Source organism: Rattus norvegicus, chromosome 8 (genome assembly GCF_036323735.1).
Source record: "Rattus norvegicus strain BN/NHsdMcwi chromosome 8, GRCr8, whole genome shotgun sequence".
NCBI lineage: Eukaryota > Metazoa > Chordata > Mammalia > Rodentia > Muridae > Rattus > Rattus norvegicus.
Window position 1 is genome coordinate 78,905,859 of NC_086026.1, and position 61,852 is coordinate 78,967,710.

The window sequence follows — 61,852 nt, forward strand, 5'->3', positions numbered from 1 at the left end:
CTAGCACTAGGGGAGGGGGGGAGCAAGAATACCTCCTTGGGTTAAATTCTTCATCTTCAAAATGTATTTGGTCTATTCCAAGCAAATTCTGACACAGGATCACCATTTATCTCTCCCTTCACTGGAAGCTTAGGCAGCATCAAGTGTGCCTCACCATGACAAGCAGTGTTGTGGAGGTCACCCTTACTCCTTGGTTTTTTACTCTCCTGACATCCTGTCCTTTCTCCTGCTTACAGCTAATATGCAAGGTGTCTACGTTAAGAGCCCTATGCGGACGACATACAGAAAAGCTAATGGCATTTAAAGCAATATACCCAGACATTGTGCGACTCCATTTTCCTCCGTTATACAAGGAATTGTTCACTTCAGAATTTGAGCCAGCAATGCAAATCGATGGGTAAATGTAGCGCCCGGGCACTTCTAGAACATCTGGAGTACAAACAGGAAAGTAAGAGAAAAATAAGAGAGGAAATAAAACAGTAACAACGAAGACAAATTTACCTGAGACACTTTCTATGGCCCTGCACAGCCCTGGAGCGCCAACACACTGCACAGACATCTTGTGGTGACCGGGGTTCAGGCACAAAGGGGAAACAATCAAAACCAATAAAAGCTGAACTTGTTTTGCTCACGCATATGATTTCCACTATGCCTACAGATGTGGACCCTTTTTCTGTCTCAACTTCTAGAGCGGTTGACCTCGGCATATAACAGGAGGAGGGTACTACGGTCGGAGGAGCCCCTTTTCTTACAGCTCACTGCCCACAGACTTACGGGTAACAGCAGAGTCCAGCGTTAATCGGTGACCCCGGTGTGTATGGCCAGAGTTACGGCGTTACTTTGCACAGCTTGCTTTTCTGTGTCATGAAGGAAGATTTTTTTGTTTCTCTCACCGATTATTGCCGGTCAGCAGGATGGCGTGGAAAGGGGCTCCATAAGCGCTCGCAACAATAGCATTATAATATATTACACAGGGTAAATGGGCATGAAGACTATATATAGCTAAAGAGATATTGTTTATATATTGTTTTAATTAATATAAAATGTAGTGACTGGCGTAGCTTTTCCTGTTGAATTGATAAGGCACTTTCCGTTTGCACCTTTTTGTTTTCCTTTAAATTAAATGCTAGCGTGTTCACTGTCGCCGTGTCGCATGTACACCAGAAACACAAGTTTAGCTGAGAAGGCTTGGAAGGAACGTCGGGAGGTATTTATGCTGCTGTTTACAAAAAAAGAAACAAAAACAAAAAAATTACTTTTAAAAGACTGGCTGGTCATATCCAGAAATGAACATGTTGGATTTTTTTTCCCCACCTGTAAATTTGGAATTAGTAAGGGACTGCTCCCTAAACCACACTTCGTTGTGCATGCAGTTGAGAATGGGTGTGTTTACGCTTCATCCAGAGTTGAAGGAGTGTCTGGTGCTGTGGGGCTTAAACCATGTGTGCATTTTTATTTATTTTATTTTTTTTCTTAAGTTTTTAAAATGCTACCTTTGGGAGGGAAAGGAGGAGAGGCTCACTTAAGTCAGTAGTCACAGGGACATAGCATCAACTTGCAGTTCTGATGCTTTCAAATTAGCAGCCAGAATATTTACTGGATTCCAGCTCTTATTTAGAAGGAGGACCCAAAGATTCTACCTGGAGCAGACACACACCCAACATGAAGCATTCGTTGAATGTCTTGTGTTCTTGGCATTGGGAGCCCTAAGAAGTCACCTCAGGGTAAACCGACCCTAGATTAACTGTCCCAGTTCTAGACTGCTGTTCTCTATTTTGGGGAGATGGTGGATGAAGAGGGAGGGAGACAGTGTTGAACCTAGTTCTGTGTTTAAGATCTGCCTCCCGAGTGGAGGCAGTGCCAGCTGCAGACATTTGTGTACCTTACTAGAAAACTGTGGACTGTAACTTATTTTATTAAATATATAAAGATAGTTTGGCTTTTGTGTTCAGGTAGAAGTGTTGAGGTATTGATTCATTTTGCATTTTTTTAAAAAAAGATAATCCCCAGTGGAAGGAGGAAGGAGCTTTCTTATGTTCATAGGTATGCATATTTTAAGACCAAGTGCCCTGGGATTACAGAGATGATGGTTCAGTGGTCAAGAGTGCTTATTGCTCTATCAGAGGACCAAAGCCTGGAACCCAGCAAGCAGATCAGGCACCTCACAAAAGCCTGTCACTCCAGCCCCAAGATTTCAGTGTCCCCTTCTGGCCTCTGTGGACACATGTGTATACACACATACACGCACATGCACACACACGTGCCCGCACATGAACACGTGCACTCACGCACACGTGTACACACGTACACGTACACGTACACACACACACACACACACACACACAGAGTAAGAGAAAAACGTAAAAAAGAAATTCTTAAAACCAAGTGCTCTTTTGAGAATTTAGGCATTTAGGAGATGACTTTGGTCACAAGATACTGGTCTGACATCAAAGACCATATCTGTAGAAAAAAAAAAGGGACATCTTCCATGGCACAAGGAACAGGGGGCACTTTTATGAACACCCAGATGCTTGCTCTGCCAATAGGGTCCTCCTTGACTCCTTTGTTATCATTTCTGCTCCTGCTGATGTCCGTCTGATGGGTTCCCAGGGCCAGCTTCCCAGAGCACTTCACAATCTTTAACTTCACTGACTTTCTGCCTTATTTACTGAGGGACTTGGAAAGTAGGAAGGAATTATTTGTACAGAAACGTGTGGGGGAAGCCTAAATAACATCTAATTTTTTTTCAAAAACATAGTAAGGGTTTAACCATAAACAGGGGAGTGATATTTACTTAAATTTCTTACAAGCATAGAAAATTTTATGTGTTTATATGGAGAGGTTAGTGGTCAGCATATAGTATTTATATTTGGGCAAGAAGGGGTAAATCAAAATTTTATTTAAACATAGTTCCTTTAAAGATTAATAGTATTTATATTTTGAAAAGAGTACGGTTTTGTTATTTATTTGCCCTTTTTCTGTCGTTTCTCCTGTGTGAGGGAATGGTGTGAGGTTTGGGTTTGGGTTTTGTTTTTCCTTTCTTGTTTAGTCAGATTCACTAAATTTGGGGATAGATTTAGTAAAGTATATTAACTTCATTTTAACCAAAGCTTTCTGCATATGACCAGCCTCAGGTGCTATCGCACTAAAGAGCAACTGAACCCAATCCCAGTGTCCATGTGTGTGACTAAGGAGAGCTGGCTGAGCGTCTCTAAGGGTGTGAGAAAGAGAGCGAGAGCGTGATCTTGAACTTCAGAGAAATTCATTTTCCCAGGAAGGATTCTGTATGTACCTAATGCAGACACAAACACAAGATACTCTAATCTCAGTACTGTGCCATGGTGACATTGCTTTACAACACACCAGGAGAGAGCAGCATGATGGCTTCTGGGAGGGGTGGAGCTGGAGAGCCAGGCATGCTCTGAGGAACTGAGAGGACAACTGACTAGGACTTGTACCTAAGTTGAGTCCCAGGGAGTCCAGAACAGGATGTAAAACTTTGGCATTTCTTTTCTTCTTCCTGATCGTGTAGTGCCACCAGGCGGTTGATGGCACAGGATCTTGAGGCTTTGTTGTTCATGTCATTAAAGTTGCCTGAGCTTAAAAGGCTCCCCAGCCTCCTGGGGACTGAACCTTATTGTCCGCTCGGCTGCAAGAGCACCATCAGGTAACCTTTTCCTATAGAAGGTGAATGATGCTTCTGTACAGAATCCGAATGTTGTTACTGTGATATGCAAACAATCTAGGACATCGTGAGAAACAGGCCTTGGCCACAGAGAAACCCAAAGTGCAGTGGAAAGCACTTTTTGGACAGACCATAGATTGTGCTATGGCTATGAGTTTGGGTGTTTTGTTTTGTTTTGTTTTGAAAGCACTCAGTATTCTAATTTGTGTTAAATGGATTTGTTTTTCCCCAAAGTCTTTAACATCCTGATTCACCCTTCCTAACTTAGGAAAACATGACTTAAGACACTGCTTCTAAGTTTGGTTGTTCTTTAGCCAGTGGATACCAGATCTCTGTGAGTGGATAGGGGTGGGCTGAGGGTCAGGGGAGGAAGGAGCATGTTTGCCTGTGTGTGTGTGTGTGTGTGTGTGTGTGTGTGTGTGTGTGTGTGTGTCTTTTGTGTGTATGAAGTGTGTATGTTAGACCGCTTCTAGGCTACTAAGTGTCAATGGAAAAGAAAATGTATTCAAAATGCATAAATCAAAACTAGAAGATGGAAAAAAATGATTTATTCTATACAAAGCCTTGTCTGGACCACTCTAGAGAGACTTCTATTTTTTTAACCCTTCTATAAATATTTGATGGCACTAGAAATATTCCTGCAATAAAATGTGATTTGTGTAAAGAAAAAAAAAGATTTTGTAATGTGAAACAAAGAAAGAAAGTAATGTAATTTTCTAAAAAAAAAAATACAAACAAACAAACTTTGTATTATTTTCTTGATGGAATTTGCCTATCTGTCTTTGGAAAACTTTTTATTTCATTGAATGTGCCATAGTAGATGTACGTGGTTTTTTTTTGTTGTAGACTAAGGGATGGCTGTTTGTGTTCCGACATTCCAAAATGCAAAGCAACTTAGCAGAAGCCTTGCTGAGGTGGTTTCCGTAGGATGCAAGCGTCTCTCCTGTTGCTTGTTTGCACACGTCTTTTAATTCTTACCTAGTGCAATATCTGTACATAGAGCACTTGCCGGTGTACTTTGATCCCTCAGGGAAAAACACATATTTGTACAGTTGTTGGGTTCGTTTTGGTTTTTTTTTTTTTTGTTTTTTGGTTTTTTGTTAGTTTGTTTTTTTGACTTATTTTCCTTCTCTCTCTCTTTTTTTTTTTTTTTTTTTTTTGGCTACGGAATGTCGATCGAATCACTTGTTATTGTTGAGAGGCAGCCAGATAATCAGCCTAAAGCCACTGTTTCAAACACCGATTGTTTGAGTCATGTCTTTCCAGTACTATTATTTTAAAATGATAATAATAATAATAATAATAAAAAGCTATTTTCTGACAGTTCTTTGTGCTGACTGGTGGAACACAAAAGGGTAAATAATAATAATGATGATGATGATAAGCACCTTATGGTTGACTTACTGTGAATGACAATCCATCTTGGTGTCAAGGACAGAGCCCTGTTGTCTGGAGTGGGGGCTGAGAGTCAGAAACACTGTGCTCAGGGAACTTCTAAAACTCTTAAAACAGGGTGGCCAGTGGACTGGGACAAATTGTGGTTTTACTATTAAAAACAACGATGGTAACAGTATCCCTCCAAGGCACAAGCGAACTGTAGAGAAGTGTCTGTCTGTCTGTCTGTCTGTCTGTCTGTCTGTGTGAATTCTTCACTGTCTCATCTTGTTGAGTTCAAAATTCCCGTGTTTCAAAACACGTTAACTCCTGAGGCTGTGTGAATGGAAGATGAATCCGGGAGTGACAGCCTGTCTGCTGTCCCCTCATAATTCAAATGCTCCTGTGAAACTCATCTGTAAACAATTTCACATTCTATGTGTTATGAATTTAAATGTTTTTAAACCAGCAGGAAGACCTACCTATCAGTGCAGTGGCCCACAACAGAGTCCTTCAGCGCTAGAAAACAGAGGGGTATTTCACTGTATTCTCCAGGGGCAAACCAAACCCCCATTGTGCAAAACAATCCCTATTCTGCATCCCTAGCATTTTTGATTTGTGGTGGTGGGGGTTGTTTGTTTTCCTGAAGAGCTGCCATTTAAAGACAAATTTGTCCCTGCGTGGCATAGCTTTAATTTAAGGGAGTCTCAGCTCAGAACCACAGTTAGTTCAGACGGTCCCATACACCACTTTCCATAAAGCCAAAGAAGCTCATTGTAACTAATGGTTCTGAGCCTCTTGCCCCATAGCACACACTTGGCAGAATTACATAGCTTCTTACTACAGTAAGCAAACTTGAGGTATGGGAAATCTGTCCATCAGGTGACAGTGATACCTCACACCTTGTTTTGAGTGTAGGTGACAGAAACCTCCCTCTTCCCCCTTTATCTCCCATACATGCATACACATGCATGTGATAGACATTCTTATACACCATCACAGGGCCACTAACAACTCAAAAAGCTGTGGTATAGAACCCTACAACAGCGGCCTTGTACTGTGGATCACATATGTGCCCAGAAATGCAGCTGCCACAATCAAATTCTGGTCAACGGTTGCTGTCTGTCATGCTGGTCCTTGCTGTATTCCCTAAACACTAATGCATGAAATGCTTCCATCGGCTCTGATGATAGGGACCATCCCACTGCTGTTTAACTAACGCAAAGACCAGCTATCAGTGTCTTCAAAAGCGATTGGCTGCACTTCTGTGTGTGTCTGCGCGTGTGCGCAAGCCCTGCACCTGTACGTGCTTGTATGTGATCAGTCTGTCAGACTCTCAAATTATTATTTTTTTAAACAAGCAGGAAGACTGGCTTCATACCAGGAAGCCACCATGAATGGGGGCAGAGCATGCTCGACCACAGCCTCAGAACTTAGAGCAATAAACACTATTCGAGTCGCTTACTTACTTGTAAATGGGTGACAGAATATTTGATCCAAATAGAAACCTTTTCCCAGGGTCTAGTGTGGAGAGTGGAGATGAATGTTTGGAAGAGATCCGTGTTCTCTGTTTACATCCAGTGTGTTTTGCCACATGAGCTGTCCCTATGCTTTTTCTTTGGTCCTTCTAGAAGCTAATGCCAGCCAGATAGCGGTTTGGCTTTATGGGCTGTGCGTGTCCTTGCATTGTTCCCCTAGAACAGCAGGCTTCTCTCCAGTGTTCCTGTGTGAGCCCTCTCATTCATTATGACTTGTGTGGAGGAGTAACTAATAAGATCATAATCACTCAACACAGTACACAGATAAATGCAGATACTTCTTGAGCAATATAGTGACTATGACTTCATACACACACACACACACACACACACACACACACACACACACACACACACACACACAATCTGTACGTACTGTACACATCTTCCTGAATCCCCAAGTCTCTGCTTCATCATAATGGTTTGAAATCTCATCTACAACAGTGGTGGCTGCTTTAGACAGTAGGACATTAGCTGGCTGCTTCTTTAAGTGTACCTGTATTATCTGCGTGCTTCTTTAAGTGTACCTGTACTGTCTGCGTGCTCCTTTTGCGGAGACAAGTTTTTGTATTGGATGTTTGGGCCAATGGGAGGCTTCAAGCTACAACATATTTTCCCAGTTTAAATATATTGAACTTATGACAAACCCCAGACAAGGCTTTTAATCTGTAAAGAACTGCAGTGTTGGGTGGTTTATTTACAAACCGTTTTCAATGTTGTCCATTTTTATGGCACCTTTAACAATATACTTGTTTCCAAAGTACAAAAAAAAATAGGTTAAATAATCTAGCCATAACTGAATGTCAAGCAATAAAACAGACGACTTTTGTGCATAGACTTTAAAAACTACAAATTTTAGACATCTGCATGTAAATGCAATCTCTTGTTTACTGCTTTCTTCAACTCAAGCAACAGATTCCTTATTTACTATTAACTTAAGAACTGGTAACGGCCTGTACACATTTTCTCTCCTACTCTTCTTTCAAATTTACCTTCACCCTGCTTTTGAGTCGTAATATTTAATGTTGTTCTGCACACCTCTATACAGTTAACTTTCTGGCTTTTGTTCTGTATAGATAAGAAGATGTTATATTATAAACAGCCTACTCAGTGCAAATATTTATCTGTTTATCAAATCCACAATATGCTGTGTAATACTGGTTTTCCTATATAATCTATTTTAGACATAGCTGTTTAGAACTAGAGTGTGCTATTTTTGTGTTTTTCTGATGTGTGGTGCTAGATAAGTTACTTTTGTGAACAAAAAAAAATCCCTTTTATTCCTAGACAAAACCACCTTTGGGTCTTGTTAATTTCACTGAGTATAACTATATATTTGTATATATATACATATATATATATCTATATATATATCTACCTGTACCCAACTGGCAACTGTATCAGAGTGCTAGATTTGGGACATGCTTTTCTCTTTAAATACATAATATCATTATATAAATTATTCTAGAGTGTATTTAATTAGGATAAAATTACTTCCTTAGTGTGGATATTTGACATGTTGGGTAAATTTGTTCATAAATATAGACATGGAAAACTGTTACCATTTATTTCAGTGTGTTGCTCAGCTCATCACATCTCCTGAGCTGAAAAATAATTTGACGGGCCTTGATCCCAAAGCAACAATCTTGTTCAGTGGAGAAATCCTTTCTTCCCTTACTGGGAACTCTGTAATTGGCACCTGACTGGACTGTACATTTAACTTCTCGTATAGATAATATGTGGAATATTCATGGAAGATTGCTAGGACCCTAGGCCATTCACCTCATCTGAGTCACAAGATGTATAAGCATATACATTGGGATAAATGTAAATTCAACAAGGGACGATGTTCTAATATGACAACCAGTTCTGTGAACTGAGTGGAGGACCTTTGCTTTAAAACTTGTTTAATGATGAGCTGAGTAAACACTCTGACATCTTTCCCCAAGAGTGATTGGCATTGTTAAAGTTGTACATCAAATAGCTCACTAAGGATGTAATTAGCCTTCTTAAATATTGATTAGAATTGTTCTGTAATATTACTGAATTTGTAAGATCTTTAGCAAAGATTTTTGAGCAATTTATAAACATAGAGCAAACGTTTCTGTTTATTGCACTTTTTGTAACTGAAGGTGATAATTTCTCAAGTCACAATTAGTGAACCCCATGCATCCCACTGCATCCTTACCCACCATGCTGGACAGTCTCCATTTTTATTGCTATCCCCTTGGTTTTTCAATGCAATCAGGTGGTTAAAGAAAGTTGATGAGAACAATTGACTTTTTAAAGTGAATTTGTTACAATTTAGAGAGAAATCTCTTTTAATGCAATCATGCCATTCCTTAACTGTCTAGCTTGAAGAGAGATTGAAACTTTTGTTTGATTGATGGATGGATCGATTGACTGGTTTGTTTGTTTTTTTTTTTGTTTTTTGTTTTTTTGTTTTTTTGCACAGTTTAGTATCCCAAGCTTCCCTAGGGCAGTGATTTTTCTCTCTTTGTACTTGCACATGGCCAGCAAATGTCAACACTAGATAACTGTTTAAAATGACAGGTGTGCCCACAACTAAAACACTCCCCAAACCAGGGTGTTTTTGGCAAACGGATCAAGCATGCAATGTCTTACAGTTAACCATTATAAACAAGTCTAAGAGTCACACTGTCCTCCTGGAGGACATGAAACGCTGAGTCTACTTGTGTGTGGGTCTCCAGGATCCAGCACACAAATGTCACACAACTCTACGAGTGACAAGACTGGCCTGCTGTGCATAGTCATGAAAGTCTGGAAGCAGCGATGCTGAGCCTGTAGCTAAGACGCTGTCTCTTCTGTGTACAGGATGTAAAGCTTCTTTCTCTGTCACACTAGAAATGCAAACCATTTACGGGATTCCTAAGAACCATAATATGGACCTAAACTTTGCTAATGATCTTTCCTAGAGGCTCATCCCACTTTTCACTGACATTGGGTTTTCTTTTCACAGTCCTCTCTCTACAGTCGTAGATCGCTTATTCCCAGCTGTTTATTTTATTGAGTCCTGAATTTAAAGAAAAAATATTTTGATTCATTTTGTAAATACAAGCTGTAAAAAAAAAGAGAGATTTAATGTTGTCTTTTAAATACTCCAATTTTCATTCTAATATGGATGTTGTTATATTGTACTTAGAAACTGTACCTTTAACATTACAGTACCTTTATTAAAAGTGCATTGAACACATCAATTTTAGATGTGCTTTGTGTGCTATTATCCTATAATAAAACTTCAGCTTCTAATGGAACACTTGTCTCCCATTTCTTCCTTACCGGCTGGCACTGTGTACTTTCCTAACTGAACAGCTGATAAGTATGAGTATCACATCATTTTAATGGTACAACAAAATTATTGTGATTTTTAGAATAATATCAAAAAACCTCTTAGGGAGTGTAAATGTATAAGAGTGTGTGTGTGTGTGTTCCTCAGTGGGATCTGGGCCTCATGAAGTAGACTAGGCTGAGTGGCCAGAGAGCCCCAGGGATCCTCTGTCCCTGCCTCCTCAGCACTGGGATAACAAATGTGTACTACCAGCCACATCAAGAATCGTATGTTCATATTCAGTACCAAACCCAGGCCCTTATTGCTGAAGTGGCAAGCACTTTAAGGTGTGGGGTTTTGTTTGTTTGACATATGGCCCAGGACAGTCTAGGGCTCCCTGCAATCCTCCTGCTTCAGCTGTTGTGTACGTATGCATATTTTAAAATATCCTGAAGCCAGAATACAGTGTCTTTGTGTGTTGACACACACACACACACAACACTCTAAGCATTTTTATAAGTAAGGGATGTTCCATAAATATCTGACCTGGTCTGAAATTTGATTTCATGTAAGAAAATCATCCCCCATCTTTTTCTTCCCAAGTATGTAAACAAAGAGGGAAAGATCTCGCACTTGGCTGTCTTACAACACTGCCCTGTACAACTACAACTCCTCCCTTCTGCTGTCTCAGGAAACTGAGAGTTAACTATGAAGTTCACAATCATAATCTGTCACCTCTAGATCTCATCCAAAGCCATTCCTTCTGCTTAAGACAATTAATTCCTGGGTCCATGAGACCACTCAGATGGGAATATAAAAAGAATTTCTTAGACTTCTCCTCATAATGATCAAACAGGAAAGGCAGAAAGGAGAGCAAATTCAGGTCAGGAATAAACTCTAGGAAAGAAAGCAAAAGCAGCAGCCACTGACCAGCCAGTAAAACCTGCTCACGGGAATGTTTTAGTATCTGGTTGGAATCACTAGGCTCCCCGACCTCCAGAAAAAATGAAGCTGAGAAGCTTCCCAGTGTAGAAATCTAATGTGCACACAACTCAAGTGCACAGGGACCAAGGGTCTCAGTTTCCCCCAAAGCCTGTGAAAATGCCAGGCTGAGTCCATAGTGCCAGGGAAGCCCCTGCTGTGCTGGGTATCCTCTCTTTTTAACACAAGTCTGGAGATGTGGTCTAGTGGTATTCAATGCCACCATCCAAAATCGATATTAAGGTCACAGAGGCCACTAGCGAAAGGACAGTAAAAGTAAAAAGGATGAGTAAATGGGTCCCAAAATACAATTAGATTAGGAAGAGAACATTCTCCTGTGATAATGTTACAGCAAGCAGTAGGGCAACTACAACTGGTAACAACACTTTGCATCCCCCAGAGTTCCCAGGAACTAAACCACCATCCCAAGAGTACACAGGGATGGACCTATGGCTCTAGCAGCACATGTAGAGGATGGCCTTGTGGGCATCAGTGGGAGGAGAGGCCCTTGGTCCTGTCAAGATTTGATGGCCTAGTGTAGGGGAATGTAAGGGTGGGGAGGTGGGAGTGAGTGAGTGAGTGAGTGAGTGGGGGAGCACCCTCATAGAAACAGGGAGAGAGTTTTCTGGAGGGGAAACTGGAAAAGGGGAGAACATTTGAAATGTAAATTAAAAAAATATCCAATAAAAGAAAAAATGTCAAAAAACAAAACACAGAACTTTAGTCTATAGCCAATCAGCCACATCTTGAGAATCTAGTGACCTAATTACGCTATGAATGGTTTGACTGATTGTATCTTTTGAGGGATACTAGGTTAGTGGGCCTTTGGCTATTCACAACAAGGATCCTTCTTAAGGAAATGTAAATTTCTGTTCTATAAAAATAAAACGCCATGCAATAGATGAGTGCCAAAAAAGAGAAATAAGAGGATTTGATCATTACCAACACAAATGAGCAAACTTCAAAATGATGGACAAGCTCATTAGTTCGACTTAATGCTAATACCTTGATCCAAACATCACTCGGCAGTCCATAAACGTGGACAATTATTTTTACCTACGACAACTGTAAGAGATTCCTCCTGAACCCCATGCCAGCCTCACCCCCACACCCCCACACTCCCCGCCCCCCGGAGATGCAGAGGCCTCCTGCTCAGAGATTGGCTCCAGCTGTGGGCTGAGGAGTTTGCCTTGTTCTGGCATCAATGACTTCTGGTGTTAGAAACAGTTAAAAGTGGTGTCTCTGAATTTAATTGTATTCTGAATTTTCTCTTTCTCTCATTGGAAAGCAAAATAATTGATTCCAATAAAACACAGTCACCTCTCAGGAACCACATGTTCCCATCCACTTGAGGGAATTCTGGGGTTACATTTCTACCCACAGACGACTTTCCCTTTGGGGAGGAGAAGTTGCTTTATCAATTATTATTTATTTTTTAAAGCCAGCATTTGAGAACATACATTTTTTACAGACTTATTTATTTTTATTCATATGAGTGCACTGTAGCTGTCTTAAGACACACACCAGAAGAGTGCATCGGATTCCATTACGGATGGTTGTGAGCCACCATATGGCTGTTGGGATTTGAACTCAGGACCTCTGAAAGAGGAGTCAGTGCTGTTAACCGCTGAGCCAACTCTCCAGCCCTATCCATTATTTTTCATTTAGAAGGCATTGTCTTTACTACTAGCCTAACTCATCGTGGCTGTGAACCAGCTCCACCCTGCAGCTTCTAACATTGTTAGCCTGTCCTTCTAGTAAAACACTCACAGATCCTAAAGACAAGAGGAAATGATTCATTCATTTTCAAAATTAGCTGTTGCAATCAACTTCTCTGAGACATTTAGGCACACACAGAAAAGATCACCATTCCAATGAGCAATTATTTTGGGGTCCCTTTTGTTCTGCCCAGGGCCCACATAATACAGAACATAGTGAAACATGCTGTAGAAAACATTAAACACCAAGTATGAAATTCTGCAGGCTTTTTGACACTGTCCCTGAGCCACAGTATATACTGTGTTGATTGCATGATGGATCACTCACATGCACGTACAAGCACGCACGCACGCACACACGCGCACACACACACACTCTGAAAATACCACTTTATTGAAAAGCCAGACTTATGCAAACTGTTACTAGCAACATATCCTCACATTTCTAAACCAAACATCTTTATTTTGGGAATATTTCTGGACTCCCACATCCAGAGTACCTTATGGATGACTAGTGATTCGTGGGGCAATTCACAGAGTGAAGTGTTTATCAAACTATAAGTTCCCAAAGCCTACTTCGCTCCACATCAACAAAGGAAGCTCATTAGCTGAGGGGTTCTGGAAATGCCTGAGACCTGATGAGGTTAAGGGGACAGGATTTTGTCTATTTCTGCCTTCATTTGGTCTGCAAGAAGAAATACACACCTAGTAACGACTGCCATCATCAAAATTCTGGCCCAATAAAAAACACTGTACAAACACAAAACAAATATAGACTCTTGTCAATTATTCCAAAGTCAAATGGGCTCACTCAACTTAGGAGTCTGTCCTGAAGTTTTGCAGAATTTAATAGAAAGCTGAGGCTTTCACTGCTTCAAAGTGCAGAAAAAACAATGGTACAATTAACTTGGAAAATGATCTGGCAAATCCTTAAAGGGTTACTCAGGTAATTTCTCATACTAGTAGGCAATGCCTTGCCTAGGGATCTACTCAAGCAAAACAAGACCACAAAGGTCTCACAAAGACGCTCAATGTTCTTAGCCACATTTTTCATACTCTCCCCAAAGTGGAAACCGCCTCCAGTCACAGATGTTGAATAAGCATATTTGGATCTGTTCATAAGTGAACTACTACCTACAAAAAGCAATGGATTACTACAGCAGCGTGGGCAAATCCTAGAAGCCCTGGCTGAGAGAGTATGCACAGAAGATCATGTGTTGGACCACCCTGTTTGTATGGAATATCCAGGCAAGGCAAACACACAAAGATGAAATTCATGATTGTCATAGGGCTGAGGCTAGAAAGGATTGAGTGCTACCGGACACAAAAACAGGAGTAATAAAAGTGTCCTGAAACAAGGTAGGGTTGGTGGTTGCAAGCCCTATACATTCACTTCAAGTCACTTGATGATACAGTTAAAAATGAAGGGCTATGATATGTAATCTAAAATGATACGTAGATTACAGCTCAAGAATCTGTTACACAAAGTTGTTTTTCAATAACCAGAAAGTCCAATTCGCTACTATCTTAAAGACAGTCCTTGCTCCAATCCTCTTTCTACTCCAGAGCTCCCCCTCCCTCCCCCTACATAAGGTAGCCACTTTTCTTCCCTTCCCAACATCCAATGGTGCTTCACACTGGAGGGGGGAGGGCTTTTTACACAGCTGAAGCAACTTCTGTCCTCGCCCTTCAAGATCCAACACAGGAAGAGCAAGATGGCCTAACAGAGGCTCCCAGCACTCACCTGCTCCTCCAAGAAGGAGATACTAAAGCAACAGGTGTCCCTAGTACACAGTGAGAAGAGCAGCTAGGATAGAATCCTGGACTCAATGGTAGGGAAGGGGAATCCTGTAAGAGACAGATAAATAAAATACCCTGGTCTTTGCCATTCTGGAGCTGGGGTGGGAAGTGCCCCTCAGCAGAGAGAGTGGAAGAGAGAGTCCCAGCAGACTTAACCAACAAAGGTCATGGTGCCCCTAGCTAGGAGTCTCCTGGGCCCTGCAGGCTTTATAGGTTAAATGGTGGGAGACCTCAGTCAGCACAGTGCTCTGACTCTGGACAAGGACTTCATTCAAACAGCTTCTCAAGGCTGTAGCTGGAAGCCATCTTGAGGTGGTACGTATTGTCTAAATTTGAACTACATTGAGGGTCAGAGATCCTCATGTATTCCCATCTCAGAAACCCCACAGACATTGCCCTGTACTGGTCAGTGGGTAGGTGCCTCACAAACCAACTTTGGGGTAACTGAATGACTGTTACAACCTAGCATGATTCTTGTGGGACTCTTCCTAAGGAATCTATTTTTAATAGACACAAAAAAAACAAAGAAGGGATCCCATCCAATTACAGTATGATGAACCCGGACTTACAGGATCATGAGCCAGAGGAAGCTGGATCATGAGGAAGCCTTCACAACGCTGAGGAACAGGTACTCCACAAGGCATCATCTCTTCCCTGAGAGTGCTTCTGACTTTTATAACCTTGGGAGGGGGCGGGGCAACATGACTCACACCTCCCACCCACACACGCACGCACATACACACACCTGAGGATGTTAATAGGTCCAATCTAAAGAGAGCTGTCTGTTAATTATCACAGATGCTCTGCTTCAAGATGGCAACAATTATGTCATTGTAGAGGAAACACCTGCTCTCTTTAGGGCCACTGCACCACTGATTAGGGGATAACCAAAGGAATGAACCTAGAAGATCCTGCCCTCCAAGGCCACCAATGGAAGGCAAGCAGTGAACTGAGGAGGGAAAAGTACTGCCCCGGGTCCATGATACACTGGTAGGTAGGATTTGACATCCTGTACCCACAGTAGCTGCTGTCCCCACACTTTGACCATATGCTTTTGAGAAAGCTAGACATGAGCACAGCACAAATGGACCACCTGGTAAAGGATTCAGTAGACTAACTTCAAAAAGCTCCAAGAAGCCCAAGAGAGCACAGTTAAGTGGAGCTAGGAAGATTGTGTGAGATATGAAAGAGAAAATCAAGTGAAAAACCACTTCTGAACAAGAACCAAACAGAAATGCTTAAAATTGGGAGTGGATCTTTTAAAAAGTTCACTTGAGGATTAGAGAGGTGGCTCAGTGGCTAAGAGCACTCAGTGGTTGCTCTTGTAGAGGACCTGAGCCCTCTACATCATCACCATCGTCTGTAACTCCAGTTGAAGATGATCCAACACCCTCTTCTGGCATCTGATACTACATATACATAATACACATACATACATACTATGTATGTACATACACCCATAACATAACATACATGTGCAAACATACAAGTAAAATTAAATTAAGTTAAAATAGAATGGCTGGAGCGATGGCTCAGCAGTTAAGAGCATTTGTTCCAGCACCCACATAGTGATTCACAACCATTCATAGATCCACTTTCAGGGAATATAATACCCTCTTCTGATGTCCTACAGGTACTGCACACACATGCTGTCCAGACATACATGCAGGAAAAACACTTATACACATTAAATGAGACACATAAACCTAAAATAATTTATTTAAAAAATATATTTTAGAAAAATCATTTGAAAGCCTCAACTACAGAGCACATCAAGTGGGAGAGAGAATGTGAGAACTTAAAAAAGACATACCTTTCAAAATATAGAATTCAGACAAACTAGGAAAAGAGGACATTCAAGATTTGAGGGATGGGCTGGAGAGATGGCTTAGTGGTTAAGAGCACTGACTGCTCTTGCAGAGGACCTGAATTCAATTCCCAGCAACCACATGGTGGCTCACAACCAACTGTAATGGGATCTGATGCCCTCTTCTGGTGTGTCTGAAGATAGCTACAGTCTACTCATATAAATAAAATGAATAAATCTTTTTTAAAAAAGATTTGGGGGACAGCACTGAATGGGGGACAACCATTTCTATCACTGCCATACCCAAGTCAAGAGAATAAAGTTTAAATGTGTAGAACGATGAAATGCTAGGAGAAAACTTCCCTAGCTTCAGAAAGGCATGGACATGAGCAGAAAGAACCCTCATCGTTACACAGCCACAGTTACTGTCAAAAAGACAGAAGAGCACTGGGGCTTTAGCTCAGAGTGCCTGGTTAGCATACATAAGGCTCGGGGTTAAATCCCCAGGACAGCAGCAACGATAACCAATCAATAAACAGCTAAATACATGACAGAAAAGAGCTGCAAAATCTGCAAAGCGCTAAATCACATTTAATAGAAGCCTGGTTAGAGTAAGAGGAAATTTCTCAGCAAAAGCCCTATAGGCAAGGAGAGCTCAGAATGACATATTTCAAGTCCTGAAAGAAAACAACTGCCAATCAGGATCACTATACTCAGCAAAGCTATCCTTCAGAAATGAAGGGGAAACAAAGAACTTCCAAGATAAGCAAAAACTGAGGAAAGTGGGGACTAGCAACCCCACCTTACAATGGGGTATTCAGAAGTGAAAGAAAGATATCATCCTGACAGTATGCTAAAACAGTAATATTAATAGAAGAGACACAAAAGAGAAACCAAAGGATCAAATATTGTCCATATAAGTAACCATCACATCGGGAAGATGTGTTGGAGGGAAACAAAAAGTATCTAAAGCAGCTAGAGTAAAACCAACAAGGCGGCAACCTGGATCTTTCAGTGAAACCTTTGAGTGAAAGCAACAAAATTCCCCAAACAAAACATAGAGGGTAGTGAGCACCATAGTGTATGCCTATGCACACACTTCCAGGAGTCAAGAGGCCCAGGCAGGAGGACTGTGAGTTCAGAGCTATCCTGCTACATAGTGAGTTTGAGGCTAGCTACATGATGAGACCCTGTCTCAAAACAACAAAGATTAAAAAAAAAATCGAAAAACAAACAAAACAACATCAAAAGAAAGAAAGCTCACCAGCATCTGCTGCTTCTAAGAAGCCCTAACACCAGTAAAGGCAAACAACAGTTAGTGAGAGAACGAAAACGACTTCAAGCGAATGGACGTGGGGGAAGATTAAGATGAGTAGACTTAAAAGGGGGATGTTTATGGTCCTAGCCACTACACCTAGTCTGAAAAGTATTTTTATTTAAGTGTCTCCACGTGTGTGCCCCCCATGTGTGTGGGTACTCACAGAGAACAGCAGGTACCAAATTCTCTGGAGCTGGATTACAAATGTTTGTGAGCCACCTGATGTAGGTGCTGAGAACTGAACTCGAGTCCTCTGGACGAACAGCAACAAACATTCTTACTCTTAACCGCCGAGCCTTTTCTCCAGCCCCAGTAACACTTTAAGTGGTTCGTCGCTTTCTTTTTTCATCCGTTTACTCAAGATGACTTGGAGTCCCAAAGATCAAAAGTTCTGGAAAAGTCAGTATTTAGTCTTGGTCCTTCGTGTGTACTCAATACCGAAGAGAAAATATATGTGCTTAATCCATCTCTTTTTTAAAATGAATTGTGGCAAGAACAGTGTGAGAGACACGAAGGCCCGCTAGGAGACATTGGCATGTCTCTAAAATGGGACAGAGAGTGGAGTGGAGAATTTGGGTGAAATGAAGGTCTAGTATGTGTTGAGTAGTGCGCTAAATACGGCTTCATTCTTTGTCTTATTTAGACCTTTCCAAACTCCACAGCAGTATGTACTAAAAATTGATCAAAGGGGCTGAATATGTAACTTGGTAGAGTGCTTGCCGGGCATCCTAAAGGACTAGGTTCCCTTCCCAACACTGTATACATGGGGTGTGGTGGTGTATGTCTATAATCCCAACACTCAGGATGTGGAGGCACAAGGATGAGAAGTTCAAGGTTAGCCTTGGCTGTACCTCGTGGGATGTTTAAAGTTAACCTGGCCTACTTGAGACACTATTTTTAAGACAGACAAAAAATCAAGCACACACATAAAAACTAAGTTAGGATAAGAGTTAGGGAAGCCTGAACTCACAGTCCGGTCTACCTGGTCTCTTAACATTGTGGCCTGTCCTCTGTGTGCATTCGCGCGCAGGCCCCTCCCCCGGCGCTCCAGTGACGTCATCACGCGCAGCCGTGCGGGCGCCCTCGGGGCTTTTAAATGGGGCCTTCCTAGGCGGGAAGCAGCGAGTTCAGCAAAGCGTGTGTGGAAGTGTCGGCTTTTCTCGGGGCCGGAGCCGCTTGGGACCCTGAGGTGGGCGGAAAGGCGGCTGCGCGCGGACTCCGGCCCGTCGGGGACGCGAGGGGCGGGAGAGGGAACATGGCGACCCGGTCTGAGGCAGCGAGCGCCTCACCGGACTTTCCTCCCAGGCCCTCCTGGGCGGCTTCCCTCACAGGCCCTAAGTGGCTTTCCTCCTTCGTCCCCTCTCCTTCCCCGATACATTGTCTTCCTTTGCTTCCCTGCAGTTCCCTCGGCGTTCACTGTTCCCTCCTCCACCCCTTCAGCCTCACACTAAGGGGAGAGGAGAGGTAGGTGGGTGGAGAGGGAAGCCCGTGAGACCCCACAGGTACCCAGAGGCCAAATCGTGCATTTGACTCCTAAGTATCTCAAGGCTGCACGGGGTGACTGACAGGACAGGCACCCAGCGTGAAGAAGTCCAGAGACAGTTTTAATTCCGATGATACCTCTAAGGGTGCCAGTTGAATTGTTTTCTGGAATTGCTCGCACCTGAGTCTCATAAATGCAAAGTTCTCTTTGAAAGGGACAAGCTCCTTGGGATCCAGAGAGCCTTTTCTTTGTGTATCGCATGTCATATACTGCCCCCATAACTATATAACTGGAGGAAGTAGAAACACGATTTATATTGATGGTAAGGAAGTGACGTAAAGGGAAGACATCGATAACTCTGCCATAGTATAAACAATGTGAAAACACCCTTGGTTTTGGTTCTTACTAACTCAGCTAATGTTGAGGGTAACGCTCCTTGGATAAGTTAAAAGAAACGGACTCCGGTGTCATTCTTGCTACTGAGAACCAACCGTTCTGCCTGCCTGTGTGTTTTATAGTCAGTTGAGGGTAGATGTTAATTAAGCAAAAGTTCTTTCTCACCTGCGTTAAGATGGGTTTGATCTTGACCTTTCGTTTTTTCTTCAGTTGAATGTAGATTCTAGGAAGGATCCAATCCTCACTCTCTGGAAACCTTCACTTCCAGGCTGAAGTAATTGTGGGCTAGAGTGAAGGAGAGTTCTAGGAAGATGAGCTCTGGCATAACCATGAGTGAACCAAGGCTGAACTGGTGAGTTGGACCTCTTCCTGATCCACTGTGGAGGAGTGATCGGGAGATGGTGGCTATCTTAGGGACATTTCTGGCCTATAGAGAGTTTACAATTTTTAACCCCCAGGCTATCAGAAATTACCCTATTCCTATACCAAACTTATTGAGTTATGGCTAAAACTCCTAAAATGAAAACTCAACACAGGTTTTTAGTTATTTCATATTGTGATTAGAGTTTAATTCTTTCACTCAAGCAACATTGGCCATAACATATTAGTCTCAATTATAATGGGATTTTTTGTGGGTGGGCGGATGGGGGCTGGGTTTCTCTGTGTAACCTTGATTTACCTGGAGCTCACTGTGAAGACCAGTCTGGCCTTGAACTCAGAGAGAGCCACCTGCCTCAGCCTACCTGAGTGCTGGATTAAAAGTGTGTTCCACCATGCCCAGCCTGTACTGAATTATTTAAAATCCTTCCTAGTATTAGAAACTAGTATTCCCAGGCTGGGCAGATACTCCCACACACCTCTGGCACCGTGAAACCAAAGTGGTTTCGAAGTGTTACAGCTTCCATTCCCACAGATTAATCCTTGGATTAATTAATCTCAGTATTTCAGTTCTTTATTTCATCTAACCAACATTGGCTGTATTAGTCTCAAACTAATTTTGATGTTATAAAACTCATTTATTACTTTAGGGATGGGTTTAGGATAATTACCTGATTTAACAAGTCAAATCAAGTTAACAGTAAGTAGGAGAGCCAGTGTTTTCACTTGACACAATAGTACATAACCCAAAAATAAGTTGTTACGTTTTTAACATTACCATTCATGGCCAGAGGTGAGCCCGACCCTGACAGACCCTTGATTCTTTGTCATTTTGTTCCACCTTTAATGTTCAAGCTTCTGAATTTGTATACTACCGGAAAACAGACTGTCAGAGCTTGAGAGTTCCATACTGCCCCAAGCTTAAAGCAGTCTAAGAAGTAAAACATGTAAACACACAAGGCACATGAGATTAAACTGCCTAGGAGGTGACTATCTGGGAAAAGCTGGGGTAGAGGTCATAAGTTACAGCTCTAACATTATGCTTCTTTGTCTAGCATGAGATTTTGAATTGTCAAATACAAGTAAATTACTTTATTTCACAGGGATGTTACACCCAAAAATGGCCTTAAAGTCTTTTTCTCTCCAGAAAATTATAAAGATCATTCCATGGCTCCAAGTTTAAAAGAACTCTATATTTTGTCCAACAGGTAATGTTCATTTGGTTATTTATTTTTGCATTTCATTGCTGTTTTACTGATAACTGAAATTTTATGACTATGTTAGTAAACATTCAAATTATAAAAATGTGAAAAATAAAAGAAAGCTACTGTTAACTCTTTGATATTTACCTTTCTCCACACATAGCTGTATGCTTATATACACAGAATGAGATCATAGTTGTAATTACCTCAGAGCACCATAAAACATTATAATTTTATCATTGAAAATCAGTGTCTTGTATTTTTTCCATGCATACATATGATATTTTACCCTTAATCTTAATAATTGCCTATTCTCTATTCTTTTTTTTTTTTTTTTTTTTTTTTTTTTGGTTCTTTTTTTTCGGAGCTGGGGACCGAACCCAGGGCCTTGCGCTTCCTAGGTAAGCGCTCTACCACTGAGCTAAATCCCCAGCCCCATAATTGCCTATTCTTAATATATGTACTCTAAATTCCTGTAGCAAGTTCTATGTGGGATTTTTTTTTAAATTTTGCAATTATTTTTGTAAGGTAAATAGAAATTTTGTCAGACTGTGTATATTTTATATTTTAAAGATGGTACCAAATTGTCACAATTTTTTCTTCTCTGGTATAAAGTGACTACTCAGAGACCTTCCTCCCCACATGCCTGTAACATCTCCTTTTCCTATTTTGATTGACTCTGTCTGTTCTTTTTTGGGTAACTCTGGAGACCAGAGATGCAGAGGAGCTTAGATCTTCTGTGATCCTGTGAGCTTTTCCAATGGAAGGTCTCTCTCTCTCTCTCTCTCTCTCTCTCTCCACCTTTTCCACCTTAGTGTTCTCAGCCTGTTATTCTACTTACACCTCTGTCTTCATTTTCTCTTGCTTTTGATCAACATTTGAATATACTTAAATTTCTGTTTTAAATAAGCCCTTCCACATTCTTTTCTGTTCTCTCTTCTTTCCTTTGAACTTACACTATGTTAGAGGTATATATGTGCTGACAAGAAGTGAGGAAAGATAAACTGTAAGGCATATTGCAAACATTAACATAATCATGGCGGTCTTTCCACAGCAATAATTATCTTAAGTATAGGTAGATAAGACTTCTCAACTTAAGGCAAATCAGCAGATGATTAAACAACAGGAACAAGTCGCTTTCTGAAGCGTTCCTGTGGCATGATGGGGGAGCTTTGACAGTGGAGTGTCCCTCGGTCTCCTTCCAGGTGCTCTGGTTTTATAGTTTTGTACTCTCAACCTAGTCTATCGAATCCAAAACACTGAGAATCAAGGATGCTTCTGTGCTTAGTTTATAATAAATGTGTGTGTGTCTTCTACTACACATATCAAAGTACCCTCCTCTTTTTTATATAATAGGAGTTATGGTAGTATACATTATGGTACTGTTCCTGGATAACTACTTCTGAGAAAAGCATGTTTGCATTTATTTTGATAGATCCTGCCAGTTTGCTCTTTAAAACATTAAGTCTTTATTAATATAGTCTTTGGTAGTGTCAGCTTTAGAAAGTTAAGATTTATATATATGCATCTGTGGATTATTTAAAGCTGTTATTTATTGATGTTCAATTTTTATCATTTCCTGGTGATAAACTAAATTTTTAAAACTTTCCAATAATTTAGTACCTTTGATTATTTTAAACTAAATAATGTTTATCAACCTTTATATCTTTTTCCTTTTATTTTAAATGTTCTTAAGACCAAAGGAGAAATAGTCTGGGATTGGTCTGGTGCTATGTTCAAACCAAGACCCTGGAGAATTGCCAAGAGTCCCAAACTAAGTTCCAGGTTATTACTTGTAAAATTTCAAGGGAAGAAGCCAGAGTGCAAAGTCAGCACAGTGCCCAAAAATGATGTACCAAAACACTCACGAGTGACTCCTCAAAAATGTTTAAGAACTTAGCAGAAAGCACTAAACTATGAGTGAGCAAAAGGCCAAGTAACTCAGTGTACTGGCGAATTAAATGTCATTTTGATACAAGCTAAGGTCATTTTGGAAGGAGGAAACCTTGAGAAATTGCCTCTGCCAAATTGGCCTATGGGTAGCCTGTGGTACAATTTCTTGATTGATAATTGATGTGGGAGGGCTCAGCTCAACTATGGGCTGTGCTTCCCCTGGGAGTGTGTTCCTAGATGCTATAACAAGATAGACTGAACAAGTCATGAGGAGCAAGCCAGTAAGCAACTCCTCCATAGTCTTTGCATCAGTTCTTGCCTTCAGGTTCCTGCCCTCTTTGAGCTCCTACCCTGATTTGCTTTAGTGATGAACTGTGATATGAAACTGTAATCTGAAATAATAAATCCTTTCCTCCCCAAGTTACTGTATTTGGCCATAGTGTTTTATCACAGCTATAGAAACCCTACCTAAGACAACTCAACAAAATACTGAATGATGGCTCAGCAAAGCCCTAAGGGTGACTTGACAAAAGTGTTCAGTTGTCACTGAACACACAGCAGAAATGTCAGGTGGTGAATCTGAAATATATTGCCCAAAGGTGGCTTAACAAAAATTCCAAAAGATGACTCAGCAAAATTCTCAATAGTAATTCTGTAAAATTGCTAGATGGTGACTCAACAAAAATCTCCCACAATGGCTCCAGGCACAACTGTGAGATGATTGTACAATACCCAACAATGAATTCAATGTCCAGTCATGATAAGGACAGTATACTCTTAGTAGAGAAAAAGCAGGAGCATTATGTATACAACCCTTTGGCTTTATTTTCCTGAAGAAAAAAATCAAAGAGTCCAATATCTATATAAAAAAAAATCTTCAAAGGGGATGACACCAGTCTCTTTAATGTCAGTTCAAACCTGTGAGCAACAGAAGGGTCTCTGACAGACCAACTTGAGATTCGAATAACAGACTGAGTCTCAGGAAGATCTCTATATGCAAATCCTGAGTTTAGGACAAGTGGATGATGTGATGCCTGAGAACAGCTGATGAAGTGACCCATCATCTGGGAAAATACCCAGCCACAATCAGATTAACAGGTACTTGATTTCAAAACAAATTTCAGTATCTTACAGATCAGCATAGGCAGTAATGTCACTGGGTCTAAGTTAAATCACCTCATCACACCATAAGAAAAGTTATCTGCTCATGCTTGCAGAGCTGAGTCGTGATGACGTAGATGACAGCTTAGGGAGGCGGTCACCTTGTGTTCCAGATCACAGAGGAACAGGGGATGAAAGAATCTGGACAGGGGTTGGGGATTTAGCTCAGTGGTAGAGCGCAAAAGCGCAAGGCCCTGGGTTCGGTCCCCAGCTCCGGAAAAAAAAAAAAAAAAAAAAAGAATCTGGAGACAAGAAGGCACCTTGTACAAGTTCTCACTTCCTTAGTAATTGAGCAAGGCAAAGTCTATATAAGCTAACCTGAAATTTATTCATAGTCACAGAACTTGTGGAAGAACACTGCTGTAGAGAAAAAAATTCAAACATAGCCAAGTTAGAACTTTAGCAGGGAATACCATTATACCCAATTCTTGGATTCCATGAACACATTATCCAATTCACTTGTCTGTGCATCTACCTTTAACCCTTTGCTGTATTATTGCACCTTGTTTGGTCACCTTTCAAAATGAACTGCTAACATTTGTACTTCTGAAAGTAACATAGTGTTGTTTTTCATTTTTCATGGAATCATTTAATATCTCAATTTTATAAACCATGGTATCAGGGAAATTTACAAAGTCACTAGACCCAATAAATGTAAATTTACATGTTTCTTTCTTAAGGACCTATCTCCAAGGCTCTTGAGGATTTTTTTTTTAAGATTTTATTTATTTTATATAACTGAGTACCCTGTCACTCTCTTCAGACACACCAGAAGAGGGAATCAGATTGTGTTGCAGATGGTTGTGAGCCACCATGTGGTTGCTGGGAATTGAACTCAGGGCCTCTGGAAGAGCAGTCAGTGCTCTTAACCGCTGAGCCATCTCTCCAGCCCCGAGGATTTTTTTTAAATGTGCATTGGCATTTTGCCATGTCTGTACCATGTGTGTACAGTGCCAAGAGAGGCCAGAAGAGAACATCAGATCCCCTGGAGCTGGAGTTAGAATTGTGATCTACTAGAAGTGAATGCTAGAAGTTGAATTCTAACAGTTAGTCTGCAAGAGCAGCCAGCTCTAAACCACTGAGCCATCTCTCCAGCCCCCTTTAGGATTCATAATGAGAGCAGAGTGGACAATGACAGAGCCTCCAAGGAACACAGGCCTCTGTCTGTGCTGCATGTTCTCTTCTGGTATCCTGTTTTCTCATTCTACCTGTTGGAAGTTTCTTCCTCCAGGATTCATCTTGTGCATCTATAAGGAGTACATGTGTCTTGTAATGAGAGAGGTTATTGAAAAGCTTTCTGAACTCCCTCTTTCCCAATGTCTTTCCTGAACCCTTTGGGGACCATTTTTTTCCTTGTGTTGTTTGTTTGTTTGAGTTTTTGTTTTTGTTTTATTTTAGGTAAGCATATAAAATAAGGGGTCCCATCATGCTATCTTTATATATACATTTCATTATACTGTTTCCCATTCATTCCCTCTGCCCATGTTCTCCCTATCACTGCCCCAGACAATAACTTGTTGCTGTCTTACTGCGTGCTGTCTACTATCCTCTTGATTTCTCACCTCCCTTAAAAAATCTTCCTCTCCACCGGTGATTCACTTCCTAATTTTATGACCTATAAATACACACACACACACACACAACACACAATATATATATATATGTTGAACACAAATATAAAGTTTTAAATGTAAGTCCATTATCCCTTGTTTGTTTTTTTTATTCTGGCTTATTTTGCTTAACCGAATAATTTCTAGTTACATCCATTTTCTTGTAGATATTCTGATTTCATTTTTTTCAACAGCTGCATAAAATTCCATTGTGTGTGTGTGTGTGTGTGTGTGTGTTTTTTTTAAAGTTCTTACAATTGTTTCTGCCTTCATTGTTTTAGGTAAAAATTTCTAACTTCATCTCCTTATGTAAGTCTGGTTAGCTCAGAGCTCCTCTGACCTTTTAAAGCTCTGCCTGCATCTGCGTCTTTGAGTGCTAAGACTGTAGGTGTGGCCACTGTGGCTGACTTTGATAGTAGCCTTCATCCTACTGCTGCTTCTTAGTTACTTCCATGGTTCTTTGTAGTCTGTTTTCAGCATTTCCTAGGCATGAGCTGTATAAAGGAAATGATATTTTGCTGGAAGTTAGGCTAAAAAAAAAAAAAGACTCCTAAAATCTTTTTCTTAGAATATGCTTTCCTTTCTTCAGATTTTTTTGTACAGCATGATTTATTAGTATGACTTAAGTTTTAGTGTGTAAAAGCACAAAGCATTGAATTAATTCATGTTTCTGGATTTTTTGTTATACCAAGGAACTGGTTTTGGGGTTCAATTATTTAGAACTTTGCTTGTTGGGGGAAATATTCTTCATTATTATCCATAATATAGCAATTGTTATGTTCTCTAGCATGTTGGAAGAAAATATACCTTTAATTGTGTTGATTTCAAACTGAAATCAGCCCCATCTCATCGCCAAAAGGTGTTTTATTCTTAATTTCAGTATAGGAAGCATTCACTAGACCTGCTGTACTCACATGAATGTTTATAGGATAAAAGGACCACCAGACTAACATGGGGTTAGCAGTGTGAGTAGGGTAGAAAGTCAGTATGGCTTTTCTCCTGGGAACATCAAGTTCATTACAGTATTTGAAAAGTTTAGCTGAGAGTAAATGAGAAAAACAAAGAACTGTTCATGGAGAAATAAATACCTGCCTTTATCTAAAATTAAACATTCTGATTACATATCCTTATAATTGAGTTTTAAGCCAACAAGTGACTGAATAGTTTTGAATTTGATGATCTATAGTTACTGTTAACCTGATTAATATAAAAGAAAACTAATCTCCAAGATTTGGGTAGACTTTGAGATGGAGCCCAGAAATATCATCTCCAAATGTGTTTTTTAAAGAAACTGCCAAACCAGTCAGCCTAGAGTCTAAGAAACGGCTTGGGACCTTCTTCTATCTCTGAGCAACTTGAAGTAAAAAGGGAAATGGTAGCTGACAAAATGAAGGAGGAAACTTCAAACTATCAGCTGAAATAAGTGCAGTGGTGTAATGTATGTGGGAGTGCTGTTGGGTGCTTGTGTGCACCTGATGAAGATTTTGACAGCACTGCACTTGAAAATGATCTTGATGTGCTGCCTGCCGTTTCATTCTCTGCTGGATGTAGCCAATTTAAACTGCTAGAATGTCTTGACATTCCTACTCGGGCATATCTGAGTCAGCATCTCAGTGCTGCTGCAGCTTAATTAAATTTGCCAGTTTGTGCCAGGAGGACAGACATGTTCTCATATTTAGAGAGACAGCTGTGAAGCAGTATTGTGAAGAGTTGCGGACACAATACTGTTAGGTTTGAATAGCTCTCAAGACATATTCTAGTGAGAAATCAATTTGCTGTAATATATTTCTACCAAGATCAGCAGTTAATATTCATTTTGTTAACCTAAAATGAGATAATTTTATACAGTTATTGGAGAAACTTTGGTAGCTAAGTATGTGTTTTCTTGTGTGTATTTTAGAGTCAGCCTGAACATAGAAATTTTAATTTCCAAAATTCACTTCCCTTTAACTAAGTTATTTGTTGAGTTTTTCATTCATAGTTTATCTCTGAAGTGTTTTAAAGTGACTTTGCTTTATTTGGGGGAGTAAGGTTTTTAACCCTTTTCTAAAATGCTATTTTCAGACTTTGGAATTTATACTATATTTATTCTACTATTATAAATTACTAGTTCCTAATATAAGTCCCAAACCCTTTTTTTAACAAATATTATAAGAATTAGTGTACTTTTTAAACATTTTTATTGGATTTTTTTTTTAACATTTCAAATGTTATCCCCTTTCCTGGTTTCCCCTCCAAAAACCCACTATCCCATCCCTCTCCCTCTGCTTCTATGAGGTACTCCCCTACCCAACCACCCACTCCTTTCTGCTTCCCTGCCCTGACATTTCCCTATACTGGGGATTGAACCTTCACAGGACTAAGAGTCTCTCCTCCCGATGAGGCCATCCTCTGCAACATATGTGGATGGAGCCATAGGTCCATCCCTGTGTACTCTTTGGATGGTAGTTTATCCCTGGGAGCTCTGGAGGTGGTCTGGTTGGTTGATATTGTTGTTATTCTTATGGGGTTACAAACCCCTTCAGCTCCTTCAGTCCTTTCTCTAACTCCTCCATTGGGGACCCTGTTCTCATTTCAGTGGTTGGTTTCGAGCATCTGCCTCTGCATTTGTCAGGCTCTGGCAGAGCCACTCAGGGGACAGCTATATTAGGCTCCTGTCAACAAGCACTTCTTAGTGTACACAATATTTTCTGAGTTTGGTGGCTACATATGGGATGGATTCCCAGGTGGGGCAGTCTCTGGATAGCCTTTCCTTCAGTCTCTGTTCCACACTTTGTCTTCATATTTCCTCCGGTGATTATTTTTGTTCCTCCTCCTAAGAAGGACTGAAGAAGCATCCACACTTCCTTCTACTTAAGCTTCTGTGGTCTCTGAATTGTATCTTGGGTATTTAGAGCTTTTGGGCTAATATCCACTTATCAGTGAGCGCATACCATGTGTGTTCTTTTGTGATTGGCTTGCCTCACTCAAGATGATATTTTCTAGTTCCATCCATTTGCCTAAGAATTTCATGAATCCTTGTTTTTAATAGCTGAGTAGTACTCCATTGTGTAAATGTACCACATTTTCTGCATCCATTCCTCTGTTGAAGGACATCTGGGTTCTTTCTAGCTTCTGGCTATTATAAATAAGGCTGCTATGAACATAGTGGAGCATGTGTCCTTGTTATATGTTGGAGCATCTTTTGGTTGTATGCCCAGGAGTGGTATAGCTGAGTCCTCAGGTAGTACTATGTCCAATTTTCTGAGGAACCGCCGGACTGATTTCCAGAGTGGTTGTACTAGCTTGCAATCCCACCAACAATGGAGAAGTGTTTCTCTTTCTCCACATCTTCACCAGCATCTGCTGTCACCTGAATTTTTGATCTTAGCCATTCTGATTGGTGTGAGGTGGAATCTCAGGGTTGTTTAGATTTGCATTTCCCTGATGACTAAGAATGTTAAACATTTCTTTAGGTGTTTCTTAGCCATTCAATGTTCCTCATTTGAGAATTCTTTGTTTAACTCTGTACTCCATATTTTAATAGGGTTATGGGATTCTCTGGAGTCTAACTTCTTGAGTTCTTTGTATATATTGGATATTAGCCCTCTATCAGATGTAAAGATCTTTTCCCAATCTGTTGGTTGCCATTTTGTCCTAATAGTGTCCTTTGCCTTACAGAAGCTTTGCAGTTTATGAGGTCCCATTTGTTGATTACTGATCTTAGAGCATAAGCCATTGGTGTTCTGTTCAGGAAAATTTCCCTTGTGCCCATGTGTTCGAGGCTCTTCCTCACTTTCTTCTATTAGTTTGAGTATATTTGGTTTTATGTGCAGGTCCTTGATCTGTGGCACAGGGCCAGCTGCAGGTGCAGACTGAAACCGGAAGGATCCTGTCCCAGACTGCTCCTCAGTTTCTGTGTCCCAAAGGCTCCTCCTAGGCCAGGTATCTGAGCAGAAGTGGTGGTCTCACCTGTGCTCTCAGGTGTGTCAGCAATCCTGTGAGTTCAGCTCTCTCTCAGAGGGATCTGGGCACAGAGTGCTGTGGCAGAATCAACTCCAGGCGCAGATGGAAACTGGAAGGATTCTGTCCCAGACTGCTCCTCTGTTCTTGTGTCCTGAGGACTCTGGACTGGTCCCTCTGAGCAGAAGTAGTAGTCTTAGTACTCTCAGCTGTATCAGCACTCCCAAGACCAGCTCTCTCCCAGCAGGATCTGGGTAGAGAAAGCTATAGCACAGGGTCAGCTCAGGGCACAGACAGACAGTGTACTTTTTTTTATTAGAAATTAAATTAATAGCTCGTTAACACAAATATAGCTTTTAAAAATAGCATGATGTCCTAAATACGTGCTGTGAAATAAAAACAATACCTATGCTGCATTGTCTAATGCATTTGTGCTTATATACCTGCAACAGAAAATGTGATGATTTGCAGAGATGGTCTGTTTACAGTGTATGGTAAATGTACAACCTATAAGAGGACCCTGAATTTAATTCTCAGCGCCGAAACCCATAAAGAACAGGATTGTATTTAAGAGAAACAGAATGAATCATACGAAGAAGTAATTATTGGAAAAAATGTAGTGTCAGAGTAATAATTATAATTGTTTTTATGCAAAAGAAAAAAGACCTTTACAGGTTGTGTGGAACTGTCATATGTGCTAAGCATCTAGCATTCCTTCCCAAAGTGTGGTCAACCTTTCCGTCTTGTGATGAGTTAACTGTACCTACTAGAAATTTATATCATAGGGAAAGTCATAGTGTCGTGATTGCAGATTATTGTTCCCTTCCCTTTCTTCCTCTTACTCCATGGTCTTCATACCATTCTTCTCAGCCACCTATTTAGTTTGGAAACCTAATAGCATCAAGTTGCATTAATGTATGTGTATAAGTGGATATATTTTCCTTCTTTCACATGGATGTAGTTGTCTTTCATTCATTTTGTCAAACCACTGGCTTAAATGAACGTTCTGGTGATTGAAGATTCACTGTGATCTGCTTGTTAAACCTCTTGGACATAGCATACACTACCAGTTATAAATATCAATACATATTAATGAATGAAGCAATAGATACTCATCTTTTTTATTAGCTTCCTTTTCTCCATGAGTTATTGTTTAATTTGGAGTCAAGTTAAAATGCAGTGGCAGTGGTAGAGTCAGAGTTGTAGAGACCAAGGACATAGAGCGTTTGGAAGAGTTCTACCGTCTTACTGAAACTGTAGACTGAATAACTGAATAGCAGAGAGACACACTGTATGAGCAAGATAATAAGCTATAGTGTGTGTCTCACTAGAAGTAGGTGATTTTTACGTATCGGGGGTGTCATTTTACAAACAAGTCTAGCATCAGGCTCTCTGGCTGCTACTACTCATCAGCTTCTCTGGTAGCACACTTCCTTACAGATACGCCAGCATTTTTTTTTTTTTTTTTTGCAGCCATAAAAAGCATAGAGACAGTTCTGTGAATTTAGCCATATATGTGATAGAGGATTGTCCAATCTTTCTAAAATCACTACTGCTTCCATAAAACGTGGCAGAGTAGAAACCAGAAGATTTAAGAATTTCAGAGAATTAATTAACTTCAAGTTTGTGACCCCATTTCCTTCTGTTCTTAATGTTCTTTGTTCACCGTGTTAACCTGCGTGCGTACCTTAGTGGAGAAAGAAGCACTGACAGCCGAGGAGCACTGTGAGAAGTAAATGCTAGTGCAAGTCACAATATGGTTTCCCCGTTAATGTAAGGGGCAAGTGCCAGAGAGAATAGTTAGTTGGAATGTGCCTCTCCCTCTCTGTCAGGTGGCTGAAGGTAAGCCTGCAGTGAGGTCTTTTTCATGTAGAATACTTAATCTACACTAAATGACTGAACGTGAAGATGCAGGTGGCAGACTTAGATAATAATCCAGGAGTTACTGTTAATCATGCCTTATTATTCTCCCTTTGATTGAGAACCACAAGTTCCATGCTAGTCATCTTCATGTGAAAAGCACATATTTGTAAATTGTATTTTTTTTTCCAGACGTATAGGAGAAAATGTGAGTGTCTCAGCAAATTCTGTAGAAAATGAGCCTGCAGTTAGTTCAGCAACTCAAGCAAAGGAAAAAGTTGGGATGATTCTCCTTCCCAAACCAAGAGTTCCTTATCCTCGTTTCTCTCGGTTCTCACAGAGAGAGCAGAGGACTTTTGTGGATTTGTTGGTTAAATATGCAAAGATCCCCTCAAGTTCCAAGACTGTTGGAACAAATACAAATGAATTTCTACAGTATCTGGTATGTATGTATTCTGTCCATCAACTTCAGTAAAAATATCAAGAATTAGGAAATAACTCTGCATTTCCATTCATTTCTCTTTGCCATTGTTAATGTATTATTTATTTCTCTTATTATTAGGTAGTTTAATTACAGGGTTGGCACCTTAACCCTTCTGTTGACTTTCTTGTGTGTAGTCCTGGCACCTGCTCTGCTGCTGCATGGCGGCCTTATTTCAGTTCATCTTACTTCCTAGCAGAAACACCTTTACGAGCTTGCTGGGATCATTCTGAGTAAATTAGGTCCATATCTCTAATTACAGAAATGATTCTATGCTGAATATCTTTCTAATAAAATCTTTGTTTAGCCCAGTCATTTTTTTTTAAAAGATAGATTCTTTAAAGTATTTTTAAAGTTTTTATTTATTTATTTTTTTTTTTTTTCGGAGCTGGGTACCGAACCCAGGGCCTGCGTGTGCTAGGCAAGCGCTCTACTGCTGAGCTAAATCCCCAACCCGTTAAACGTATTTTTTTTTCTTTTTTTCGGAGCTGGGGACTGAACCCAGGGCCTTGCGCTCGCTAGGCAAGCACTCTACCGCTGAGCTAAATCCCCAACCCCCTTAAAGTTTTAAGATCAAAGGCTGTACATATTTTTAAAGCACTGGTCTATAGTTATGGATCAATAAATTATTCTTCCAAAGATTTGAATTGTTTGTCTATACTGTAAGACAAGAGGTTGTGCAGGCACCTTCACCAACACCAGATATTGCTTTCTCTCTTTTGACCTCTGTTGCATGAGGAAATGGGTGATTTCTTGTTTTACCTAGATAAATACACTGATTTACTTATAAACAGAATCTTCCATGTATCTATAAAGCATTGCTTTAAATCTTTCTTACTTTTTTGTTTTCGAAACAATGACTTACATATCCCATGGTGCCTACAGTCATTGGTAGCTAAGGGTGACTGAACAACCACTCCTGCACTACCTCCAAAGTGCTGTGCTCGTGCATCATAGCCAGCACGGGCACTGGCAGTTCTGCATCTCCTAGACAGTTTGCTCGTTTTTCTCTTAGATGATTGTCTTTTTAAAAAAAAAAATAGAAATGACATTTCCTATGCATATTCTGTAATTTTGATCACTTTTCTATTTCTGAAAAGTTTTTAATGGGTTTGGGAGGAGGGCGGGGTTTGGGATTGAACCCATACCTCACACATGCAAAGTCCACAATCTAATAGTAAATTATCTCCTAGACTTTTTAAAACAAGCTTATTATTATTATATAGTAATACTTAAAATGTTTTCTTTTTGGTTTTACTCTAGTTTTTTGTTTTACTCTTTGAAATTCAAAGTATTAGGGCAATTATTGATGAGTGATTAGTTTTAGCAAAAGTTTAAATGTGTACTTTTTTTTAAGGATATGAAAAAACATGTGAATGAAGAAGTTAATGAATTCCTAAAGTTTTTACAGAATTCTGCAAAGAAATGTGCACAGGATTATAACATGCTCTCTGATGAGGCCCGTCTCTTCACGGAGGTAAAACGACCACATTCCATAAACTGTTGAACGGTTGGTGGTAATAGCTGAGGACTCTATGGCTTGGGAACCGTGTGTTTTAGCTATGTAGTTACAAGACCAGGGCACTACTCAGTGTATGAGGTAGAACTTCTGACAGTTCAGGAGTGTGGAGGTAGGTAAGCTGCAGTTCATACCTGGGCTTACTACTGAGGAAAAGATTTGTTTGCACGGAACTGGGTATCACAAGGCTTTGTTGTGCTGCTCAAAATTATTCACAATTTAAAACTTAGGAATTTCTTGTTTCTGGAATTTTAAGTTTTTCATTCCTTATTTGATAGCAGGCAACAGGCGCTATTACATGGTGCCATGTAAATGCTTCCTTCCTCTCAGCTAACTAGTTTGCTTTTTTTTTTTTTTTTTTTTTTTTTTTTGAGCAAGGGCTGAGTTAAGTAAGTATAGTCGCAAATGTTGAATGCAGTGGGGCATGTGTATCAGGAAAAGGAACAGGATATGGAGCTGCAAGACCTGGCTTAGCCACTAAAGGCACATGTACCAAGCTCATCTATCTGATTTCCATCCCAGGTACCCCCAACCCATGTAGTAGAAAGACAGAGCTGACTCCTGCCCCCTGCCTGCTCCCTCTCTTTCTCTCTGTCTCTGTCTCTGTCTCTCTTTCTCTCTCACTCTCCCTCTCTCTCACACACACAATAAATAAATAATTAAAATGTACTGAGCTAGTTATTGATTTGTAACTTGAAACATTTGTAACTATGTAGAAGGAGGAGGCATAGATGTAAGTTAGAGTTTCTGTGATCTAAAATACATCCTAGCTGTTTGTGATGGCACATGCCTTTAATCCTAGCACTTGGGAAGCAGAGACAGGCAGATCTTTGATCTCTGTGAGTTCTAGGCCAGCTTGGTCTACATAGTGCATTCCAGTCCAGCCAGAACTATCCAGTTAAAACCTGACTGAAAAATAAAAATAAAATAGAATACTTCCTAAAAGTTCTAGATACCACCCACTGACAAAAGATGACAGGTAGGGATTGGGGATTTAGCTCAGTGGTAGAGCGCTTGCCTAGGAAGGGCAAGGCCCTGGGTTCGGTCCCCAGCTCCGAAAAAAAAGAACAAAAAAAAAAAAAAAAAAAAAGATGACAGGTATCTTAGAAGACAGCACATGTGTGTTTTAAAACGATCACAACTTACCCCAGTGATGGCTCTGCTCCTTGAATTACTTACATGTTATCATAGGTATATGCTTTTTTGTGGATGGTGCTATGAATATTCCTTCCCAGCTACATTTCCTGGTTAGTCATTAATGTTTTGGAAACTGGAAAAGACATTCAAGTACTTAGTCATTTTCTTTTCAAAGACAGGTTTTCATGTGACCCAGGCTGACATCAAACTAGGACTCTCCTTCCTCTCCCTTCTAAGTACTGAGAGTTGAAGAATGTGCACATATGTCCAGGCCCAGCTTCATGTAGTGCTCTACTGTAATACGTTATGCAGAAATTTACATGTAGCTTCATTTCTTTTGTCAGTTTCCTAAGAAGCATAGAAAATATCTTAAGTTTTCTCTATTTAATTTTAAAATTTAATAAGATCACTAATTTTGGTATTATTAAATATCACTATTTTGGGAAATTAGGTTAAAATTTGTTATGAAAACAAAGATTAGCTCAAATAAGAAATAAACTGAATGTGTGGATTATTGGAAGAAGAGGGGATGAGTGAAATGGATCTTCTAACTGTGCAATTAATAAATTTATAGTAATATGTAACCAAAGAACATTTGTCAGAGAAGTATAATCTAAATGAATAGTTTTTATTTTCTATTTCCCAGCAAATCCTAAGAGCTTGCATTGAGCAAGTGAAAAAGTACCCAGAATTTTATACGCTTCATGAAGTTACCAGCCTAATGGGATTCTTCCCCTTCAAAATAGAGATGGGACTGAAGTTAGAAAAGACTCTTCTTGTTTTGGTAAGGTTTATTCTGTGGACGTGAAGGGGGCAATTGCAGGCTTGAGCTAGAAACCTCATTTATGTCTCATGTGGACACTGTGTTTACACTTTTGAGATACACAGTGCAGATGCAGAACCTTACATTTTTAAAATACAACTACTAATTTTGTTTCTTGACTTTTTCCCTCCCACTTTTCACATAAAGCAGAGAACTCCATTTAAAGGAAATTTATTCACAGATGTTTGAAAAATAAGTGTATGGAAAGGGTATTTTAGTGCTTCCGTTCTTCTGTATTGTGCTTTATGTTTTATTTGAAAAAGTGAAACTTAAAGTGGCAGGAGGATTTCAGGAGACCTCCACTGGATCTTTTTCGATGCAGTAGCAATAACAAAAACATTGCTTATGGTTGTCAAGCAAAACTGTGAATGAGTGTCTTGGCTTAAGGAAGTTCTAAGATTGACATTTGAAATTTCAGTTAAATTTTCTATGTTGCAAGAAAAATTGTGAAGGCTTTCACAGTAACATTGATTTTTCACTTATTCAGGGCAGTGCAAAGTTTGTAAAAACAGCATTTCCCTCGATGCCTGTGAAACTGCAGCTCTCCAAAGAGGACATGTCTTCCATTGAGAACCCACAGCAACAAGCCGAAGCGATGCACTGCGTGAGTTTCACGTGGCTTCCCTAAATACTTAAGATAATCTTAATAATCGTACTATACAAAAAACATAAAGCTTGGTTGTTGTAACATTCTCTCCCCTCCTCATTACTTTGTGGTGGTAATGTTGAGAGTGACCTGGATTATAAGGTACACATTGTTCTGTTGATTTATGAAATATGAATCACGATATAGACCACAATTGTTTTTCAGGATATTAGTAAAGACCCGAATGCAGAGAAACTTGTTTCAAGATACCATCCTCAGATCGCTCTGACTAGCCAAGCATTATTCACCTTGCTCAATAACCATGGACCAAGCTACAAGGAGCAGTGGGAGATCCCAGTGTGTGTTCAGATGATAGCTGTGGAAGGTTCGTGATTTGGTATGCCAGATACTCCACTCGGAGGGGCTGGAAGTACCTACCTTGTTTCAGCTGTGTGCCATACACAGATCTGCATCTTTGTTTAAGGAGAATGAGAATCTGACCGTTAAACTCAGCAGAGTTTATCCAGCTATATAGTTACAATAAAACTGACTGCTGGAACCTATGGAACCTGCAGCCATGTGTAGGAGTCAGACAGAGAAGGAATCATTACACAGGCTACCCAGAAGTGTATGGAAGATGTGGAACTCGTATTTTGTCACTGAGATGAAGGAATGCATCACATTAGACAGCTTGCAGTGGGCAAATTTCCAGGACTTCTTTGTCTGTAATTGGGAACCAGAATTAAAATGTGTTGACAGAGGATAGCCTCTGTCATCAGTAAATTAATGTTTGCACATTAGTTTCCCTGTCAGTCTGGTTCATATTTGGTCATTTTATCTTTCAAATTAATATTAAACACAAGGACATAAATAAAAGACTATTTCGTTTATAAAGACAAAACAGAACTATGAGTTAAAGTGCAATCTCTTGTAAGAGCGTTATCATGTTTTGCAAGTTCCTGGAAGAACATAACAATAACAGTACAGTTCTAAAGCCCAGAAACCTTTAAACATTGTTAGAACACATTTCCCCTGCTGGCTGGGCCCTCTTATCCTTTAGTACTAAGGGGCTTAAAGACATGTAGTCCAAGGGAGACAGATGCAGGGGCAAGACACTATTTTCCTATCCTGTCTCTTTTTAGTTATCCTTCTGCCATGCATCCTTTTTCCTCTTTTAAAACTACCAGATAATACCAACCAACCAGAGTTCCCAGGGACTAAACCACCATCCAAAGAGTATACATGGACAGACCCTGGCTCCAGATAAATATGTAGCAGAGGATGGCCTTGTTGGGCACCAATGGGAGGAGAAGCCCTTGGTCCTGCCAAGGCTAGACGCCCTAGTATAGGGGAATATCATGGCAGGGAGGGGGGAAGTGGTGGGTGGTTGGGTGGGGGAACACCCTCATAGAAGCAGGGGTAGGGGGAATGGGATAGGGAGTAACATTTCAAATGTAAATAAAAAAATAGCCAATTAAAAAAAAACTACCAGATAGTAATCACCACTTGTTTCTGTTTCTATTTTAAGGTTCCAAACCAGTTAAAGTAATTTATATCAATTCGCCACTTCCCCGAAAGCAAATGACAATGAGAGAAAGAAATCAAATCTTCCATGAAGTTCCATTAAAACATATATTCTCAAAAACCACATCTGTTCCAGTCTCTGCTGTCTTTATGGACAAACCTGAAGAGTACACCTCTGAGGTGGATGTATGTAATATTTTTTCTCCCCTGTTTAAGATATATTGTTTATCCTTGTTTATCATTTTGAAACATAAACTTATGTTGCAAGTAAACTTTGTAGTTAAAATAGTCTTTAATATATATGTAATGAAACATTACATGGTATATGATTAATACTGCAGTTTTTATGTATCACTTACAAGTTTTTAAAATATTTATTTTTACTTATATGTAGGTGTGTGCCTTGCATGTGAATATGTATACAAGAGCAGGTGTATTCAGAGGTCAAAGCCTCAAGTTCCCTGAAGTTGCAGGCAGTCGTGAGCCACCTGATGCAAGTACTTAGATCTGAGCCTGGGCCCTCTGGAAAGGCAGCAATTGCTCTTAACTTCTCTGACCCCCTTACCTAAAATAAATTTTAAAAACCAGCACAACAATTTGAGTATACATTCTAAAACAAGATATATAAGCAGCTGTCATGGAAATGCGAGTGAAAACCATGAGGTACTGAGGAGAAGGCTTAAGCTCGAGGATCTGGGTTCTGATCCCTAGCACCCATATAAAAAGCAGGTAGGACTGAGCATACCTGGATGGGTAAGGAGAGAACAGGTAGATCCCTAGAGTTTATTGGTCAACCAGCCTAGCTAAATGGAGAGCTCTAGGTTCAATGAGAGTATTCCTCTCTCAGACAGTAAAGTAGAGAATGAAGAAGACACATGGCCTCAGCCTTTGACATACCCACTCTCACCCACACAAACACTGCAGTGAGGTATCCTCTTCTCTGAGGAAGAGTAGAAATAGCAGGGATGAGTGACAAGTGCTAGTTAGGCATGTGGCTCATATGCTGACCCTAATGCTTGAAAAGCTGAGGCAGCATTGTGAGACCTGTGATAGAATTTACAGGTAACAAAAGGACAAATACTGAGGAGGCTATGGAGCACTTGTTCACAATGCAGATTAGTTCAGCCACTACAGAAAACAGTGAGGAAGTCCCTTAAAAGTGGGACTGCCATATGCTCCAGCAACTGTCTAGTGAACATTATTTCAGAGAAAATAGCAAACCAAAGAGCTTAGACCCTGTGCCTAATGTTGATTGCAGCATTAGGCACAGTAGTGGCCCAGATACAGAGTCAACCTCAGTGTCCAGAAGTGGGCAACTGGATCAAGAAAATGGGGTGGGAACTAGGAAACCTTTAAAGATAAGAAAATTCTGTTATTAGCAACAGTATAGATGTACCTGAAGATCAGAATGTTAAACCAGTTACAGAAAAACCAATACCATGATTTCCTTTTCTAATGTGACATCCAAAAGATATGGTCATGGCAATGGGCAGAAGGGCAGTTGGGAAGAAGGCTGGAGAGGGATTAGTTAACAGGAACAGAGTCACAGTGAGACAGAGGTAAAGGTTAGTATGGTTCTGGAATACAAGAAAGTGACAATAGTTAACAGTACTTTGTAGTTCAAAACCAAGCAGAGAATGAGTGCTTTTATCAGAGACCATCTGTAAGGTGGGTGTCACATTAACTTCTTAGCGATTTGAGTTCAAATTACATGCAAAACATTAGAGTGACAATTGGCATGGTATAAATATTAGTTTTAATGATGTGTACATAAAGGTAATTTTCTATGATTATTAAAGTGAAGTATTTTGTTTATAGAAAAGAATTCCGGGGTTAGGGATGTAGCTCAGTGGTAGAGCTGTTTTTGCAAGGCCCTGGGTTCAGTCCTCAGCTACGGAAAAAAAAAAAAAAGAATTCCATTCTGCAGACATTGATCGTGTAGACTCAGTTCTGTGTGCTGAGGGTGAGTGACTAGAAGTGCCGCCTGTGTCTCTTTGCTCACACTGCGGACGACAACACAGATGAGACAGAGTAGATCAGGAAGGGTGAAAGTCACAGAGGGGCTCTGGCAATGGGCCTTCCCTCTACTGTGACACCTAAAATTTATTGCTGGACAAAATAGAAAGAACATACTCAACAAAAAAAAAAAAAAAATAGATTGTTGGGGGGAGGGTGGCAAGGGGGGGAGGATGGGGAGGGGAACACCCATAAAGAAGGGGAGGGGGGAGGGGGATGTTTGCCCGGAAACCGGGAAAGGGAATAACACTCGAAATGTATATAAGAAATACTCAAGTTAATAAAAAAAAAAAAAAAGAACATACTCCTTACCAGCATGAGGGAGACTAATAAGATAATAAGAATTTACAAAGATGAGAAAGAGGGGAGTGCAGGAGTCTAGGAGGCAAGCCACAACTTAGGGTCATTCATGCTTTTGATGGTATTTGCTAGTTCTGAAGAAACAACCAAAACCCTATGCTTTGGCAATGTCAGGACGAGGGAAACAAGGCAAAGTTCAGTTTCCCAGCAAGGCTTTCACCACATAGAGCGTTGACAGGGTGGCACAGAAGGACCCCATTTCCTCAGAAACTTTCATCCTAACCTTTACCGCCTTGTATTTACGGTAATATGGTTCTTAGATAGCTAATGTCTTCCAAGACTCCAACAACAATGTGTAGAAATGATTCTGAGGGGCAAGTGGTGTCTGCTGAGCCCCCAATTGTGCTATTTACCCCAAATAATTACTCTAATTTTTGTTGCATAAGTGTTCTAAAATTTTCATCTCAACTCCTTTTATCCAATAGTTTTGGATGTGTTTTCATTTTCTGGGCTTTTGAATTTATTGTTTTTTAGATATTCTTAATAATTTCTAATTTTATTTCTTTTTTAACTGGAGCAGAACCTTAGCAAATTCTGCTCTGTGTAATGTTGAGATTTTACTTATAGTCCACTTTTAGAAAGGCCCTTGGGTTCTCAGAGGAAAAGAGGATACATAGAATGTATAGACTATACATTTCAGCTCCTCATATGTCTTTGTTTCTATCAGTATTTATACTTTATGAATCTGCATAGGCTTACCTAGAGACAGTACCATCGAGCAGGCATGGTGACATTTCTGTCATATTTGCATTTTTTTCTTCCTTTTTCTCTTGCCCTGAACTCTGCTAACATTGCTTCTATTCATTTTCTCTTTATTTCTTCATGCTATGTCCAGTTCTGTTTTAACTTCACTGTGTGAGATTATACCCCTGTTAATGGCATACAGTCTCCCTTTGTGCTAAATTTGTTCATTTAGTTAGAGCTATCAAGGGTTGAGAGGCTGCTTACTATGTGCCAGACACAATGTCAAGAAAATACTTGCATATAATTTCTCATTTGATCTTTTGAACAAATAGAAAAAGTAACCTTATTTTTCCCATCTTAGAAATATGGAATCTGAAGTTCAGAGAGATTAGGTAATTTCTATATACCAATTTTGCTGCCTAGTTAATGTCAGACATACTCTCCCAAACTCTATCCTAGAAGTCTAGTACATATTTAGCTCATAGTCAAATTTTCATGGCATTTATTAAAGTACTCACTTTGCCAGGACTGGAAATTAAGCTCAGTAGTAGGGTACTTGCCTACTATGCAAGTGTCCCTGGGTTCAATCTTCAGTGCTACAAATGGTAAAATAAATAGCTAGTTTGAGTACAGCATCCCTATAACCTTAGCACTTTGGTATGTGGAGGCAGGAACTTTTGGATGTTCAGGGTCAGCTTTTGCTACATAAGAAAATCAAGGTTTATGCTGTGTGTGAACCTGTTTGAAAAAAAAAAAACTAAAATTAATAAATTTTTAAAATGAAGGGCTCTTCCAGATTGAGGAGAGATCTTTAGTATTTTACTAGAGGGTAGATTATTCTTGAATAGTTTAAAGCTATTTGTATGTAGTTTTGTTATCGCCAAAATAGTATATAAAGACTACAACTTCAATGACTTTGTGTCCCAGAATACCAAGAGCCACTTCCTATCCATCTTTACCTTATAGCATGTTACTCAGAATTTACTCTAAATGGATGTACAAAGAATTTCACTGATTGATATTAGAGAGATCCTTGGCCTAACAGCGATTAAGAAACTGTCCTCCTGGTCAACTAAGTCCAAGGTTCTCTCCCAGAGTATATGAAGCGAGCATGAGCGTCTCTTGTTGCGTCTTCTTGATGGTCTTGTCTGCTTTCTCATTTGTAAATATTCCTCTTTGTATCTGGCATTTCACAACTCATTTTCCTGTTCTTTTATACCTTGACTTTCTATGTGAACATTTTCAAGGAGAATACAGAATTAAGTACTTGAATGTAAGTTGTGTACATTTTGGAGCCATTAGACTTCTTTCTGCTGTGTTGTATGAATATGAAGGTAGGAGGGACGTGTAGTATATGTATGTACATGTGGAAGCCTGAGGTCAATATTGAGCGTCTTTATTATTCTCCACCTTAGTTTTTGAAATACAGTCTCTCACTGACCCATGAGGGTAACCTTTTCAGCTGAATTGACTGGCTAGCAAGTCCTGGGATCGTCCTTCACTCTGCTCCCTCCTCTCCTAGAACACTGGGATTGCTGGCACACATCACCTTGTCTGGCATTTGCTTGGGTGCTAGAGATCTAAACTCAGTTCCTATGCTTGCATAGAAGTCCTTTTACTCACTGAGACATCTTTCTACTTTTAAAAACATGGACTATGATGTTAGGGATAAAAGCATTAAGTAACTATGACGTGACTTTTCCTAATAATTTATCAATATACTTTCTTCTAAGATATCCACTGAAGCTAGTGAGTGCCGAAAAATTGAGACTCTGGAAAATTTGGATCTGGACTTTGATGGTGATGTCACAGAACTTGAAACCTTTGGAGTAACTACTACTAGTCCATCCAGGTCACCAAGTTCAGAAAGTGACTCCTCTGCACCCATCATGACAGATGTCCACACAGCCCCCAAAGTAACAGCTATACCTGTGGCACCAGCTGCTCCTGTGACACCAGCTGCTCCTGTGGCACCAGTTGTTGCTCCTGTGGCACCAGTTGTTGCTCCTGTGGCACCAGCTGCTCCTGTAACACCAGTTACACCTGAGGCATCAGCTATACCAAACATTACTGATGATTCTAGAAGTTTATGTCAGATTCTGATGAAACAGTTACAGAAGGAGAAACAGCTATTCTCTGGTGTGGAAAGTGGTCCTGAAGCATGCAAAAATAAAGATGATCAAGGGCTTGAACCATGTGCTGAAGAGGGTCCCAGTGCCAATGCAAAGTCTTTAACACAAGACAGTGAAGTCCACAGAACTGAGGAAATTTCTAATGAGAGTGATGTAGGTGCGCTGTGTACCAGTGATGAAAGACAAAGTGTTCAGAAGAACGCAGACAATCCCAACGAAACAGCCACTGCATCAGAAACAGCTGACACTGAGAAAGGGATACCTTGTGGCAGTGATACAGATGAGGACTGCTTAATCATTGATACAGAGAGTAAAAGTAATAGTGATGGAAGGACAGCTGGTTTGGGTTCTAGTCCAAATTCTTCAGCACAGGCTTCTGTGGAAAACCAGACCACTACTACTGTTTCTGAGGAATCTTGTGTTTTAAAGAAACCTATCAAAAGAGTCTATAAAAAATTTGATCCAGTTGGAGAAATTCTAAAAATGCAGGATGAGCTTTTAAAACCAGTTTCCAGGACAATACCTGAGTTGCCCTTGACTAATTCAGAAGAATCTAAACAGCCATCTGCTTCTGAGCAACCCTCTGCTACTTTGGACGCCTCCACCTGGCCAAAATCCAGTTGGCCCTCTGCATTTCAGAAGCCTAAAGGACGTAAGTGAAAATCAAGAACTTGCCAGTTTGTCTATTCCTTTTCCTTAGCTTTTCTCCCTTCTTTCTTACTATTATAACCCATTTTGTAATTTTTACCTAGTCACTAATATTTTACTTCAGTCTGTTGATCACTATTTCAGCTTCTACTGTGTCCTCTTTGTATATCTATCCAATTTATTCATGTGCTATAACCTGTTTGCTGGCATGTACCTAGGCTACTAAGCTTGTGGAGGGGATCACAATCATTGATCCACCCATATATTCTGTAGGGTCTGTAGTGGACTACACAATGAGTGTGACAGTGCTCCTCAGTCCTCCTGGCTTGGGAATAGCAGGATACTTTAAGCTCTTCCTTCTTGATACTTATCACCCTAATGCAGGTTTTACCCAGTGCTCATGGAGGTATTTGTGAAAAGTCAGAAAACTAAAGCTCTGGTTGGCAGCTCTCCGATGCAGTGTCAGTAAATATGGCCCAAGGTGGAGAATTGACAGTCACAAGAGTTAATTGAGTTGCTATATCCCAGATTACAATGCATAAATGGGTCACATACTTCAAATGGTAATGAGGACTGTTTTTAAAGGATTGCCATATGAACTTCAAGACTATGTGGAAGACACATCAGAATATGTAGCTCCTCAAGAAGGAAACTTTGTCTATAAGTTGTTCAGCCTACAAGACCTGTTGTTACTTGTGCGGTGCAGTGTCCAGAGGGTAGAGACAAGACCACGCTCCAAAAAACGGAAGAAGATCAGAAGAGTAAGTTATCTGAGAGTTGTGATGTGGCAGTGTGAGTGATAATACCAAATGCTGAACATGGTGTTCTAACAAAATTTGATTTTAAATTACTGATGGCTCCTATTATATTTCTGTGTAACCTTCTTTTAGCAAGATGTTGAAATCAGTCTTAATGAGATACACACATCATCATCATCATAAATGCTGGTAATCACCTTGATTAGTCCATGTGAACTCTAGGGGAAAATGTCATTTAGATTGATTTGACCAGACAGGCACTCCCATCTGTGTATGACTTTGCATTTCCTTGTCACCTACAACCCCTTTCTTTACCCTGAGACACTTCTCAACATCTTTTAGAAACTGAAGCTTTAAGAGTCTTGGAGCTTAGGGCTGCTGGGGTGACAGATTCTGCTCTTTCCTGCTCTGTCTTTCCTCTGTGGCTCCTCTTGGAGTGTGATAAAAAGTCTCCTCAGAGCTTCTCTTAGATCACTTGACACTTTGCATGTGATTTCTGGAGTCTGGTGAATAAAGAGAAGCATGTTTTAATTAGTTGCTAAGAGGTACTGAAGTGTCTACTAAAAAGTACTAAAGTGTCTTTTATTGTTCCTTATAAGCATTCTTTTTTGAAATTTCCATTTATTAAGAGAGGGTGTGTATTTGTACCACATGTGTATGGAGGTATGGAGGTCAGAGACAACTTCTTCTGCCATATGGGTTCTAGGATAGAGCTCTGGCCAGGAGGCTTGGTGGAAGCAACTGACCCAGTGAGCCATTTCACCAGGCCAAGAGAACTTCTTAAATTGTGTTCTTTTTTAAAACTTTTTTATTATTTTCTTTTATGTGCTTTGGTGTTTCCCCTATATGTCCCTTTGTACCACATCTGTGTCCGTGTTGTAAGAAGATGCCAAAAAAGGGAGTTGGGTCCCTTAGAACTAGAGTTACAGGGGTGTGGGTGTGGGTGTGGGTGTGGGTGTGGCTGTAGGTGTGGGTGTGTATCTGTGTAAGTTTTGTTTCTATACTTATTTGTGTTCTCAATTTTTGTAGGCAACTGCATTTATTTCACATTCTACCTTGTGAATCCATACCATTTTATCTTTTTATTTATATGTTCAAAATACCCGTTGATGCCAATATTTTCTAAGTAAGAATAGCACAGGGAAATTTAGGACACCAATTTAATTCTTGACCAACATGACTTGGAAGGATAATTGTCATGCACTCAAAAAGTGAAATTTATAAATACTGAGCTATAACCATTTAGGAGAAAATTATTTATCAAGCTGTCAAAACAATTGAACCCCAAAGAATATCTAAGTAGAAGTCATATTTCTGACTGTCAAACTCGAAGTAAAACTTGAAAGCTTTCCTGGGAGTGCATGCCTTTTGTATATGTTGTTCTTTATGTGCAATAGGTCAGCACACATGATATAATTTCCATACTGTAATGTATCCCCCTTGGACTTATGCCCCACTTTCTTCTTTTTCTGAAATGTTATAACACAGAAACTCATAAAGAGATGAGAAAAGTTGATGGATCTAGAGTCTAGGAGTCTTTGTAAGGAATCCATACTAGTTTGAAAAACTTTAAAATACTGCCATTTAAGAATGTATCTTTGCAATATTTCTTCCATGAGAACCAGCTTGTTTAGACAAGGTTTTCAGGTTTGCAAATCTAACTCCTGGTGTTCAAGAATCTCATCTCTGAATGTTTTTTCCTTAACTCTGCAGTTTTGTGTTGTTGATATCTTCCTCAACAAAACTCTGATTAATAATAATCCCAGCACTTGGGAGGCTGAAGCAGGAGGGTTATCAGCAGTTGAGGCCAGCTACTCTACATAGTAAATCCCAGGCCAGCCTGTAGCCTAGACTACAGAGTAATAAGTCCCTGTCTCAACAAAAGCAAACCTGGGGGAAAAGCCAGCAACACCTGTACTCATTAGTAAAAGCAGCCAGTTTGAGGGAACAGAAGTGAAGAGGCTGATGTGGACCAAAGCAAAACTGAAGCTTACACATTCTGTGTAAAACTGTGAAATCCAGACCACCTAAACACTAAGTAGCTACTAGCTCTTGACTGTCAGTTAACCATATAACCTGGGTGCTGCATTTTAAAATGGTTAACAATTTCAGATACAGTTACTGAAATTTTAGGATGGCATCCTAGGCCCTGAGGGAAAAAAAAGACTGCTTAAAGGTGCAATATGTTAGGAAGAATAGGAGTTACTCAGTTACTGAGAAGACTTGACCTGTCAGTTTAGGAATGGAAGTAAGGGTTTAAGAGGTCTATGTAAAACTGGCAAACAGATGCAAAAAAAGCTTTCTCCTGGGCCGCACAGACTACAGCTGCTGCGCTTCTGGGGAAAAGGGAAACTTTTACATCACAAATCTTGATGTAAATTGTGATTTGCACTTCAATTGTAGATACTAAGAAGAGAGAAAACATTCAGGCCCTTCCCCTGACTTCCTGGAGATGGCAGTAGAATGCATACAGAAATAAAGTCAGATTTAAGATTTAGTCATGTATCAAAGAAAAGCACACTGCCTCAAACACACACACACACACACACACACACACACGCACACACACGCACACACACACACACACACACACTCTATGTAAAGATAGATAGATCTTAAAGATTACTTTCCCTGTGTAAATAACGTTATTATCCAGAATGATGATCATCTTCGCTTTGCTTTGCATCATCTGCTCTTTTCCATTTCTACCATAGCCAGCCACATCACTGAACACACTCCTTAGCTCTCTAACATGACGGTTGAGCCCTTTGTTTAGGCTTTGATTTATTGTATGTATGTAAATGGCATATGGGCACTCATGCCATGGGACATGTATGGAGGTCAGAGGACGACTTGCTAGAGTCTGCTGTCTCCCTCTGTATTTTGTGTGGATTCAGATTGCTAGGTTTCAGCAATCGTTTATCTGCTGAGCCCTGTCAGTGGCCCCAATTTCTCAACATTCTGGAGATGGAATAGAAAATGGGAATTTTATCTCCAGCTTCTATCTGCTTTAAAGTTAGGAGGCCTAATCATATTTATATTTGCTAAGAAATTATCATATAATTCAATGATTTTAATCCAATCACAGTATTTTTTTTTTAATTTATAAGCCACTTTGTGTTCCTTACTGCGGGTCCAAATTATGGTCCTTAGAACTGCAACTTCTAAGAAATGCAAAACCTTAGGCACCACCTAAGTCTACATTTTAGCAGGGTCACCAGGTTATTACATTATAGGCAGCATTACCTTTAGGAGTTACACTTCAACATCTTTCAGAAATTAGTAGTCACAAAAACCACAGCGTTCTGTGTGCTGATGGCTGAAATGCTGTGTTTGGATTTTTCTTAGCACCACTGGTGTGCAAAAGACACTAAACCAACTTAGGAGAGCCAGAAACTGAGAAACAATGATTAAATGATGTTTTTAGATCTGTGAAAGACAAAATAATTAAAATTATTTTAATTTTAAAGTGCTAACTTGAGGTACTATAAATCTTGTTTCTTTTGTAGCAAGGACTGGAGAATCCTGTTGAAAGTAGAATTTTCAGGCTGGGGATGTATCATAGCTCAGTAGTAAAGCACTTGTATAGCATGCACATGACCTTGGGTTTAATGTCCAGCACCGTCAGAAAGAATTGAGTTTTCATTGGCAGAAAACACACCTGCTACAGTATTCTGCAAGAAGGTACTTGCCTGCACATCTTCCCTTAGACCAGTAGATAGTCATCTATCTTAGATGACTTAATTCCCTTAGATAGTCATCTCTCTCCATCTGCTTGATATCCTAACCAGTAAGCTCTAAATGGGTAATTTGTCACATGCTTGGAATAAAGCATTTTGTGTTGTAAACATCCACAGTTGTTCTTAAAGGTTGTTAATGCTCATTCTTAGAAAACCAACTGCTCAGGGAATTTGCGTAGCTGATGTCTATAAAGAGGGGATGGTCCTCTTTTCTTTTGAGAATTATTAGTATATGTTAGTTATTGCCTTCTAGCATTTAGCTTTGAACCTATGAACTAGGCTTTGTCCCAAAGAATCTGCTGTGAATCACATTCCCTGGCAGGGAGTATGCCTATTTATGTTGGAGATGACGCTGATGGTGAGTGAGCCCTTATTTCTTAACTGTGCATCTTGATTCTACCCCTCAGAGGCAAATGTATCCATATCTTCCTTCCCATATCCTACACTATGCAAAATAAAATTAAATTTTCTGCAAGCATTCAAAAGTTTATTCTGGATATATAGGCAAATGTATTTTCTTTGGAAAGCAAATTTTGTTTTTGTTTGGGTTTTGATTTATTGTATATATGTATGATTTATGGGCACTTGTGTACCATGGAATGTGTGGAGATCAGATCTAGAGCTTTGACAAAATGCAATTTTGCATTGCAGCAATTTCCAGTTTACGTGCTACCAAAAGTAGAGTATCAAGGTTGTTATGGAGTTGAAGCTCTGACTGAAAGCGAGCTCTGTCGCTTCTGGACTGAAAGTTTATTGCATTCCAACTGCTCGTTTTATGTTGGTGAGTCTATAGGAGTCCTCCTCCCCTTTGTAATTCCCTCTAAGTACTTACCTTTAAATTCGCTGTGCACACTTCCATTTTGTACTTCTCTGTTTTCCATTCTGCTTGAACCGACTCTGTACTTAAATAATGGCAGAGGATTGGTAAGCTGGCAAATTGATTAATACATATTTTGTAATTTTCTTATAATTATAATGGCATTGCCTTAGAAATCTCATCTTGAAACAGCATTTGACTTTATTTTAGTTTTGAAGTTTTGAGCAGAAGGAAATTAGCAGGACTTTGAAAGATGTTGCCAGGGTTCTTGTTAGTTAATGTGCTTCACATGACAAGTTACTTGCTCTCATCGTTCATTCTGTTCCTTCACATTGGAATGTTACACGCTGAACGTCTCTGTCATCTTGTGTCCTGGTCTCTGCACCAGTATAAGGTGATATTGATTGATCCATCTGCCCTACCAGCTCCCACCTCCTCCAGTCTTCTTTTGATCTCTAAATGTGTTCTTTCACTTGCCTTTGTTAACTTCCCACATCATTGTTCTTTCTTAGGCTATCACTTTTTCCTATTAGACAGAAAGTAGCTTGAAGTTGGAGCCTGGTAGAACTTTGTATCCTAGGACAGAGCATAGGCATGCCCTGCATATAGTGAGTGCTATGTGTCTTTCTTGCCTGATCTAGATAAAGTGATTATTTGAAAATTTGCTTTCATTCTGAGTAATCAGTATTTTGGGAGAGTTCTTACTGTTTTTTTATATAGCATCTGGATGGCCTCAAATTCCTAATCCTGCCTTAGCCTCCCAAGTGCTGAAATGAGTCCCGTGTTGCCATACCTGGCTAATGTTTCAGCGCTGGTCCTAGAGTGTCTGACTGAGTGGTCCAAAATGGGATCTGGATCTTCATGTTTCTAACCTGATCGTAGATAATAATGCTGCTAATCTAGGGCACTCTGGGAATCACCATAGCTTATAGTCTTCAGGTATATTAAATACACTTGCTTTTTTGTTTACTTGCTTGCTTCGCTCTATATAAATATGCTCAACTCCTTCTCTAGATTACAGTGTCTCTTGCACCTTAAAAACCTTGAGTTGCTCCTTTAAGAAAATCTGTAGTGTCATCACAACTTCTCTATCTGTTGTCCAGTGTTACAATGTTTATTAAATCTATGGAGGTGGCATTCAGTCAGTTCTCACTTTACACGGTTCTTGTAAGTATGACCTTCGGTTATGGCAATATATTAAGAGTAGAAGTTGCATATAAGCCTCACTGCCAGCTCCTTGGTCCACTAATTATGAAGTAGATTATAGACACACATGGTCAGTGACTACTTACGTCCCTTCAGTCTGAAAGAAGCTGCTTTGTACCTCTTCACAGTTCATGTACAGAAATCAAATGTGCAGTGTGGCTCCTCCTTGTTTGCCAGTGACCAACTGTTTGAAATGTTATGAAAATAGATAATGAAAACAAGGAATTGGCAGCAAAGATTAAGGGGGAAAACACAAAAGGTGGTAGTGCTAGAAGTGAAATTGTAATCAAACTTGCATGGAGCCGTAGAAAACACAGCTGACTCGGAATGGTACACTACCACTGCGCAGACTCTAGTCACTGCACAGAGACTTGGTGGAAGGCCAGCTCCCTCGTGATGTACAGGAGCAGTGTGTGACATGAAGGCGGGGGGGGGGAGCACCAGTGCAGGCTTTAAGTAAAGGGACTCCTGGGTAGAGTATGGATGGGGTCTAACTAGATGAGAGTATGACAGCTGCCACAGTGGTGAAAGATGCTCCTCTCTCAGGAGCTGTCTTAAGAAGGCAGTGAGCACTGTTCACAGTACTCTTGGTCAGACCTTTTGAAAATGTAGAATCATGCTGCTTTTGACATTTTAAATTACAGTGTACTAAATACATTTTTTTTTTTTTTACATTTCGTTCCTCTAAATACAGTCAATGGAGAATTTGTTTTGGTAAAACATGTAAAAATAGTGAAACAATTGTAAAATTTCTCATTTATTACCAAAATACATGATTTCTACTTGTATGATTGTTTTTACAAAGTTATACTACATTTAAAGCTAGAAATACCTATGTGCATTTTGTGTGAATGATTCACAAACATAGAGGCTTCATTTTTGCTATCTAAAGCAATGCCCCCCAAGTGTAGCTCAAAGTATGATCTAAAAGAGATTGGTTGTTACTGAAGGACAATGGCCAAGCTTTCAGCTTCTTAAATCTGGTTCAAGTACCCCAAAGGCTGAGGAGACAAGAATTTCAAGCTCTAATAGAACTCAAGTGACCCCTCAGGCTTGAAGGCTCCACTGTTGAGAGCTGTAGCTTCCTTGAGAAGGTAGGGCCTTCCGGGCACTCAGCACAGGATCGATGGCCTGTCTAGGTCTTTGATAGACTGTGCTTGCTGGATTCTTTACTACATACTTCTATTGTTGATTTTTTTTAAAGGTAAGTTCTATTAGTAGTCTCAGGTTTATTTATTAAGCATCCAAAAATACATTATTGCACTTAATATCCTCTTTTTATAGCTGTTAAACCATTAAAATGTGTCTTTATTATTAGGAATGTCACATATAATGAGCATTAGAAATGGAGAGGTGAAACTTAAGTTGGCAAAGAAATAACAAATGGCTATGGGAACGGATATGTTGTCTTGGTGGGAAGACATCTGGTAAAAATGTTTCTAATTAACTTCTTTGAGCATAAAGCAAATGAGATTAAAGTAGGCTAGATATGGAAAGGAGGTAATAAAGTATATGCAATTTTGTAGTCCTAATGACTGATACCTACTTTCTAAGTAATTTGCTTTGGCAATAAAATATTAGGAGTTAAAAATATAAGTAAAATCTAAAACATAAAAATATAAATAAGTCTAAAGCATTATTTCTCGCATTGGTGACTGTTACTCTTTTTTTTTTTTTAAGATTTATTCACTTATTTTATGTATACAAGTACACTGTCTTTATGAAGATAGTTGTGAGCCACCATGTTGTTGCTGGGAATTGAACTCAGAACCTCTGGAAGAGCAGCCAGTGCTTTTTTACCACTGAGCCATCTCTCCAGCCCCTGGGTATTACTCTTATACTGTGATGTTTTTAGCTTTCATACACTAGTAATAGCATGGCTTTCCTGTTGACCCGTGTGTATTACGTTTGCCTCAGGACCTCCTCTGTCATCACAGCACCTCTGTGTGTGCCTCTGCTTATTTTGTTTTAAAATGTGCATATTACTTTCTACAACAGAAATATCATTTTAAGAATATAATGTTTTGAATTTTGTGAATTGTAGATTTATTTCAAGCATGTAAGAAAAGACTTTGAATAGACTGCTTTACCCATAGAAACATTTATGATTGCTTTAATAAAAATAAGCTATGTTTTTATAATAAGTTTCATAATAGTGTGTCTTCGATACTTATGGAGCATACCAAGTCCATGGCTTTGATTTTTAATTGCTTGTTTACATGGTGAGCACATGCTTCTCTTTACAACTTCATGAAGATGCTGCTTTAGTGAGAGCCAGAAGCACCAGTGTCTGAGCAGAGTTTCCTCTTAGAGGTGTTGGGTAATAATTCTCTTTGGGGTGTATGGACAGGTGCCAACTTTTTTATATTTAACAAGTATTTTACCATGAAACATTCCATAATCTGTATATCTTTTTAAATTCAGGTTTACTTGATACCCAGTGAAATCTCTCTCTCTCCCTTTAAATACAAAGTCCTTTATAGTTAAACATCTTTATATAGAGAGAGCCTAGTTAACTTTTTTATATATATATACATACATATATATATACATACATATATATACATACATATATATATACATATATATATATATATCAACAACAACTTCTGTTTCTTTAAGTTTTATATTTTCTTTTAGGTCATATTGATGCGTTTACTTCAAAGCTTTTCATGCTAGAAGAAATCACCTCAGAAGAATTAAAAGAAAAACTTGCAGCACTCAAGTAAGGAAGTGCTTTGTGGTGGGCATTGGAAAAACTAAACTCATGCAATGTGATTGTGGCCTTTCCTTTACCTCTAAATAGTGATGGTGTTTGATTACTCTCTAGACCTTGAAGTCCCCTAACCCAGTATACTTTGTTTCCATCTGCAGAGAAACACACTGCTAACAACTGCTACTTTATGCAAAGGAAGCTAGAGCCCCAGAGTGTTCTGTAAAGTGTGGGGAAAACACACATTTTAGCCCTGTGTGGAGAAGGGGAGGATGAGACAGCCAAGGACTTTCAGCCCTCAGAATTATGTGACTGGTTGGACAGTCTGACTTCTGAAATTTCTCCATTATACTAAATGTTAAACATTAGAAGTAAGTTAGTGGTCCTCAGAACTCGGAGTGCCTCACTGTGAGGGAAAAGCTTGTGCAGATGATCTCATTTTATCACACAAGTTGGCAGGAAAGGCTGTGGTAGCATCGTGGCCATTTCATATACAGAGAAGTTGGGACTGAGAGTGGTTCATTCCATCAGTGATAAAGTCACCACTGTTAACTGCCAAGCTCCACTTGACTTGACACAGATTTGTGAAGGAACAGTCACACTTGAACCCTGCTTACACAAAAGTCCACTCTCTAAGAACACACAAAGAACACAAAAGTCTTTCAGTATATAACTAACCCTTTGCCTCACTTCTCTCAGTGAAAAAAACTTTTTAAAGAGAAATAATAGTGGAAATACTATTGTATGTAGATGAGGCACCAAATAGTTAAAATGTTATGTTTGCTTTCCTTTGGCTGGTCTGACCCCACTCTGTCATCACACATCAATAGTCAGTTTTCTTGGCAACTGACTCTATATTTTTATTTTATTTGGATATTTTTATATTATATGATTATAACTGCTCTAACACAAAATACTTCATGAACATGAAAGGAAATTAAGGAATGTATGTGTCTCACCCCGACATTATCTACTTGCTGGTCCTTGTTTGGCATTAGTAGCCTGCTGCTGCCTTTGGCTGTGAGCAATAGGCCACATGTGTTGTTAGTGAGGTTATATTTACTAGGTTTATTTGTTTCAGTTTAATTTCACATCAGTTTCTCTTCCATTTAATAGGATTTCAAGTTTATTTAACATTCTCCAGCACATTTTAAAGAAATTATGTAGGTAAGTACTTTGGGGTATTTGCATAGATATTTTGATTTTCTTTGCTGGAAGTTATTAGAAGCTTTGATAATGTGCTGTTAGGAATAGATGAAAAAACTAGAAGTGTAAAAAGTATTTTATCAGAGTTGAAAATTAAAAATAGTAGTGAAAGATAACATGATAGTGTCTGGCTGTAATGAAATTGCAAGTGTGTTTTGTTTATATCTCTCTCTTTCTCTCTCTCTCTCTCTCTCTCCTCCCTCCCTCTTCTCTCTTTCTTATACACATCATCCACATGTGCACGCGCACGCGCGCACACACACACACACACACACACACACACACACACAGAGTATCTTGCTGTATAGCCTAGTTTGACCTCAAACTGTCAATCTTCTAAGATACATGAGTTTCATTGATTAGAATCTCAATATTTGAAATGTTATTTATTCTTTCTACCAAATAGTCATTTGCTTCCTCATACAAAAGTGATGAGAGAGGGAAAAGCCTCCCTAGAAGCTAAGAATAATTCTCTGACCTCCTTTGTCAGCACTAGTTACTTTGAGATTTAAGAGTTGGTGAGAATGCAGCTCATTGTGTCTGTGGGCATCATCTCTGTGTAACTAAAGCTGCTCATCTTCATTTAGTACTGCTGGGGAACTGTTCTCTTCGGCTCTTTCACCTACAAGCTGTGTGTTCTCAAAAAAACATAGCCCACTACCCATGCACCTTTTGCTCTTTTTGGTGATACATTGAGTCCCTTGAAGCCTTCCAAAAAGCAAAGAAAATGTAGTAGATTGGCCATCATCAATCTTTGTGTTAATACAGGGTCGTGATTGAGGTTCTGACTTGTGTGCAGATCTAAAAGCCAGATCTGTATTGAACCCCACTCTTTGCAGAACTGTGGACAAATTGCTTAGCATCTCTCATATTAGTTTATGCCCAATTGGAGTTAATCTCAGAAGCTTATGTGGAGGAGTTAATATGGAGGTGGGTGGGGTAGTATAGCAGGTAGCTCATTAACACATAAGCCTGCCATGGTCCTACATCTTCCCTGCATGTTTCCTTGCCTGTTTCTGACACCTTTGAATCCTGGACATGTCACATTCACTTTTGTGTCTCTATTCTCTTTGCTATTAGAAACAATGTGAGTAATAGTGTGAATGAATGAAAATATGGTTGGAGTATATCATGGATTAGAGAGGTAGATAGATTGTTCATCCATTAAATGACTGACATTTTCAGATTGCTGAAATGGTAAAAAGGAAATGGCCAGATATTTTGAATTTCAGAATAAAAACTTTGATTAGTTGCCTGAAGTGTATAAAGCAATTTTAAAGGCTTCTGAAACCTTTACTTTTTGCTAGTCCTGAAATACTTTCCAAAATGGCGTTCTCTTCCTGTGGCAGCTCAGTTTTGCTCTGTGGGGTTAGGAGAACATGATGAGATTGACACCATAAGCCTGTAAGTTGAATCTCAGTGTTGGATGCAGCTTGCAGGAAGGGTCCTACTTGCTGTCTCACGCAGCAGAAGATTCTTCACTCCTGATCTACAAGACCTCAGATGGAAAAGTTACTAGAACAGCGTATAATTTGCATAAGGCACATTGTGACCTTCCTGGTGTACCCTCCAGTCTCTCGGTTCCTTGGGTCCCATTAGATCCCAGTTACCTGTTACCATATCACATCCATCATGGACGAATACCTTGTACTTTTCCACCTAAATCACTGCGCCCTGCAGCACAACCAAAGGTAAGATTTGTTTTACAATTGCATATTCTATTCTCTCTTGCTATATGTGTGCATGCATGAGGCATCCAAGAGTTCAGTGCCTGAGTCTGCCCAAAGCAAACTTGTATTTTCTTAGTTACTCTCTCTCTCTCTCTCTCTCTCTCTCTCTATATATATATATATATATATATATATATATATATATCCTCTTCCATTCAACAACTGAGACAATTTGCAAGAGTCCATATAATAAAATTATGATATAATAAAAAATTAATTAGTAAGATAAAGAAATACTTAAAAGCAAGTATTAGTAATTAGTGAGCAAAATGGCTTATTAAAAATACAGTAAAATATTAAGAGCTAAGTTTTATGCTAAGTATTTTATGAATTAATATTTCTTAGGGCTTATTGAATTATTATTAATGTTATACTCATTATAAAACCCTTCTAGAAATATCAGTTGAGTAGCCTTTTTAACCTAGAGTTTGAAGATGCAGCTGCAGTCACTCTCTACACTGTCCCTACCATGCCACCCATTCCTTGTCCTGTCACCAGTTCAGTTTTAAACATAGTCACAGGAAGGACACTGCTGTCTGCAAATGAATCCCAGTGTCCAGTAAGCACAAATCCAGTGCGTTTCCCCATCAGATGTTGCTAAATACCTTCTAGTCAGATTACTGAGTTCTTTCACCTCTTCTGGTTCCCTGGGAGCTCACATAGAGCTCACATGTGTGTCTTGTGAACAGTCTTCTTTTTCCCTTTTTCTGTTATGCCCAGTTAGTCTGTGAAAGTCCCCAACTACTTTTGAGAAAATAGCTTTGCTACAATTGCCAAGAGCTTTTTAATTGTTAATGTTGTTTGTATTGTTCACATTGGATGGGGTTGTGTATGCTCCTCAGTTCTCCACCCGAAGTCACCATTTGAGAAGATCTGTCAGTATTTTGGAGCATGCCAAGTAGCCATTCCACCTCATTCCTAGTGAGCTTTCACGAGAAAGTAGAATGTGCTAAACTGGGTGAGAAAATGAGAGCATGGAGAAAGTTAGTTATCACTGTGTTTTTCTTCGGTCTTGTGACTGTTTTCATTTATAAATACTCTAAGTAGTGATTTTTATAATCTAAGGAAATTTCTTAAGTACTTAAAAATAATAATTGGAAAAATGTTTTTGAAAACCTATATTCTAAAAAGACAATTTTCTTTTAATTTAGAAACACTAATTATAGTCTGCCAACTATAACATATAATTCTGTATGGGGGTGTTTGATTCCTTTTTGGTGAAAATGAGCAATGTAATACCTTAGAACTGAGCAACTTTAAGTTGAAGAAAACTTTTTTTTCTTTGTTTTTAAGACAGGGTTTCTCTGTGTAGCCCTGGCTGTCCTGGAACTCACCCTTTAGACCAGGCTGCCTCAAACTCTGAGATCTGCCTGCCTCTGCCTCCTGAATGAAGAAAATATTGTTATACAAGGTGGTTTTTAAAAGAAGTGAGTGTACAGACTAACAATAACTATTGAACCAACCATTCTAACTACATTCTAACTATTCAGCCATGTGTGCTACTGGGCAGTGTCCTGTACAGGAACAGATGCTCTTGAGATTTTCTGGGACCAGACTGTTGCATAGCCCAGCACTGGGGACGTGGACAGTTAGATAGCTAATGTTCCATCGTTGTGTTTTGAAAGTCAACAGAACCCCTCCCATCACAACTAGTCTATAGTAAATGCATGTGTGTATCCCGTGGACACACTGTTCTTTTCTTTCTCTGTTATGCAGTCAGTAAGTGTCCTGAAGCCCTTTTAAGAAACAGCTTTTCCTACAAATACTGAGGACTTCTTAGTTGTTTATTTTATCCTTGTTGGGTTTTGATGTTCACATTGCATAGGATTGTGTATACTGTGCAGTTCTCCACCCTGATTTCACCTCTCCACCTTCCTAGCCAGGCCATAGAAATGGGACTTTAATAATTTCAACCAAGCTAAGCACCTGTAGGCTTCTAGTTTTAGCATATACATAGAAAGATCTGAGCTTTCTGAAAACTGGAAAGTCAGAACCTGTGTGAAACACTTGTCTGCATCCCCTTCTAGTGTAGCCTTGCCTTAGTCTGATTGTCCATCCCTACTGCTCTCGAATCAGGTGTTTATCCTTGGACAGGGTTTGCAGCCCTGAACTACTGTGAGGCATGTTCCAGTAGACCTGCATCTGCCATCTACACCAGGCAAGAGTTGGACTGCAGAGTCCCATCTGCTCCCCTTTCACCACTATAGGTTCTGTAACAGACATTTACTGAACACACACAGTTTTCAGAATGTTTACCTTCCTCAAAAACCCAATTAGTGAGTACCTTCAGGAAAAATGCCTGCTGAGTGGGCAAATGACAGGCATCTTGAGAATCAGCACTTACCAGTCGATTGTATTGCTAGACATGAGCGTCAGAGACCAACAGACACACTGGCTGACTAAAGCGCTCAGGTCTGCCCCATTTCTAGTCATATAATTTAAAAAGAAACCAAAAAAGCTTGGGAAAGAAAAAGTAGAGACACTAGATTTTAGTACATTTTTTCCTAAGGTTTATTTATTTCATGTATGAGTACACTGTAGCTGTCTTCAGACACACCAGAAGAGGGCATCAGATCCCCATTGCAGATGGTTGTGAGCCACCATGTGGTTGCTGGGATTTGAACTCAGGACCTCTGGAAAAGCAGTCAGTGCTCTTAACCACTGAGCCATCATCTCTCCAGCCCTGTAGGTTTTGGTGCATTCTTAGTGAACCTCAGTGCTGGCGTTATGTTCATTAGGCTAGACTGTGGGGAGTGGATTTGAATGTATGTATCATACTCTCCCTCCAATCTGCAGGATTGACTGCATGGGATGTACAGAAACACTGCTGGTGCAAGGTGGCAAGGGGAATCTGAGGCAGATACAGGCAGCTTTGTGGAAATGGTTGCAGCCTATATACAGCTTTGGTCCTGTGTGAGGCCTCTAATTGATCAGGAAGGTAATAGTATTTCCAAGTCTTCTCTTTAGGCAGGACTCTGGTCCTGGGATGGGTGCAAGTTGGAGCAGGCATGAAGAGGAGCTAGGGTCCTCTCACCTCTGCCATCCCCGCTTCCCTTCCAGGCCTTTTCCTCCCCGTTCTGTTGGCGTCCTCTTCCCCTTCCACCTCCAGTTTTCTCCTTCTCCAGTTTCTCCCCTTCTTTCCTTTCATATTTTTATTCCTTCTTCTTTAGACTCCGTCTCTTCTTCCACTGACTTTCCTTATCTTCCTGCCTTGCTCTCTGTCCTCACTTTTCTTTCCATCCCTTTGTATTTCCTTTTCCTGTCCTCACTTTCTCCTTCCTCCCTTGCCCTTCTACAGAATTGCAGTTTTTCAAAAGGCCTAACCTTTTCCACTTTCTAATTTCACATCTCAGCATCTTGCAAACGTAACAGCAGTTTATAGCTGAGCTTTTTTCCTCATTGTTACTAGAAGTTTAACGTTTTAAAAACTGGGTCAGATTAAAACTTCTTAAGTTAACCATGCGGCTGGGACTTAAAAATTTACAAAAGGTCATTCCCAAGTTGAGAGTCTGTGTAAATGAGCAGAGTGGGTCGTGTGCAGGCGAGTTGTGAATGTATTAAGTTATTCTGCTCTTGCTTCGTCCCTTAGGTTGGTGCGACAAGAATGCCTACCCGGAACCACAGGAATCCAGTTTCCAGGGAAACCAAAAGCAGTTGCCTGCCTGTTCAGCAAGTTGAAAATGAAGGAGTGGCTCAGAATAAAAGGAAAATAATGTAAGGGCTGGACCACCGAAAGTAAAGTTTCAGAAAACTCAGTTATAACAGTGTTTAATGTTGAACTTTAAGGGAAACATGCCCAAAAGACCGGCTAGCAAGAATGTTTCTCCTCGCTATCCTGGAGTTCTTACAAAGTGCCTTGGAAACCTACTGACTGCGGGAAGAGCAGTGACAGCAGAAGTTAGTCACTCCTCAGCTCTGGTGCATGGAGAATCTAGAATGCTCCATTGGCAAGGTAGCAAACTGAATAAGAAAAATATTTTTATAGCATTCTTTTCTAAAATCATAGGTAGGAAAATCACTTGCTATTTTAGGAACAGTCATATATTATATTATCAATTTGATTATATTGCTACTCAAATGAGACTGGCCTAAACAGTTAAATATCGCCAATGTTAGAGACAGCTGTGTGCATTGCTTATGACCCATTTTTGTCAGTAGTAAAACTGCTGTTGATGTGTTTGAAAACCTGTTGAAATTCCTTTGTGGACACCAGAAATGAAAACAAGAAAAATTCTCATCTCTGAAAAGTGGCAAATTAATATTTTCCTGCTAGGCAACCATCCTTGTGTTTTATACAAACATAAAGCGTTCTGTGGTGTGACAGCTTTGGTGACAGCATCTCTACTGCTTTGTACAAATCCCATGTAAATGTGGTGAAACACTTCAAAAGCAGAGACAGCATGAGGATGCAGGCATTCCAGGGAATACACTCCATCATTCTATCAGACATGCTGAAGGTGCCATTAAGCCTAGGATTTTATCTTTTTTTTTTATGTTAATTCAGAAAGCAGCATCAGCAGTGAGGTGTGACCAGTTTGGATTTGAGGGGACAGATAGACTTACTATTTGTTACCTGTTTTTTAATAAACACTAAAAGCATCAGAAATGTATTTGTCATCTCAGAAATACAAGCTTTGTCTTCATTCTTCATATACAATTTTCATGGTTTTTTGGGGAGAGAGAGAGAGAGTGTGTGTGTGTGTTTTCCATGTTAATATAAAAGGTTATACCCAAAAATTGGAGTCTAGAGAAGTGACTTATTGCAGAGGTTCCAAGTCTGATTGTTGTTGTAAAAATATAAAAATAAAAAGTAAATGTTGGTCTTTTACCCGCTGGGTCTTCTCCTCGGTGCCCCAAGATATCTGCTAGATGTCTTGGCCGAAACACAGCCCAGCCACATACTTTGCTACACTCAAACCCTCACATAAAAGAACACACAACACAATAATCTTTGACCCAGTTGGTAAGATATAATTGCCCACTTAAACATACAAAGCCTGGTACCATCCATCCCTTAGGAACATTGATAACAACCTGTAAATACACGGAGCGGAATCTTAACGTCACCTGCCATGGCTTCTCACCCTCTCTCTGTCTCCTCCTCCTCCTTCAAACTTCTCTCCTGCCCATCCATCCTTCCTTCTCCTCCAGTGACAGGCCTCCTTCTATCCTGTACCTGCCCCTCACCTGTATTTTATAAATTCAATGGGGAGAAGGTTCTGTTGAAGTCACCTGATTCCTGAGAATGTGACTAGGCAGCTGTCCTAGGGGCAGTGGAATTAGCATCAAATTACAGATAACTTCAGGGCAAACCACCACATCTGATTCTCAATCACTTGGGTGCGCACAACCCTCTGTAACTCTAGTTCCAGGGGATCAGATGACCTATATTCTGCCCTCGGTGGGCTCTGCATGTATGTGGTACAATTATATACATACAAACAAAACATTCATACACATAAAATTTTCTTAATTTGAAAAAAAGGAAAACCGAAAATCCTCAAAAATAACTTAAGTTGAAATTCTTAGCTTCTACTATCAAGTTCTCTTTACAGTTATTCTCTGGAAGGCTGGCTACCTGAATTATTAGTACATACAGATTTTCATGTTGATTTTCTGAGATGGGTTCTGTACATAGCCCTGGCTATCCTGGAACTCTGCCTCCTGAGTGCTGGGATTAAAAGTTTGTATAACACATCCAATTACTGTATAATTTTTTTAAAAAAATATGAGTGTACTGTAGCTGTCCTCAGACACACCAGAGGAGGGCATCGGATCCCATTACCGATGGTTGTGAGCCACCATGTGGTTGCTGGGAATTGAACTCAGGACCTGTGGAAGAGCACTCAATACTCTCAACTACTTTGCCATCTCTCCAGCCCCTTAACTGTACAAATTTTACAGTTCACTTAATGTACTGATGTACATTAATATACATTTAATTTAATGTATCATTTGCTCAACCTACCACTCTCCTTTTAAATCATTTCACCTTCCCCCTAAACTCTGTGACATGTGCAAATTCAGAACTATTCTCGTGGTGACTCATTTGACTTTCAGCCTAGGTGTGACAGTGGAGGAGCTCTTGGAAAGTAGTTCTCTTCTGAAGACGGACCGTGCTTGCTGCAGTCTGCATGTCAGAGGCTTCCGCTTCAACCAAAGCTCTAGGCAGCTCAGATCAAGTAGAGCTGACTTTCCACTTGTGCTTAGCAAAGGCTCTTTTTAAACACATATTTAGTGTCTGTTCTGCATTGCTACAAATACGAAGGGATTTGTAAGCTAGGAAATAATGTTGATGATACTATAGCAACATTTGTATCGTTTTTTTATTTTATTT

General features: G+C 39.8%; 2 protein-coding genes across 13 annotated transcripts in view; both read left to right on the plus strand.

The window, feature by feature from the left end:
• The window catches only part of Rora (RAR-related orphan receptor A), a 733,021-nt gene extending 723,149 nt beyond the window's left edge, over positions 1-9,872 (plus strand). For all 5 annotated transcript variants that reach the window (XM_039082824.2, NM_001427367.1, XM_063265167.1 and 2 more), the window contains 1 exon segment: positions 237-9,872. In XM_039082824.2, coding sequence (XP_038938752.1) covers positions 237-401 — 165 coding nt within the window. In that variant the 3' untranslated portion in view covers positions 402-9,872.
• A 6,231-nt stretch (positions 9,873-16,103) lies between these two features.
• Ice2 (interactor of little elongation complex ELL subunit 2) lies at positions 16,104-60,125 on the plus strand. Of its 8 annotated transcripts, XR_001839240.3 has the most exons (17): positions 16,104-18,699; positions 19,600-19,741; positions 20,871-20,975; positions 31,628-31,877; positions 33,274-33,393; positions 35,219-35,356; positions 35,883-35,999; positions 36,207-36,366; positions 37,510-37,691; positions 42,299-43,349; positions 43,931-44,106; positions 48,495-48,624; positions 52,507-52,591; positions 53,696-53,746; positions 55,218-55,476; positions 58,312-58,453; positions 59,105-59,269. XR_001839240.3 is itself a non-coding variant. In XM_006243402.5 (16 exons), the coding sequence occupies exons 2-16, from the start codon at positions 19,701-19,703 to the stop codon at positions 59,231-59,233; spliced, it is 2,994 nt and encodes a 997-aa protein (XP_006243464.1). In that variant the 5' UTR covers positions 16,104-18,699; positions 19,600-19,700; the 3' UTR covers positions 59,234-60,125. The 8 variants fall into 8 exon arrangements, 7 of the variants coding, with proteins under 7 accessions (XP_006243464.1, XP_063122256.1, XP_017451415.1 ...); XM_006243402.5 differs by lacking the exon at positions 58,312-58,453 and having other exon boundaries at positions 59,105-60,125; XM_063266186.1 differs by lacking the exons at positions 58,312-58,453; positions 59,105-59,269 and having other exon boundaries at positions 55,253-55,443.
• Positions 60,126-61,852: the final 1,727 nt, after the last annotated feature.

Excerpts from the sequence above, each read along its gene's own strand:
- Ice2 (XM_006243402.5), top strand. The coding sequence starts at position 19,701 with ATGAGCTCTGGCATAACCATGAGTGAACCAAGGCTGAACTG. Across the intron at positions 43,350-43,930 it reads ATTTCAGAAGCCTAAAGGAC|GATTGCCATATGAACTTCAA; the intron begins GTAAGTGAAAAT and ends CTGTTTTTAAAG. Across the intron at positions 55,477-59,104 it reads GCCCTGCAGCACAACCAAAG|GTTGGTGCGACAAGAATGCC; the intron begins GTAAGATTTGTT and ends TTCGTCCCTTAG.